Raw genomic sequence first — 72089 nt, 5'->3', positions numbered from 1 at the left:
CTCTTTGAGTCAATATCAATGCTTTGTGTTACAAAGGATCCCAACATCCTGCCTGCCTAATGTTTTCAATAGGGCATATCCAGCCTTTTCTCATAAAACTCCTCAATGACAACAGGAAGGGAACTAGTCCTTTAAGTGCCTATATGGAAAAGTATAGTAAATAATTTACATAAAAGATATCATTTAATTCTGAAACAACTTTATGTATTGCTAAGCTCTTTTTGCAGATTGATGTCCTGGGAAAATTCAGATAGTGAATGGATGTGGATAGATTTGTCTGTGCAGTTGAGATTAGCCTGATTTCCACACCCACTAATTGTCTTGGTCTGCTTATCTTCAGGCGTCTTCTCTTGAAACTAAGTGATAATTTAGAAACATTATAATATTTTAGTTCTCCATATATTTTCATTTGTTTTGCTTCATTGGATGCTTATAAGAAATTCACATTATGATCTGGAATTATAGACAATGAAGGGTTTTCCCCCATTCAAGTTTTCCATCTTTGACACCAGGATACACTTCATCACAAGACGATTCATCTCTTTTCCCCATCTCTACACCCCTTTCTGAGGAACATAGAATTTAACAATGCCACTGGTGACTCAGTGAATTTGGCTGAAGAAAGAAAATCAGATGCAGAGTATACCATGCTCAACTTTTGGAATTTTCCAGAAGGTCTTGGACTTACAGTGAAAGTAGGAGAGTATTCCCCCACATGCTCCACGTGGTCAAGAATTGTCTTTATCTGAGGAGGTGATAGACTGGACTGTGGGAAGTCCTGAGGTGGGTTGGATTCAATCATAATGCTTTACACTATACATAAATAAGCAAAATCTTGTTTTGGGCGTTTTGTGCCCCCTCAGAGCTTCATAAAGGGCCACATATGGGCATTTAACAACTGACTTCCAGCTTAATGAGTTTTATCAATTACTATTTATCCAGTGGATGGAAATAGAACACATTTATTCAACTATGTGTTTCTATTTGTATATTTTATACCATACAATAAACATGGCATCCAATCAATGAATTGGATTTAGGTATTTAAAAATCAAAAAAATCAAATTTGTTAAAGGCCCAATACTCTAAAACACTGTAGTTATTGGAAAATTAAGTAAATATCACAGCCTTTACCAACAGATATCTGATTTTCTCCAGACTCTGCACTCTGTATGCAGTGAGAGTTGGCGTCCTAGATTTAGGGATAGCCCCCAGGAGAGAAAGGCTGTCTGTTGTTCTGACGGAACTCTCTGCCCAGAAAATGAGATTTCCACTGAGACAGGTGAGTGTATGCCTTACAGAGACATTCTCCACCTCTCCGTTATGTCTACCATTCACCCAAGGAATGGAGAGCTTCTGGATGAGGGCTGTAGTGTCAAAATGCTTCCTTTTTCCATTTATTAAATGATAACAAACAATTTTAGGTTATATTACATGTGTAAATGTTATTAATATGCATTTTATAAATTATATAACATTCTTAAAACTCTGATCTCTCCTGGTTATAAAACATCATATGTCAGAAATAATCAGATTTCTTAGTCAATTGCCATATTTAAGTCTTTTGTCATTTACTGACTGTTATTGTTTTACTCTGGTGCTTTTCAAATGTTTCAGAGATTCCTGGAAAGGTCTTTGACACTTACTCTAGAATACATCTTTCTGATAAACTTTCAGGTCATAAAACTAAACTGGGTAAGAAATTACAGAAATCTAATGGAGAAACTGATGGCTTCATGCAACTGCTAACAAAAGATCAAGATCAAGAGTTGATTGAGTTGACTCTCGTGGGTTCAGAAACTGGCTTCAACCATTAACCTTTGTTTTTCTTTTGTTTTCATAGAAATGCCTCTTTTTAGATACCTGATTTCTTGCTCATAGGCCTAACTTTGGGAGCCTACCTACATCACCACCTCCTGAAATGTATTTAACTGGACTGACCTATTGCCAGGACTAAGAGACCGGTCAGTGTTCAGTGAGATGGAACAATCTACCAACTCAGCTTCTGGACTGTGAAACTTCTTGAAGTTTCAATGGCAGAAATGTAGGGGATCAAAATGTGACACCCCAAAATGTGTGTCTTTGGTTTGATTATTTTTAAGAACAAAAGACTCAGAAACTTTGATCTTCCCCCCTACTCAGCAGGAAGTAGCTAGAGTGGCCATCACTCTATTTCCTTCAAGATTTAGGAATGTACAAAGAAAAGAGGGAATTGAAACAGCACATAAAACATTGAGCAGCAGAAATTAGTTTTGCTACCTTAACACAGGTTATTGATTAACAAAACCTTGCTCAATAATAGAGATGGTACTACACATATGCCAGGTGGGAACCCATAGCACCAGGATGACGCTGGAACCAAGAATCTTTAGAAATATTGCCACTGGAGCCCTTTACAAAGTGAGAAGTCCTTCAATAAGGAAAATCTGGCTTCCAGCAGCCCAAGTAGCTTGATTACCATAAATGGACTGACTCGAGGCAAGCCAATCAGCTTAGATGGGCCCAACTATAGCTTAGTAACCGCTAACTCCTTTCATTTTATCTGTTTGTAACAGAGGAAGGATATTCTCTTGAATTCACTCAATCCTTTTGATGAGAAGTGACCCTATAAAAATTTGTCTACTTATAAACTTTTTTTTTTTTTAACAGAAGAGGGATTCTACACTACTCACTGAACCACGCGCTGCTTTTTTCGCATGACACATGTATCTTGGAGGTCTTTTTATAAGAGCACATGAAAACATGTCTCATTTAAAAAATTTCACTGCATATTATTTATTACATTAGGTTGATGAAAATAATAAGAATAATTAGAAGTTTTCACATATTGAGGTGTATGGCGAAGCCATTCTGGGTTAAACCTGATTTGGCCTAAAATTTGTTTCTTCCCAGAGCAGCCTGACTTATGGCTCACCAAACATGCATTGTACATCTGCCTCATTTACCCAAAGCAAAAGATGCGCTCTTTAAAGATGGAGGTGAATGATTCCCTTCCTCTGATACCAATACCAGTACCTCTTTGAAAATAAGTTTTTCTTTCAAGAAAACCAAGGTCAAGTTGACCTGCTGTGTATCTGCTAAATTGCAGCAAAACCTCTCCTTATGACTTTGAGAAAAACAAAATTGTATTCCTCTCAGGTGTGTTCTTGGCTCTGAAACGGTATGTAACCATGCTGTGAATCGCGCTTCCACAGAGGACCCTCCTCCCCAGTGGACACTGCACTTCCAGGCTGGTCCACAGCTTGGCTCAGGGAAATATCACCTTACCTTTCTAGTCTATAGATTGTTTGTTGATTATTTACGTCAATGATATGGACATAAAATTATGTAAACCGTCCTGACTGATTGACACTTTGTTTGCATTGCAAAAAGTACTGCAGTAAACATACTTGGTGAACTTTTGTGAATGCATCTGTTGTATTTAAGCCAAATGACAATTATTGTAGGTGAGAGTGCTCTTTAATTTAGATTTTTCCCTTGGGTTGCAGCAAAGAGCCAGTTCAAATAAGAGACAACCAGTAAAATTGTGAGTCACTTGTTTATTGCCATACACACATTTATTCTCATTCAATAAGTTAGTAGACAATTAGTGAATTGATCAAATCAGCAACAATGAGCTAATGAAAGCCCTGTGCTGCCTTATTCACAGGATTTGATTAGTCTTTCTTGGCCTTTAGCCAGTGTGTGCTCCCTACTGATGCATCAAGGCAAACCTGTGGTCATGGGTTAAGCAGTGCAAGGGGCTCATAGTGACCTGGGGGCACACATGAAGTGGTCCAGTACACTCCAGAGAGGCTCAGCGAGACCAATGCCTTTGTTGTCCAGTGTTGGGTGGCTGGCAGGATAAGCCAGGCCAGCTTGGCTTCTCTTTGGGTGTGAGAGCCTAGTGGACTGTACATGCATTTACAGGCTTAAGGTAACATGTTTACATACAAGGTGCTCCTTTTTCCTCCACCCAACACACCACAGCAAATAATTCAGGGAGATAGAATATATCACCTCACTCTGAATTTATACATCATATCACCCTGTATTTACAAATGCCCTTATCACAATATCTTTAGGCTAAATTCCTAGCAGTGGAATTTTTAAATGAAAGCATTATGTACTAAAATATTAGATTTGGATAGTCAGTGCCAAATTGTCCTCCTGAAAAAGGTGGCATTGTATGCAAATTTTACTGGTGTAAATTTGAAATTGCACGATATAAAGTCACAATGCAGGCACACATTTTGAAACCACGTGAATCTCCCTAAATTTTACCTTTTCAAGAAGAATCACATCATTTAAAAACCAGCAGGTGGAATGAATCATACACTCTGGTTATATTGCTGTGATGTGGGGGAGACACTTGAGCTGGTGAAGCAGAAAAACAATGCAATCCTTTGTCCAGGACCTAAAATTTGAACACAAAATTTCTTCAAATGAATTATGGCTTCTCTTGGCTGCTATGTTAACATTTACCATTGTTATAATCAAACACTGTTTTTAAAATATTGTCTAGTAACAAAGTTATCCAGGCATTTAGTAATTATAGTGCTGAAAAACATGCCTAAAATCCAATAAGTTTAGAAAATAAATTAGAAATGGTAAAACAAAGAAAAGAAGGCCAAACCACTGCTGTGATACTCCAAGCTGTTTTAGTTTGAGAGCATTTACATGAGGACATGTTCGAGATGACACTAAGAAAACAAAATTATATGTTTAACCAGGGTACAGGATAGGTTCCAAAAAGTCATCAGGCAATGAAACCAGGGAAGTGCCGATGATCAGATCACAAGATGCTTCCCAGTGACTATGCATCCCTAAGCAGGGATAGTGGTGTACTTTTGCATTGCAAGAATGCAACCCCCTTTTTTATACTTATTCTTATGGAATTATTAAGTTATGCAAATATTCAGTGATGCAAGATCTTTGGGAGCATTAAATGCAACACAGAGGTCAGAGAGGCATCTGTGAGGTGAATCTAGATGTCAGCCAATCAGCTTTGGGCAAGATGGTAACAGCTGGAAGAAGAAAATCCACTTATTTCCCTCGTCATTAAAAAAGATTCTTTGAGCATTTAATTGCACGTGATGTACAATACTGGATTCTGGATCTAAGATTCTCCCATGTGCCCCCTTCTTTCTATGGAGATAGAAGCCAAAATAGAGGAATACATCAGCACTCATTTTCACAGGAAAGATGGATGGTGGCGTTGTTCTCATCCATATGTGACCACGGGTGGGGCGCCGTCCATAAACAGCTCAGCTTCCTGTTCTTTGCCAAGAAACAGTGACAAGATGAATCTGAGGCTGTGGTTGGACAGATGCAGCGTCTCTTCTGCGATAGGATTCTGATGACTTCCCCAGTTCCTCCTACTTGAGGGGAAGAATATGGAGAAAAAGTTGAAGAGAAATGAACACCTCAGAAATTAACTAAAACTTCTAGCATGCCCAGAGATGACAAGATAGAATTTCACTAAGGTCCAAAGCTTGGTTAAGAGGTCCTGAATCTGACCCTGTTTACAGCCTTTTTCCTACAAAACACCATCTATGATGTATCTTTATTTTATTTTATCTTTTTATGAACATTTACAGTCTGTTTGTAGTGTGGAAGGCCACATGCTAAGCATATGACCTCATTTAATCTTCACTCTGAGATAGATACTATTAGTATCCACATTTTACAGATGAAGAAACTGAGGCACAGAGACAGTAAGTGGCTAGTGCAAAGTCACACAGCCTGGAAGTGGTGGAGTTGGGATTTGAACCCACACACTTGGGCTACATTTAAACATGACAGTGACGGACCCCTTAAATGCTGCAGAGGATCAATGATGCTTATAAGATTGAATATGTGCTTTCTAGAATATAAAGTGTTGTCCAAGGATGAGGGATTATAATTATCTGCTTGGCGGTAGTCATTGGGTTCACTCAAAGCAGTGGTTCTCAAACTTAGGTGTGTATGAGAATCACCTAGAAAGCTAATAAATTACAGAGAGACTCAGACTCATTCAAGTAAGATGGAGTATTACTTGTTAGTATTGTTACTAGCTCTCCAGATGGTTCTGAGAACCACTGAGCTAAATACTCAAATTTTCCTAATGCAAAAAGTTGCTTTTCATTCTTGTCTTGCTTGGAAGATATAGGACAAGAAACAGCATTGCCTACAGGGCAATATTAAGCATTTCCCACAGCAACTGTCCTCATGGACTTCCAGGGGCTATTCTCTTCAGCCCTTGCACTGAACACTTTTGGCGCCAGACTCAGATGCTCTTTCCCAGGCCAGCACACCCACACTGCAGCTGCTGTGAGTTTCAGTTACTAATGACTTACAGCTGCCTCCTTCTCCAGAGAACTGCCTGTAGTCAAAGGAGCTGCCTCTCCAGAAAGGTTAAACCCCATTCCACAAAGGGCCAATGACTGAATGACACGCGAGCACAAAATGCTGGCCACCCGTCTCAAGGTGTTTCCAATTCCATGTTCAATTCACACTCCAGAGTCTCCCGTGGGATCAGGCTGAAGCCAGACTCCACCTGGGTCCACACCACTGCTGATATGCTCCATCCTGCCTCCCTCACTCTTCTTCTTCTCTTTCTCAATGAATCACAAGGATTCTAATCTCTGTTTTAGGTTCTAGTTTTGAAGAACTCAACCGAAGGCAGCCCTCCAGGAGACAGCTCGGGAGTGAGGGAACAAGATCACATGCAGGATGAGGAGGAGGTGCAGTGGCTCTGCTGGCTCAGCCTAATGTCCTGAATAAAGCTTGCATCTCCTGTGACAGCTCCATGGGCACAGCCCCTAGGCCACGGTGTGGGACCAGCTCAGTTACAAGAGTCATAGCACTCAGGAATCTATGGCTTACCACCAAAGTGCTTAGAGTGTATTCATAGTCCTCTCCATCCAGATAATTTCACAAACCAGGGGTCATTTTCATCAGATACATCCATAAAGTTTTTACTCAAGAGTCAGCTTCTCATCGAGGCCCCTCATTGCCACTTATTTAAAAAGGAGCTCCTCCCACTCCATGCATTCTTGATTTCTCTTCATTGCTCTTTTTTCTATAGCTTATATCACTTTGTAACATACTGTAAAATCCACTTTTTGTGATTTATCGTTTGCCTCCCCCCTACAAGAATGTCAGCTCTGTGAGGACAAGGATTTTTGTCCATGTGTCCACTGCTCTATCCCCAGCACCTAAACCAGTGCCTGGCACATATTAAACACTCAATAAATATTTGTTAAATGAATTCTGCTAAATAAATTTAAAAATTTTTGCTAATTATCATTGGATATTTGTGGATGGACTGAAGAAAGAGAGAAAGAGAGTGAGAAAGAGAGCAAGAAGAAAGAAAGAGAGACAAGAAAGAAAGACAGAGAGGGGAAGATGGGAAGAGAGAAGGAGGGGGAGAGAGAGAGAGACAGAGATAAATAAACAGAGAGAAAAAGGAAGCAAGGAAAGGAAAGGAGGGAGGGAAGGAAGGAGGAAGAGAGGATGGGTGGGAGGAAGGATGAAGCGAGGGAGAGACAAAGAAAGAAAGAAGATCTCTTCTGGTTTTGGTCTCAAAAACCAGAAATTTCAGCTGTTTAATGCAGGAATGTAATGCAAATTCTCTTTTCTTTCAGATCAAGAAACCAGGAAGCTCCTGGTAGCATGAGATGTTGGGTTCAGACAAGGACATGGCACCAGAGAAGAGCTGATCTTACCATTTTGGTGTGGGTAGATGAGGGAGACACTTCAGTGCTTTCAATTTCAACCCCTTTCCTCATCCCAGTAAACCATTTCCTGTATTCCATTCGCACCTGAAAGTTTGAGGAATATAGAGGCTTGTGTTACATCCAGAGCTTGGTTCAGGAGACAAGACCCTAAAGTAGGAGACTAAAGATATACATCTAAGCCCTACTCTCTACTGCTCTTCCATTGGTTTTCTGTATAATCTTGGCCATGCTTATGTTGATTCATTTTATTTAAAGTCAACTTCCTCAATTGTAGAAAAGCTGCTTACTAAATGTCAGACACCATATGGACTCTATATATGGTGGTGGTGGTGATGATGATGATGATGATGATGATGAAGGTGATGATGGTGATGACAATGATGGTGATGATGTGGGTGAAGGTGATGAAGATGGTGGTGATGACGGTGATGATAATGAAGGTGATGATGGTGATGACAAGGTGCTCAAGATGGTGGTGATGGTGGTGGTGATAATGAAGGTTATGATGCTCATGATGATAATGATAATCAAGGTGATGATGAAGATAAAGAAGGTGGTGATGGTGATGATGATGATTATGATGATGATGATGATGATGATGGTAGTAATTACGAAAGTGATTGTGGTCATGATAAGGATGATAATGAAAGTGATGGTGGTGTTGGTGATTATGATGATGAAAGTCACCAATTATTGAACATAGCCATGTTCAAGACACTTTATAAACAATGTATCATTTAGTTCTTACATGAGCCCAATGATGAAGGTGCTTCTCTTATCCCCAATTAAAGGTGAAGAAGTTGAGGCTCTTGGAGGTAAACTGACTTGTCTAAGGTCACAAGGCCAGTGTTCAAAAATCATGTCATTCTTACTCCAGAGCCATGACACTAACCCCTACACTAAACCACCCCTGTGATTCCATCAGTTGCCTTCTTTTAACCTCCTCGACATGTTCTTAAAAGATATTTAAGCATTTAATACTCAACATTATTTCATCAAGACACTTAAATTGTATTTTACTTCTTCTTTGTGTGAAGAGTTCCAAGCATTAATAAGGAGATAAAAGATGAAAGAGAAATTAATGAAGTGTTAAGATGGTCTCTTTGCCAATCTTAATTGCTGGTGGTTCCACTTAAAAGCAAAGGAAAAAATTCAGGAAAACTGTTCCCAATCTTCTGTAAAGAGTAAAATTATAATAATGACCCTCACTGGGAACTTAATATGTGCCAAGAACTGTGCTAGGAGATTTACATAGCATTATTTCATTTAATTCTCAACTCTGGGAGGTAGGTATTGCCACATTTGTGGATGAGAAATCCAAGGCTCAGAGAGGGTAAGCAACCTGTCCAGGGTCACACAGCAACTCACTCAGTGGAAAAATTGGAATTAGAGCTGAAGTCTCTCTGAGTTTGTGGTAGATTATGCCAAATATTCCAGTGCCCCTCCCTATAGTTCACCTCACTACTGGAGGATTATTCATCTCTCTGGTGAATTCAAGTATGGCCATGTGACTTATTTTGGCCAATAAAAGAGAGCTAAGCTGTGCTTTGCCATGATCTCCTTTCCCTTTGCCATAAGAATACCAACGTTCTAAAGGAGGGCTGCCCCCTCAGCCTACAACCCAGAGTGAAGACAATGTAGTCCAAGCCACAGCTATGTAGCTTGAGTGAGAAGTAAACCTTTATTGCTGTCAGCCACTGAAATTAGAGAGGGAGAGGCTATTTGTTACTGCAGCGTAATCTGCCTTATCCTGACTCATACACGCTCTGCTATGAACTGAATTGTGTCCCCCCAAAATTCATATGGTAAAGCCCTAACCCCCCAATGTGACTGTATTTGGAGATACGACCTTTATGAAAGTAATTAGGGTTAAATGAGGTCTTAAGGGTTGAGCCCTGATCCGAGAGGATTAGTTATCAATTCCTTATAAGAAGAGACATGCAAGCCCTCTGTCATTCTCTCTCCCATGTAAGGACACAGTGAGAAGGTCGCCATCTGCAAGGCAAGAAGAGAGCTCTCGTCAGAACCTGACTGTACTCACTCTCTACTCTCAGCCTTCCAGCTTCCAGAATTGTAAGAAGATCAATTTCTGTTGTCTAAGCCACACAGTCTATGATATTTTGTTATGGCATCCCAAGCAGATGAATGTATGCTCTTGAGAGATATGTCAGAAAGCTAAAGGTTAGAATGCTATGAAACCCAGCGCACACGGCATACCCAAGCAGCACCTAAATGCTCTTCCCATAATCAAGACAACCCCAAAATACAAACACAAAAGTTCAGAGAGGAGTGAGAATGTAAACAACCATTCAGCAAGACTTCGGGACTAGGCTGGTGAGAGACGGAATTATTAGCCTTACCTGGCGATTAAGGAGACAGTGTATCACAAAGAGAAACCCCCCCTGCAGGACATTGATGATGCTGAATGCGTAGGCAACGACTGATCTGATTGTCTCCCCGACTTCTTCAACCATAAAAATCCAAGGCCCCGAGGACAGCCCAGGATAAATAGCTGAGTGATGGCTTTAAATATCATGACTCTGAAAAGGAAAAGAGTAATAATAACTACCATTTATCAGATCCTCCCTATTTGTTGGGCACTGTGCTAATGCTTTGCATGCATTGCCTTAGTGAAACCTCACAACAACCTTGTGTGGTTAAGTAACTTACAAAAGTCCTACTGCTTGAGGATGAGGCAGAACCCATGTTTTCAGTCACTGCCTCTGGGACGAACGCGTTCTCCCACTCTTTGTAAGTGATTTATCTGCAAACTTTTACCTGGACCTGTTGGAAGATTTGTAGAAAGTGCCTTCTAGACATTTGTATTGAAAAATTGAGATGACGACGATACCATGACTTCAGAACATACGGCCGGGTTGGGTTTCTTCAAACAAAAATTGTGTTTGGTAAAATGAACTGGTGCTGTTGATGGCAATTGGCTGGAGGAATTGATGCGCATGTGCACGCATGCACTTCCGGTCGACGGCGCGCACGTGGGAGGAAGTCCCGGTGCCGCGGCTGCCGCTCCCGCCTGTCTCTTCTGGTTACGTTCGTCGAGGGCCGCGCGGCTGCTGTGGGAGGCCCGGCTTTCTCTCGCTGGCTCAGCCGCAAGTCCCCGTCCATCCTTGTCGACTGCGTGGAAGAGAAGGTGAGGAGGTGCGTGGCGGCAAGCCCGGAGCCCCAGCGCGTCTCGGCCGCGGCCCTCGGGACCCGCCGCCTGTCCCCGGGGTGCCGCGCCGGGGCCCGCGCTGCTCTGTCGGCCCCGCGGGCGGCCGCGGCCCGACACGCGGTTGGTCGCCGACACTCGTTGTCGGGGCCCTGGGAGAGCAGCCTCGGCGGGGCGAGGGCCGAGCGGGGTCTGTGCTCGCTGGAGGGCGGCTCCTCCCCTGCCCGCTTTTTCCGGCCCGGAAGGCCCCGCCCGCGGCTGTGTTTCCTCTCGGCGCAGCGCGTTTCGGGTTTCAGAACAGGCTCGAAGGTGTGGGGCTGCGCACGCCTGGCCCGCTGAGTTAGCTGGGGAGCGAGGCGCACGTGTTGACCCCAGCCTCTCACAACCTTGTAAAGTCACCCCCCGCGGCGAGCTTTCTGTTGTTTACTGCCCGTGCTCGAAAGGTTTTCTCCTGGTGTGAAAGGACTGTTGTTGCTGTTTTAGATCCTACGGTGAAAGCAGCATCTTAGAAACGTCTGGGACGAGATGGAAGTCTCATAAGTGCCCCCTTCTCTAGGTGCCCCGACTGCTGGAGAGAAGGCTTGTTGAAATTTTCAGAATTCCTGGATGCACTTAAATACTTTGTTGTTTGTTTGTTAATGTGTATGTCGACTTCTGGCCATGATTGAGTTTTCTCTTTATCGTTCCCGTGATCCCGTCCGAGTTCGATTTTGTGCTTGGAATTTCTGGATTGGGAAGGTTCAGCGGCGCTTCATGCCCCTCGCCCCTTCGTTTGTGAAGGAAGTGCCCGTCAGTCACAGTGAACTGCATTCTTTTGCTGAGGTTGGTGAGATCTTGATTTTTACTTAGCTCCTATCCAGGACGAACCGAAAGCCTGGTTTTGACGGCAGTTTCAGTATTCCTTGTGTTTTTCCCAAAGAGAAAGTGTTAAACTGAATGCTGGTTTCCTTTGTTTTTAAAACTTCCATCAAACTTGACTTGCATCTCATCCCATTTCTGCTCTGTAGAGATAACCATTTTTAACTGTTTTGGTTCTGTCTCTAGATATCATGATTATGCCTGATTTATTGGTTTTGGATCTATCTATTGAATTCTAGCTATGATAGAAGAGGATTGCGTCACTTATGCGGCATCCCCTGCCCCATTCCTAATAGTAAATCACTGTCTTTATTTCTTCTCTTGGTAAGCTTTATAAGTTTGAGTAATGTGTCTTTTTTGTTACATCTTCTATATAAAGTATCCCTTGACTTCTCACTTTCTAAGGTTAGGTATTAGCTTTTCTACCTCTGCTGCTCTTACTCTTCACCCCAAGCTTGCCAGCTGTCCTTTTGCCTTGTTGGCATCCCAAATTAAATTGTCAGGGCTTTGGCTATATATGGGATTGTTTTAAAAGCTGAAAAATCAAATAGTATTGTAAATTCTTGTCACTTTCCAGATTCAAGTTATGCTGTGATACTGTTTCTTTTCTTGTGCTACTTTTGTCTTTTTCTTGGTGTTCTCTTTCTGTTTTCCTCTTTATAGGGTTCCACATCCAAACTCGCTGTTTTATTAGGTATTCTATCAAGTCCTCTTTCTTCTTGGAGACTCCTTCTTGAGGTCTTTATTTCTGTTGCTGTCACACCTGGTTCTTTAGGCTTGCTGGAAAGCTGCTTCCTGAGATTTTTTAAAATTCCTTTCTTCAGTTGAGGGTACTATTTTCTGATCATCTTTCTTGGCCTAAATCCTTTCTTGGTTTTTATTCTCAATTGAATTCTTAAGAAATGCTGTGCGGGGTGTGAGTTTTCTGAATCTGTTCTACCCTTGTACACATGAGTGGTCATTAGCTAGGCATCAAGTTCGAGTTTGCAAATTAGTTTCCCTCAAATCTTTGAAAGTGCTGTTCTTTTGACTTATGTCATCCAGTATTTTTGATGAGTTTTTTTTTTTTGTGAGGAAGATCGGCCCTGAGCTAACATCTGCCAGTCCTCCCCTTTTTGCTAAGGAAGACTGGCCCTGGGCTAACATCGGTGCCCATCTTCCTCCACTTTATATGGGACGCTGCCACAGCATGGCTTGCCAAGCGGTGCGTCGGTGCCCGCCCGGGATCCAAACCGGCGAACCCCGGGCCGCCGCAGCGGAGTGCCAGCACTTAACTGGTTGCACCACTGGGCCGGCCCTTTGATGAGAAGTTGAATGGTAATGTGATTTATTTATTTAACCGATGCTTATGTAGTATTTAACACATACCAGGCACTGTTCTAGGCACTTTATAGATTAATTTATTAAATTCTCATAACAACCACATGACTACTACTCCTTACTATTATTATTATTACAGATGAGAAAACTGAAGCACAGAGGGGTTAAGTAACGTACTCAGGGTCACTTGGCTAATACATGGCAGAGCCATTGTCAAAATCAGGAAGGCCATGCGCTTAGTTTCTATGTTCTGCTTTCGTTCTTTTGTAGTTGATCTATTTTTCTTTCTGAATGTTTTCAAGATCTTTATCCTTGATAGTGTAAGTGTTCATGATTAGGTACTTAGGTATAGATTTTTTTAAAATTTCAGTGTATTTTGATCGGTGCTTGGCTGACTCTGAGGCTGAGGACTTGTGTTCTTCAGTTCCAGGGAATGATCCTTGATTGTTTCTTGACCTCCTTTTTCACTGCCCTCTCTGAACTCTGGATCCTGGTCCTCCTAGACTGGTATATTTTTCTTTCGTCTCTCTGTTCTCCCCCTCCTCTCCTCCTCCTCTTGCAGCTTTATTGAGATATTATTGACCTACAACAAACTGCACATATTTAAAGTGTACAGTTTAATACATTTTGAGATATGTGTACATCCATGAAACCATCACCATAATCAAGATAATGAGCGTCACCTCTAAAACATTCCTTCTGGCCCTTTGTTATTCCTCCCTACAACTGTGTGCTGCCTGTCGTTAGTCAACCACTGATTTGTTTCTGACTCTGTAGATAAGTTTTCATTTTCTACAATTTTATATACATGGAATTATATAATATGTACTCTTTGTTTTACCTGGCTCAGTTACTTTCATTCAGAATAATTATTTTGAAATTCACCCATGTTCTTCCATATATCAATAGTTCATTTCTTGTTATTTTTGAGTAGTATTCTGTGTTGTGCATGTATCACATTTTGTTTGCTCCTTCACCTGATTGAGGAACATTTGGATTGTTTCCAGTTTTGGGCTATTAGACAAAACACTTCTGTGAACATTGGTGTACAAGTCTTTGTGTGGACATGTGCTTTCATTTCTTTAGAGAAAATGCTCCGGAGTGAAACGGTTGAATTGTGTGGTAGGTGTGTGATTATTTAAAAACTTGCCAAGCTGTTTTCCCAAGTGGTTGTACGATTTTACATTGCCGCCAGCACGTGTGCGGGTTCTAGGTGCTCCACTCCCTCTCCAGCACTTAGTCTGGTTAGTCTTTTTTAGTTTTAGCCGTTCTAGGCTAGTATTATCTCGTTGTCGTTTTAATTTTCATTTGCCTGATGACAGATGATGTTGACCATCTTTTCAGGTGCTTATTTGCGTGCTGTATATCTTCTCGAGCAAGGTGTCTATTCAGATCTTTTGCTCATTTTTAAGTTGGGTTGTTTGTCTTATTGAATTGCAGAGTTTCTTACGTGTTGATATATCTTTTGCAGATATTTTCTCCTACTCTGTGGCTTACCTTTTTACTTCTTACCAGTGCAAAGAACAGAAGTTTTTAATTTTAATGAAGTCTGTTTTATATATATATATTTTTATATTTCCGCTCTTTGTATTGTATTTAACAATCTTTGCCAAAGCCAAGGTCACTAAGATTTTCTCTTGTGTTTTCTTAGAGATGTTTTATAGTTTTAATTCATCCCATGGTTTCTGTTTTTAGTTTTTTAATATGATGAATTACAATGATTTTGAAATGTTAAACTCGCCTTGCATTCCTTGGGTAAATCCCACTTGGTCATGGTATATTATTTTTATATACTGTTGGATTCAATTTGCTAAAGATTTTTTCATTTACATTTTTACATTTATGTTCAAAGAGGATATTTGTCGGTAGTGTTCTTGAAATGTCTTTGTCTAGTTTTAGTTTTTGAGTAACCTTGGCCTCAGATTGAGCTGCGCGGTATATACCCTCCCCAGTTTTCTGCAAGGGTGTGTCTAGAATTGGTGTTATTTCTTGCTTAAATATTTGGTAGAATTCACCAGTGAAGCTTTCTGGGCCTGAAGTTTTGGGGGAAGGTTTTTGTCTACAAATTCAATTTCTTTAGTAGATATAGAGCCATTCAGATTATCTATTTCTTTTTGAATGAGCAGTTGTAATTTTTAACTTTCACAGGTTTTGTCCATTTCATCTGAGTAGTCAAATGTGTTGACAAAAGTTGTTCATAGTATTCCTTGTTATCCTTTTACGATTGATAGAAAATGTGGTGATGTCACCTCTCATTTCTGATACTAATTTTGTCTTTTCTCTTTTGTTCCATTAATAGTCTGGCTAGACTGATCTCAGAGAACTAGCTTTTGGTTTCATTGATTTTTCTCTGTTGTTTCTCTGTTTTCTTTTTCATCAACTTCTGCTCTTATTTGTTTCTTACGCTCACTTTGTGTTTAGCTTGCGTTTCTTGTCCTTATTTCTTAAGGTGGAAACTTAGGTCATTGCTTTGGTACATTGCATTTTCTCTAATAAAGGTGTTGAGTGCTGTAAACAGCCTTCTAGATACTGTTTCAACTCTATGCCACAAATAATGACATGTTGTGTTTTCATTTTCATTCAGTAACCAATATTTCCTGATATCCTCTTTGACTTCTTCTTTGGCCTATTGCTTATTTAGAAGAGTATTATTTAATTTTCAAATATTTGGGGGGTTTTCCAGACTTTTTTTCTGTTATTGATTTCTAATTTAGTTCCTCTGTCAGAGAACATGCTTTGCATAATTTGAATCTTTTAAAAGCTTATCTGAGTTGTTGTATGTCCCAGAATATGGTCTTGGTAAATGTTTCATTTTGACTTTAAAAAGATATATGTGCTGCTGTTATTGGGTGGAGTGTTCTATAAAATGTTATCACGTTTGTTGATAGGATATGAAAGACTTGAACAACATTTACTGATTTTCTGTCTCCTTGTTCTGTCAATTATTGGTAGGGGTGTGGAAATCTCCTATTATAATTTTTTGGATTTGTCTGTTTCTTCTTTTAGTTCCATTGTTTTTTGCTCCTTGCATTTTGAAGCTCTTTTATTAGATACATAAATGCTTAGGATTGTTATGTCTTCTTGATGAATGTACTCCTTTATCGTTATAAAGTGGCCCTCTTTATCTAATATTCTTTGCTCTGAAGTCTACTTTGTCCAATATTAATGTAGCCAGATCTTTTGACTAGTGCTAGCGTGGTCTATTTCCATCCTTTTACTTTTAGCCTGTTTGTGTCTTTATATTTAAAGTGTTTGTTTTTGTAGGCAACATACACTTGGGTCTTGCTTTTTTATAGTTTGATGATCTCTGCCCTTTTTTTTTTTATTGTGGCAAAATATACGTAACATAAAAATTGCCATTTTAACCATTATAAGGTTTAGAATTCAGTGACGTTAAGTACATTTACAATATTGTGAAACCATTGTGACTCTTCATTTCTGTAACTTTTTCATCATCCTAAACAGAAACTCTATACCCATTACACAATAATTCCCCGTTCTCCCCTCTCCCCTACCTTCTGTCTTATGAATTTGCCTATTCTAGGTACCTAAGATGAGTGGAGTCATATAGTATTTGGCATTTTGTGTCTGGCTTATTTCACTTAGCATGTTTTCTAGTTTCATCCATGTTTAGCATATATCAGAGTTTCATTCCTCTTTAAGGTTGAATAATATCCCATTGTATGTGTTTATCACATTTTGTTTGGACACTTGGGTTATTTTTACCTTTTGACTATTGTGAATAATGCTGCTGTGATCATTGGTGGACAAGTATCTGTATGCCACATCAATGCTTTGGGTGTATACCTGTGAGTGATTCCTGCTTTCATTTCTTTGGGTATATACCTATGAGTGGAATTGCAACATCATATGGTAATTCCGTGTTTATCTTTTTGAGGAACTGCCACACTGTTTTCACAATCTCTGCCTTGTAATTGGGGCATTTAGAACATTTACGTTGAATGTGATTATTGATATGGTTAGATTTAAATCTGTCATCTTACTGTTTGTTTTCGGTCTCATCTGTTTTTTGTTTCCCTTCTCCATTTCTTCTTCTTTTGGTTTAAGTATTTTTTATGATCTCGTTTTATCTCTTTTTTTAGCCTTTTAACTATTAATTCATTCAACCATCAATTTCTTCACTTTGTGTCCTTGGCTCATGCAGTCTTCCATTCGTTAGCTTTCTGATCTTGGGAAAATGACTTAAACTCTCCTAAAGTCGAAAGAACTGGAGCTTCTTGCATTACACCACACTGCTCCCTACCATCTCTATCCTCTGGTCATTTCTGTATGAGAGCTGAAATAAGGCAGAGTGTCACCTTGTTTGACCTCAACTGGAACGTGTGTGTGTTGATAGACTGAAATTTTTCACTGCTCTGCTCATGTTTGCGAATGACCATGAGAATGCTGCAAATATTGATTTGGGATTCCAAAAAAATTTTAGTGAGTAGGTGAATTCACAAATATGGAACTTGTAAATAATGAAGATCAGCTATGTATGTACCACATAGGGTGGTTGTGTGGGTTAAATCAATTAATACAAGTTCTTCAAACAATGCCTTACACAGACTCATTTGATGTTTCAGAAATTTATTTGGTAAGTTAGTTTTTAGTAGTTTGTATGTGCAGGTATAAGTGAGGATATTTTTATGTCTAATTTTTGGTGACATTGCATAGTGTAGAATTGTGCTTTTTTCATGTGGTGAAATCCAGGTTTCCTACCCTGCTTTTTTCCTGTCACTCGTCTACTTCATTTAGTCCTTTTTTTTTTTTTTTGCAAACATGCAGGCATGGCTTTAAGGGCAGGAAGGATTAATAATGAACAAAAGCGATGTTGCTCCCTGACCCTACATTCTGCTTTCTTCACTATGATGTTTTTTTTTGGAGCTGGCTACTACATTTTTTAGGCAGCTTTATTGAGATATGATTCACATACCATACAATTCACCCATTTAAAGTTTATAATTCAGTGGTTTTTTTATATATATTCACAGATGTGTGTAACCATCACCACAGTAAATTTTAGAATATTTTCATCACCTCAAAAAGAAGCCTGAACCCTTCAGCTACCATCCCTTTATCCCCTGACCCTGTTTACCCCATCCCTAAGCAACCACTAAGCTGCTTTTTGTCTCTATAGATTTCCCTATTCTGACTTTCCTATGAATAGAATCATATAGTAATGTTTTTTTTTTTTTTTGGTTGGCTTCTTTCACTTAGCGTATTTTCAAGGTACATTTATGTTGTAGCATATGTCAGTATCTCATTCTTTTTTATGACCAAATAATGTTTCATTGTGTGGATATACCACATTTTGTTTATCTGTTTGTGTGTCAGCGGACATTTGGGTTGTTTCCACCTTTTGACTATTATGAGTGATGCTGTTACATTCATGTACAAGTTTCTGTGTGGACACGTTTCCATTTGTTGGATATATATAGCTAGGAGTAGAATTGCTGGGTTACATGGTAGCTCTATGTTTAATTATTTGAGAAACTGCCAGACTATTTTCCAAAGTGGCTGCAACATTTTACATTCCTGTGGCAGTGTTTGAGGGTTCCAGTTTCTCCACATTCTCACTAACACTTGTTATCTAACTTTTTTAATTTTAGCCATTCTAGTGGGTATGAAGTGGTATCTTATTGTGGTTTTGATTTGCGTTTCCCTTATGACTAATGATACTGAGCATCTTTTCATGTGCTTATTGGCCATTTGTATATCTTCTTTGGAGAAATATCTGTTCAGATTCTTTGCCTATTTTTAAATTGGGTTGTCTTTTTATTACTGAATTGTAAGAAGTTTTTTGGGGGGAGGAGGTGGGGAAGATCAGCCCTGAGCTAACTTCTGTTGCCAATCCTTCTCTTCTTGCTGAGGAAGATTGGCCCTGGGCTCACATCCGTGCCCGTCTTCCTCTACTTTATATGGACGCAGCCACAGCATGACTTGATACGCGGTACGTTGGTCTGTGCCTGGGATCAGAACCCATGAACCCTGGGCCGCCAAAGTGGAGCGCGCGAACTTAACCGCTACACCACCGGGCTGGCCCCAAGAGCTTTTTAATATATGTTCCGAATACAAGTTCCTCATTAGATATATGATTTGCAGATATTTTTTCCCATTCTAGATTGTCTTTCCACTTTCTTGATAGTGTCTTTTGAAGCATAAAAGTTCTTAATTTTGATGATGAAGTTTAACTTATTTATTCATTTATTTAGTTGCTTCTGCTTTTGGTGTCAGATCTAAGAGTCCATTGCCAAATACAAGGTCATGAAGATTTATGCCTGTGTGTTCTTCTAAGTGTTTTATAGTTTTAGCTCTGAAATTGAAGTGTGTGATCCATTTTGAGTAAACTTTTGCTTATGGGATAATGTTAGGGTCTAACTTCATTCTTTTGCGTATAGCTATTCAATTGTCACAGCACCATTGGCACCCTTGTGAAAAATCAGTTGACCATAGGTGTATAGGTTTATTTCTGGTCTTTCAGTTCTGTTCCATTGATCTGTATGTTTGTCCTTGTACCAGTACCACACTGTCTTGACAACTGTTGCTTTGTAGTAACTTTTGCAATTGGGAAGTATGAGTCTTGCACTATTTATTCTTCTTTTTCAGAATTGTTTTGTTAGTTGTAGCTTGTTGCCTTAGAATTCCATATGAATTTAGAATCAACTTCAGAGTATGAGTTTTGCATTTCTTTGGTTAATTTATTCCTGGTTTTGGATACTATTGTGAATGGAATTGTTTTCTTAATTTTACTTTTGGGCTTTTCAATGCAAATGTATAGAAGTTAAATTGGGTTTTGTATATTGATCTTGTATCCTGCAACCTTGCTGAACTCATTTATTACTTCTAATAGTTTTTTGGTAGATTCCTTAGGGTTTTCTATATACAGGATCACTTCATGCAAATAGAGATAGTTTTACCTCCTCCTTTCCGATATAGATGCCTTTTCTTTCTTTTTCTTGCCTAATTGCCCTGGTTAGAACCTCCGCTACAGTTTAGAATAGAAATGGCAAGAGTGGAAATCTTTGTCTTGTTCCTAATCTTAAAGGGAAACCATCCAGTATGTCACCATTAAGTATGATGTTAACTGCAGATTTTTTGTAGATGCCCTTTATATTGAGGAACTTCCCTTCTGTTCCTAGTTTGAGTTTTTTTTTTAAATTGTGAAAGCGTGTTGGATTTTGTCAAATGCTTTTTCCTACATCTGCTGAGATGGTCTTGTGATTTTTTGTTTTTCATTCTATTTGTATGATGTATTACATTAATTATTTTTGGATGTTAAACCAACTTTGCATCCCTAGGATAAATCCCACTTGGTCATGGTGTATAATTCTTTTTATATATTGCTAGATTCAGTTTGCTAGTATTTTGTTGAGGACTTTTACATCCATGTTCGTAAGAGATATTAGTCTGTAGTTTGGTTTTCTTTTTTTTTTTGGTGAGGAAGATTAGCCCTGAGCTAACATCCGTTGCCAGTCTTCCTCTTCTTGCGGAGGAAGATTGGCCCTGGGGTAACATCCGTGCCCATCTTCCTCTATTTATTTTTTTTTATATGGGACACCGCCATAGCATGGCTTGACAAGCGGTACATCAGTCCATACCCGGGATCCAAACCTGTGAACCCTGGGCCGCCACAGTGGAGCGTGCAAACTTAATCTCTACGCCACCAGGCTGGCCCCTGTAGTTTTGCTTTCTTGTGACATCTTTGTCTGATTTTGGTATCGGGGTAATATTACCCCCTTAAAATGTGGTGGAAAGTGTTTCTTCCTCTTCTTTTTTTTTTTTTTTTGTAAGAATTGGTGTTAATTCTTCCTTGAGTGTTTGGTAGATTTCAGCGGTGAAACCATTTAGGCCTGGGCTTTTCTTTGTGCATAGTTTGTGGATTACTGATTCAATCTCTTCACTTATTATAGGTTTATTCAGATTATCTTGAGTCATTTTTGTAGTTTGTGTTTTTCTAGTAATTTGTGTATTTCCTCTAAGTTACCTAATTTGTGTACTATTATTCATAGTATTTGTTTATAATCCTTTTTGATTCTGTAAGGTTGGTAATCTTGTCCTCTCTCTCTCTTTTTTTTTTTTCTTCAGTTTTGTCTTTTTTTTTTATTGATGTTTTAATAGTTTTTAACATTGTGAAATTTTGGGTTGTACATGTTTGTTTGTCCGTCACCATATATATGTCTCCCTTCACCCCTTGTGCCCACCCCCCACCCCCCACCCCCATTGCCCCTGGTAACCACATACAGTTTTCTCTGTCCATGTGTTGGTTTATATTCCACATATGAGTGAGATCATACAGTGTTTGTCTTTCTCTTTCTGGCTTCCTTCATTTAACATAATACCCTCCAGGCCCATCCATGTTGTTGCAAATGGGACGATTTTGTCTTTTTTTATGGCTGAGTAGTATTCCATTGTATATATATACCACATTTTCTTGATCCAGTCATCAGTCGAGGGACGCTTAGGTTGCTTCCACTTCTTGGCTATGGTGAATAATGCTGCAGTGAACATAGGGGTGCATAAGGCCCTTGGGATTGTTGATTTCAGGTTCGTTGGATAGATTCCCAGTAGTGGGATGGCTGGATCATAGGGCATCTCTATTTTTAATTCTTTGAGGAATCTCCATACCGTTCTCCATAGAGGCTGCACCAGTTTGCATTCCCACCAGCTGTGTATGAGGGTTCCTGTTTCTCCACATCCTCTCCAGTGTTTGTTGTTTTTTGTCTTGGTGATTATAGCCATTCTAACGGGCGTGAGGTGATATCTTAGTGTTGTTTTCTCTCTTTTGTTTTTGATTCAAGTAATTTGAATCTTCTCTCTTTTTCTTGGTCAGACTGGACAGAGGTTTGTCAATTGTGTTGATCTCTTCAAAGAACCAGCGTTTTCTGATTTCCCTTTAGATTTCTTCTTCGACTCATTGGTTATTCATGAATGTGTTAATTCCCACATATTGATGAATTTGCCAAATTTATTCCTACTATTGATTTCTAATTTTATTTTATTATGGTTGGAGAACATACTTTGTATTATTTTTATGCTTTTAAATTTATTGGGGTTTGTTCTATAGCCCAACACTTGATCTGTTCTGGAGAATGTTCCCTATGTACTTGAGAATGTATATTCTGTTGTTGGATGGAGTGCTCTGTAGAAGTCTGTTAGATCTGGTTGGTTTGTAGTGTTGTTCAAGTCGTCTGTTTCCTTGTTGATCTTCTGTCTAATTGTTCTATACATTATTGAAAGTGGGGTATTGAAGTCTCCAACTATTGTTGAATTGTCTGTTTTCATTTCTATTAAAAGTTTCATGTATTTCAATGCTCCGTTAATAGATGCATATATGTTTTTAATTGTTATGTCTTGAACTATTGACCATTTCATCATTATAAAATGTCACTGTCTCTAGTATTCTTGTTTTAAAGTCTGTGTTGTCTGATGTTAGTGCAGCCACTCCAGCTTTCTTGTGGTTGCTGTTTGCACGATATTCTTCCCCATCCATTTACTTTCAGTGTTTTTGTCTCTGTGACTCTCGTGTGTCTCCTGTAGACAACATATAGTTGGATCATGTTTTTTTTAAATCCAATCTAACAATCTTTCCCTTTTGATTGTTCAATCTATTCACATTTAATGTTACTGATATAGTTGGATTTACATCTGCCATTTTAGTTTTTGTTTTCTATATGTATTTTCTAATGTAGCATTTTAATTTCATTAGTTATCTTTTTTTTAGTTTTTTTTTTTTTGAATTTTTTTAAGCAGTTGCTCTAGGGTTTACTATACACGTCTCATCAGCTTTAGATTTGTACTAGCTGAATTTGGGTAATATGCAGAACCTTTACTGCTGTGCAGCTTGATTCCCATTTTCCCTTTTTTTTTGGTATTGTTGTTATATGTATTATATCTGTTAATGTTACAAACTCAACATTGCATTGTTATAATTATCATTTTACCATCTGCAGTCATTTCCTTAGCTCATTGCAACTTTGCTTCCATCCACCTCCTTTTGGGCTGTTACTAGGAATATATTACACTTATATTAAATTGTGCATTTTAAGCCATGATATGTTGTGTGATATTATTTTATACGATTGGTTTTTAAATCAGTTAAGAATAGAAAGGATAAAAAATATGTATAATTACCTTTACTGGGGTCACTTGTTTTCAGCCTGAAGAACTTTCTTTAGTATTTCTTGTAAATCAGGTCTACTAGCAATGAATTCTCTCAATTTTTATCTAGCAAAGTCTTTATTTTTTCTTCATTTTTGAACAGTACCTTTCCTGAATATAGAATTCTTAGTTAACGTTTTTTCCTTCAGCACTTTCTATGTGCTATCCCACTGCCTTCTGGCCTCCATTGTTTCTGCTGGAAGCCAGCTGTCAGTCTTATTGGGTTTCCTTGTAAGTGACTCATCATTTTTCCTCTTGATTCTTTTAAAGATTTTTCTCCTTGTCTTTTACCTCCAGCATGTTTTACTCTGATGTGTCTGTTTGTGGGTCTCTTTGTGTTTATCTTACTTGGAGTTCTTAGAGCTTCCTGCATGTATAAGTTATTGTTTTTTAATAAATTTGGTAAGTGTGGGGTTATTATTTCCTTGAATATTTTTTCTGCTCCTTTCTCTCCTCTCTTTTCAGTACTCCAGTTCTGTGTATGTTCGTGCATTTAATTGGTCCCGTATTTCTATCAGGCTCTGTTTATTTTTCTTCATTCTTATTTCTCTCTGCTCTTCAGCTTGCATAAATTCTATTAATGTATCTAAGTTTGCTAATTCTTTCGCCAATTCAAATGTACTGTCAAGCCCCTGTAGTTGAATTTTTGATTTCAGTTACTGTAGTTTTCAACTCCAGAATTTCCACTTGTTTCTTTTTTGTAATTTTTATCTTTGTTGATATTCTCTATTTGATATAAATTGTCATCATAACTTCTTTTACTTCTTTAACGTACATCTCTTTAGTTCTATGAACATACTTATAATAGCTACTTTAAACTCTGTTCTGTTAAATCTAACATCTGGATGCTCTCACAGGCAGTTTCTGTTGCCTGCCTTTTACCCAGTGTGTGGGTCATACTTTTCTGTTTTTCTACATGCCTGGTAGTTTTTTGCTATAAATAGGACATTTTAGATAACATATTGTAGCAACTCTGGGTATTGGCCCCCCACCCCCAGACTCTTTCAGGGCTTGGTACTGTTATTTGTTTATATACCAGCTGGATTATTTTAGTGAGATATATTTCTTCCTCACTGTGTTAGATCTCTGATATTGCTTCTCTGGGTGGTGCAGTTTGGGGCATGCCCAGAGCCACCCTAGGATGACAGGTACAGGTAGGACTCTCTCCCACTCTTGCCCTCATTACTCCCAGCAGTTAACCTCCACTAATTGTGGCCCATTGCTGTGTTGTTTTCAGCAGTGCCCTGGGGCATAAATTCCTCTACAGACTAATCCAGTCAAATTGTGGGGATTAGTTTCTGAGGTTAATGTTTGGTACTTGTACGAACCCCAAGAGGGCTCTCCCAGCTGTCTTATTCCCTGGTTCTCTCCTACAAACTAGCTGGCCTATAGTCTGGGCTGTATCTTCATTAGATCCAGGATTCTTTTCCCACTTGCTTTTCACCACAACTTGCACTGTTCTTGAGAGTGTCTTTAGGTTGAAACTTTTCCATGCTCTGTTGTATTGTCAATGCTGAATTTTCTTAGGTTTTTGTGACTAGATTGCTGTCTTGCCCTAGGACGGTTTCCAAGGGCTTTAAATGGTGTTATTTAAAAAAAAAATTCACTAGTTTCCCCGAGAAGCAGGTGAGCAGAGCTACTCACGCTGTCATGCTGGAAGTTGATCTCTCCAGTGTTATCTTGTGTCTTAGAGAGCGAGGATCAATTTCACACGTTTTACATGTTTTGTGTCCTCTGTAGCACTGGCTGTAGTCCTTGATGCACATTATAAATGTTCAATAAATTCATGTTGAATCTAGTGAAATTATAATCAGTCAGTCTAACATACTGGTTAAGATCCCAGCTCTGATTCAAACTGCTGGGTCCCTTGGCAGTAGTGTGACTTTGGAGAAGCCACTTAACCCCTCTAAGCATTTGTGTTCTCATTTATAAGTGAGCTACTCTGTACCTCACAGGGTTCTTGTGAGGAGAGAGGGGAATAATCCATGAGTAGGATCCCTTAGAACAGTGCCTATCACATTTTAAGTGCTTTGTAAATGTGAGTGATAATTAATAGTCCTTGTTGACTAACACGGTATAAAAATGAGGACCTAAGATACATACTATTTGAAAAAATACTAATCACTAAAGATGTTAAAATTTTCTATTTGGCAAGTGTATCGTAATTTATGACCTGAATTTTTAACCAAAATACTGCAATTTGAAATTTTCATTAGCCTTTTGACCATTTCTCCCCAAAATATCACCCATGTTTTGCAGTTCTTGAGTTCCAAGCTGCTTTAAGGGAAATCTAAAACCCAATGCTGTAGTTTGGCATCTGACTTCCAGTAGTGAGAACTCAGTGTTACAGTGGAACCTCAGGCGTGATTCATGGTTTTCTAATGCTGCTGTTAAATACTGTGCAGGCTCACACAAAAATGCATACGCTTAGCTGTCACTGACAGGAGTGGCTTCAGCTTTACGTTTGAGGAGCCGGAAGCCTTATTATAAGATTGGAAGAGGAAGGTGGTGGAAACTCATTTTGGGGGTTTATTTCAAAACCTGTGGAGTGTGTTTTTATACAGACTCACTATTTGCATGTTTGTACCATCTTTAATTCTTTAAATATCTTCTTTTTTGTTTTTAAACAGTTTTATTTACTTATTTTTTTGTGAGGAAGATCAGCCCTGAGCTAACATCCGTGCTAATCCTCCTCTTTTTGCTGAGGAAGACCGGCTCTGAGCTAACATTTATTGTCAATCCTCCTTTTCTTTTTTTCCCCCCCAAAGCCCCAGTAGATGGTTGTATGTCATAGTTGCACATCCTTCTAGTTGCTGTATGTGGGACGTGGCCTCAGCATGGCCGGAGAAGCGGTGCGTCGGTGCGCGCCCGGGATCCGAACCCGGGCCGCCGGTAGTGGAGCGCGCGCACTTAACCGCTGAGCCATGGGGCCGGCCCTTAAATATCTTCTTTATCTTGATTCCTTGGCATCTTTGTGTACAAATAGCATAATTTCCCAACTGCCTATTAGGGATAAATAGATCCCTTTCTTTTTCCGTGAAGTGGAGGAGAAGTGGGATTGCTGCTTGGCGGAACTGCTGGACGGCCAGCCCTCTGGGCAGATGTGCGCCCTGTTCCTCTGGGGAACTGCTAGAGAGCCAGAGTACTGCGCTGCTTTTCCTACTCAAGCGCCCGGGTTTTCTGGGAATCCTGTCTCCAGTTGCCTGCTGCACGTGGGGCCTGAGGGGGTGAGAGGAGAGTGCAGGGGTTGACCCACCTGGCTCTCCCTGCTGCTGGTGGTGATGGATCATCCAGAGACTATCCCTTGAGCCCCCTCTCTGGGCCTGGAGCCTTCTTGTGTTCTCCCACTGCTCGGCTGCCGAACTCCTCTCTGCCTGTTTTAGGCTGTGTGCTCCATCTTGTCAGATCTAGTTTTCCACATTTCAGGCATCCCTCATGGTTTCTCAGCCGCAGAGGGTTCTTCTGGTATTCCAGTACAGTTATGCAGTTGTGATTATTTGTTTGTTTTTAGTCTTTCATGTGGTCTTGGAGTAAAAAGGGAAGGCTGCAGTGTGTGCTCAGTTTATCATCTGGTAAATCCAAGAGATAGTGAAAAGTTCTTTGAAATGAATTGTTTTTAGGGTTCAGAGTGGCTCTCCTTTTAGCTGCCCTTTGATTGAGGATCTCTTTAATGCAGCAGGAGACACGTTGGCTTGTGTTTGGCAAGGCTCTTGAGGAGTGAGTTCCTTTGGTGAGCATCAAAATCTTCTCTTGAAGAAAGAAACTCTAAGTTTATGTAATTAATGTGTTGACTATATCTACAGTAACTCCTGAGAGGAAAGTATATTCAGTTTTCTTATTGGGAATGCCTGGAGCTCTTTTCTCAAAGTTAGGACCTCCCCATGCACCCTTCCCTGTGCTATATTTTCTAGGTAGTGGGAGTAGAAATTCTCGTGTAGCTATACGCAACATCCGTGAAGAGCTACAATATGCCTAGTGGTGTGCTAGGCGCTAGGGCCGAGGTTAGCAAGCCAGTGTACAGTTTTTGTAAATAAAGTTTTACTGAAACACAGCCATACCCATTCATGTCTGTATTCTTTATGGTTGCTTTCACTCTACAAAGGCAGATATGAGTTGTTGCAACTAAGGTCATATGGCCAACAAGTCTAAAATACTAACTGTCTGGCTTCCTGGGGAGCATAAATAAAGTGGGTGTGGATTCTCCTGAGTCTGGTGTCTATTTGGTGCAGGAGAGAGGAAAATGTGGACTTTGGAGTGTAGAGGTTAGTTGGATAGGCAGAGAGCCTCCTGCCTTCATAGAATTTGTTTTGTTATGTTTGGGGGTCATCAGGTTATCTTTTTCAATAGACCCCCCAAAAATTGACCTCCTGCTTTCCTTACCAGTTATCCCATTCACTGCTTCTGATTGAACCCCTCTTTCCTGATTCATAGCACGGAGGTATGGAACACTGTCTGATAGCTTCTTCCCTATTCTTCCCTTAAATCTCTTTGATATCCTTTTCTCCCAATTATAAATCCAAACTGAAGCTCAATCTCATTCCTTTCCCTCTCTCTCAAAGATAACCACTGTCCTGAAATTGGTGTTTATCATTCCTTTGCTTTTTTAATTTTGCTTTCATTGCGTATGTATTCATCCCTGAACAATACCTAATATTGTTTTGTCTGTGTGATGACTTTGGATAAGTGGTGTCCTGTATGTGTTCTTCTGCAGCTTGCTTTTTTGTCTTAGCAATATATTTGTGACCATCCAGCTCTATTTCTTTGAATCTCACTTCTATTTGATATTCTACTATATGGACATATCACAGTTTATTAATCCATTCTTTGGGCTCTTTTTTTTCCCTAATTAAGTTGACCGTTTATTTATCTATTTTTAATAGCTTTATTGAGATATAATTTATATACCGTAAAGTTCACCCATTTAAAGTGAACAATTCAGTGGTTTTTAGTATATATACAGAGTTGTACAACAATCACTATTATCTAATTTTAGGACATTTACATCACTCCCAAGAGAAATGTTGTACCCACTTGTGGTTACTTCCTATCTCCCTTCCCTTTCCTCTACCCTCAGATTAAAGCTAATCTATTTCTGTCTCTATAGGTTTGTCTATTCTGGATCATATAAATGGAATCTTTTGTGGTCTTTCATGACTGGCTTTCACTTAGAATGTTTTTGAGGTTCATCCATGATATAGCATGTACATAGTGGGCTTTTAAATTGTTCACAGTTTTTTGCTGTTACAAATGATGCTTTGCATGTGTTGGGGAACTATTATTTTTTAAGTGACTTTTACTATTAGTAACAGTAAAAGCCTATCTCATATTCTTATTATCTGCTGAAGCTCTGGGAGAAAAAGACAAAGGTAATGTTTATCACAAAAGTATAATTGAGTGCCTCCAGAAGTGAGTAAGGCACAGTCCTTACCTCTTGAAGAATGCACAGTGTAGCTGGGTTAGAATGACAAATTAATTATAAAACCATGGAAGTGCTACAAGTGAATAAGCAAAATTCTGTGGAAATGCAGAAGGAACAGCAGTTAATTTCTTAGGAGAGGTGTGCAAAGCGTTATAAAATGAACGACATTTGATCTGAGTCTGACCCTGGAAAATTACTAAGATTTCAGGAAGTGGGTGTTGAGAGAGAGGAAGCAGTGTGCAAAGACGTTGAGAGATGAGAGCGTTTTCCAGGAACTTAGACGAGATGGGGTGGACCTGAACAATATCGTGGTGGGACAGGAGACTAGGGTGGGTCCAGGCTCATTGGTTTACACCCGCTATGGGAATCACTGGGAGAATCAGGCAAGATTAAGATGCAGCCACATTTGTATTTTAGAAAAAAAAACTCTGGCAGCATAGAGGGCAGGCTGGAGACAGGAGAGTCTAGAGGTGGGCAGTCCACACGAAGACCGTTCCAGTCTTGTAGGTGAGAGATGATGCCCTGATGCTGTTAGCGTTTTTCATGTTAAATTGACAGGACTTATTGGAATGGGTGGTCAGGGAAAAGAATTCTAAGGTGACTCCCCTGGTCTCTCGCTTGGACAACTGAATGATTTGGAAATTTGATAACTATCCCCCACATAGAGAAGATTAACTTGTGTTGGAAGCTGTCTCCTTTCTACAAATGAAATATCTACTTCAGTTTGCTTTAAGGAATAAGATAACTTATAATTTAAAGATTGCTTAAAGTGTTTTATTTCCAATTCAGAAATGAAACACAGGTATTTACTGAGCCTAGGTTATATCAATTTCAGACTTGAACAATCAAACTACTATTAATTATCATTTCCTCATAGCCAAAAGAATGCAATGGTGTAAAGATTCCTGTTGATGCCAGTAAACCTAATCCAAATGACGTGGAGTTTGGTAATCTGTATTTGGATATGAATGGAATCATCCATCCCTGTACTCATCCTGAAGACAGGTACGTAACCTGTTTTTGTCACTGACATCACCAGTTACAGAAGAGTACTATATTATATTACATTGTTTGCTTATCATTATAGACCGGCACCAAAAAACGAAGATGAAATGATGGTTGCAATTTTTGAATACATTGACAGACTTTTCAATATAGTAAGACCAAGATGACTTCTCTACATGGCAATAGATGGAGTGGTAAGTGCTAAAATAATTAACTTAGAGTCTTCCGTTTTTGTTTTTGCTGTGTTCCCAGTGTCTAGAATGAAAGTCAGCTAAATAAAGAAAAATATTGAGTGTGGTAAATTTGAGAAAGCAAGCCTCATCCTTCAGTCATGCATTCAAACACTTTTTATGCCTGTTTTGTACCAAGTACTGTGAAATGCTGGGGATGTTGGTGACTGCCCTTGCTTTTGAAGGGCTTACCAGTAAAGGGACAGAGACTTAGATAAATGAGTGAAGTTAGTTATTTATGGGCTTTATAGGCACTAGATAACACATACAGCATGTTGAGGGAAGAAGGTATCAGTGCTACTAAGAGAGTTGGAAGATAGAGAGGAGGTGACTTTTGTCCCATTTCTTGAAGGATAAAGAATAATTGGAGATTGGTGGGCAGTGGAAGGGGATGGATGGGACAGATATGGGGAGGGAGGACCTTATGGACTTCTCAAATGTGGCAGGTAAACACACTCTCCATGCCTATGATCACACTGACATATTTGGGCAACTGTAGGAGTTTTAGATTGGAAAGGGAAGTAGAATGATGACTTGAAGAAGGCCTCACCTGCCACACTCAGGAGTTTGGATTTTATCCTATAGGCTGTGATTAGTCATCACAGGACCTTAAGAGGGGAATAACTTACTGACCTATAATAATAATATCAAGTAGCTTAGGTTATAATTGGTTAGCAAACTATATACCAGGGTTCAAGGAAAATTAAGGTAAATCATAAGCCTAAATTTATTTATCCATATGCAAATAGATTCTCTTTATCTTTTAGATTTAGCAATTGTAGTAGCTAATGGAATGATTTTGAAAATCCAGAAAACTTTGGGTCCAAGAAGATTAACTTTTCTGTGAGGTTCTCTTTACTCAAAGAAAAATCTTAGCTACCTGATAACTTGTTAAGTTGTAGTTAAAGTGGAGTAAAGAATAAAGGGAACAGGAATATGTCTTATTTGGAGCATATTCCAATTCACATTAGCTAAGTTTCTTGAAGAAAATTTTTAACTTTACTGCAGTATGCCCTTACTGCTAGATCAAGTATAAAATATGTACATATTTGTGTGCGTTGTGTACGTGCTCATGTCTGTAACATGTTTTTTTCTTAAAATATAAATGTAGATCATAGAACTTGGTGCTTGAAAGAATTAGATTAGGTGGTCTCATTTTACAGAAAAGGGAACTGTTTAAAAGAGAATATAAAATAACTTATTTTTTGTAGACAGGATACTTTAGAGTCCCTTCCAACCCCAAAACTCAGTTCAGTAACTTCAGAACCTTACAGTCCAGTTCACTTCATTTAGGTTTATCCAGTGATTTAAATTTCACTTGGTTAGAATGATTTAAAAGTACTTTTGGTAAAAACCTTGTTCCCTGTCTCCTGCTGTGCTTGTAGAGACAGAGTGGTGATTATGAAGCTTATTGTGGGAAGTACAAAATGGAAGTGCCTTGGGGTCCTACAGATCAAGTAGTTTTCTTTTGCTTTTATAGGGCATTGTGGATCTCATTTGGAGACCGTCCTTCCTCTTAGGCAAGGACAGAAGGAAGCTCTTCCTGATCCTGGTTCTGTAGTCATTGTCTGCTGGCTGAGTCTTTGAGTAAAGTGAGCTTTCTTCTTGGGTGCTTTGAAGCACCATAACCCAGTGGAATTGGCATTAGGTCGTGGGGCCTGCACTGTTAAGTGCTGTGGCTTCATAGGATGTTTGTCCATTTGATATGTCACTCACTGAGCTCAGCTTTTAGGTTCTTGGTCCAAATTTAAGTCCTCAGGATCTCCTGTCTGTCGTGAAAGGATTATTAGACATATTACTTACCTTTTCCATTTTAGTGTACTAGTTTTATAAAAACAACTGATTCAAAATAATGTGCAGATTTAGTTGCAAATATTTTGAATAATATTATGTGAATGTGAAATACATGTTTTTCAGGAACCACGTGCTAAAATGAACCAGCAGCGTTCGAGGAGGTTCAGAGCATCAAAGGAAGGAATGGAAGCAGCAGTAGAGAAGCAGCGAGTCAGGGAAGAAATACTGGCAAAAGGTAAAGAAAATGAGTCTTGAAGGTGGACTTTTTATAAGATGTATGCAGAAGGGGGAGGGGCGGCAACTTTTTCTTTCAAATAGATAAGGTTTTAATTTACTTAGAATCCCAGAATATGCAAGGAAAATTTATGTTCACTGTTGAGGAAAAGTTGTTAATGGAATTCTTCACTATTTGTTTCCAAACTCTGTAGTAAAAGAGAAACTTGGGAATACAAGGAGGGAATTCTGGTAGGGAGAGCAGATTGTCAGTCCCTCTCAGGACAAGTGCAGCTCTTCTGCTAACTTTTCTATATCTGTAAAACAGAAATATTTTAAGTGCTTCTTACTTCTTTTTTTCTAATGGGGGCTATTAGAAAGCTAGCATTCTGTAAACATTTTCCTCAAATCAGTCTTGGTAGCTTGCCTATTGCTTCCTCTTAGAACTCAGAGGTCTACATGAGGAGGCCTGGGATGATGTGATCCATATTCCAGGCTTTCACCAAGTCACACACACTGTCAGTCTAGATTGATGTAGCAGGAACCGAGGCAGTGAGGTACCCAGGGTTCTCTCAATTTTGAGGAGGGGAGGGGTGGGATGTGGCCATTTTTGCAATTCTTCAAAGCCTTGAAATTCCTGATGGGTACATAGGTAGGAGTTGGCTAAAGCTCAGAGAGGAGAAAGGTCAAGAGGTCTTCATGCCCACTCTGACTGGTTCTTTCCCAAGACACCTGTGTGTGAGATGGGGCGTGGTTGTAGCAGAGTGGTTTGTTTGGTGCTTTGTTACATAGGGCAATATGATAGACCAGGAAAGCCACAGTTTATTGGCTCAGGATATTACACTTGGAAGTTGAAAAAGGATACCATGGTGTAGTCAGGTCAAGCCTGCAATTATGATACATTCTATGTTATTTTAATTTGCTAGAAGTATGCGAGTATATAGTTACTTTTAGCTGTAGCTTATACTAATACTCTAAAACCTGTTTGTATCTATAACAGATTGTCTTTGATTTTAAAGATGTCTTCTTTCTTGAACATGTTATGAAATATGTTTGTGTCTTGAGAAAAAGCTAATCAGTGATACAGAGGGAAAAATAGGATTTTTGTATCCCTCTAGCTGATATTTTTATTTCTTATCATTTATTTCTTATCATAAGCTGTGATAAATTCAGCATTTTAATTTTTCTTTTTTTTTTATAATTTTTATTTATTTATTTTTCCCCCCAAAGCCCCAGTGTATAGTTGTACGTCATAGATGCACATCCTTCTAGTTGCTGTACATGGGACGCAGCCTCAGCATGGCCGGAGAAGCGGTGCCTCGGTGCGCGCCCAGGATCTGAACCCAGGCCGCCAGTAGCGGAGCGCGCGCACGTAACGGCTAAGCCACGAGGCTGGCCCTAATTTTGTTTTTCTAAGGCACCTTTATTTTAAGAACTGGTATCAAATTAGAACCCCTAACCCGTGTGTGTATTCTGCTGCAGAGGGCCTTAGGAAGAACATCATAATTTTTATATTTTTATATAACAATATAGTATCTTTTGTGTACTATATATTGTTTGACACTTCTGTTAAAGCTTTATTTAAATTTGAGGAGAGGAATCTTATTTTCTTCCCAGAAAGGGGAACATTGTTCCTCAAGTGACAATACTTCTCATTTTTTTGTATTTGAACTTACTGTTTTTGTTGTTTGGGCTTAATATTGTGTAGTTTACCTCACTTTTTATGGCGATAACAAAACATTGCCTTTTTCTCTAGGTGGCTTTCTTCCTCCAGAAGAAATAAAAGAAAGATTTGACAGCAACTGTATTACACCAGTAAGTAGTCTCAGACTTTGCTGGCTATTGCTAACTCTTAAATGATAGCTTAATTTATTTCCTTCTATCATTTTAGGGAACCGAGTTCATGGACAATCTTGCTAAATGCCTTCGCTATTACATAGCTGATCGTTTAAATAATGATCCTGGGTGGAAAATTTTGACAGTAAGTTTCACATTTTGGTACTTCAAAAAGATGAAGGTGATATTTGAGTCTATACTTTGATATGACTGATAGTATTTTTTTCTTTTTTCCCCCCTGTGAAATCCTAGTTGACTGTCAGAGGAAAGGAGAGGCTGCCAGGGTTATTAGAAATGGGATGTCTTGCATGATCCAGTTTTAGACAGTCGAATTTTCTCTCAATGCCAATTTTTTGTCCTCGTACCGTCACTATGAAGCCATAAAATGGTACTCATGGTTTAAAAAATATCTATTTATGTATGAAAGTAATTTTTAAATGAAAATTTCTATTTGAAATCAAAATATAGCAAAATTAAAGTCGTGGGTCTGCCTTGAAAGAATCACTGTGTTCTCCTAAGTATTTACGTAAAATTTAAACAAACTGTTGTGTGATTTTAGGGTCATAAGCCTATTTCCCTGTTATTAGGTGTGGGAAATTGTGTTTACTGGGTGTCTTTTATTGATTGCTCCCAGGGTTTGTGTGCTTCAGTGCTGTGTCCTTAGGTGGCAGTGAGAATGGTGGAGACTTGTGACTGGTCGGTTTTGCTAATGGCTAAGTTTAACCCAGACATTTGATTTTCTATTCCATGCGGTAAGTAAATAGTTTTGGTGTTTAATACACACACACCTTATTAAGAAAAATTTCCAATTAATAACATCTTAATAGAATTATCCCAGTTTATTTTAAGATACTCAGTTCTGTTGATTTTTGTCCTAGAAAATTGGAGATGAGCTGAAAGTGTTAAAAACTGTCTTTTATAGGTTATTTTATCTGATGCTAGTGCTCCTGGTGAAGGAGAACATAAAATTATAGATTACATTAGAAGACAAAGAGGAAAAAATCACTTATGAATATCTGATTGACAAGCCATTATATAGAAAATGGTAAAATGTGATATTCCTCTGGTATAAATATAATAAATATATGTTTTCTCCTCCTTTAGCTCAGCCTAACCATGACCCAAACACTCATCATTGCTTATGTGGAGCAGATGGTAAGTTTCTTCTTTGGAATTTGAGTCTCTTGGATTAAACCATAGCAAGTTGATGAGTTGGTGTATAGTAATGAATTATTCATGATTGCCTGGAAATTCTAAAGTGCCTTGCTGATTTTATGTTTGAGAGGAAATTAGTACTGAGTTATTTAATCTGTGATTAATGTTTACCTATCTTTAATTTTTTTCTTACATTTTTCTACCTTTTAATATGGCTGCACATACCTTTAAAATGGACGAGTGTTGACTCCTGAGTGGTAGTCTACACTCTAGGCCCATGTATCTGGGGGACATCTTGTTGACTGAGAACTACTAGGAAGTTTTAGGCATTTTGACTTTGCTGCCTCTGTTTGTGTGCTCCTTTGGGCTTTTCTTTGTGTTGGTGTCTTGTGTTATGGTAATGTCTTATGTCTTTGGTTATGGTAAGGATCTTCTGAAAGTGCTCACTGTTCAGTGTTTTGTCATTGTTGATTGATAGCTGATCTCATTATGCTCGGCCTTGCTACATATGAACCCAACTTTACCATTATTAGAGAAGAATTCAAACCAAACAAACCTAAGCCATGTGCTCTTTGTAATCAGTTTGGACATGAAGTTAAGGACTGTGAAGGTTTGCCAAGAGAAAAGAAGAGAAAGGTAAGAAATTTGAGATGGTAGTTGCCTCATTTTTAAAAATTTTATTTTATTTTTTTTGTGATAAAATATATATAATACAAAATATACCATTTTAACTATTTTTAAGTGTATAATTGAACAGCATTAAATATATTCAGGTTGCTTCATTTTTAAAATAAAGAGAAGACTATTTTTGATTAGATTTTTTACCTACTTACTCTGTTCCCTCTCATAGAAATGTGTCTTTGAAAACTCTTTAAAGACACATTCAAAAGCATGCGTGTACTCATTCTTTCTACTCTCCACTTTTTCTAACATAGCTTGTAAGTATACGAGGCTTAAGTCTCATAGGTAATAATGTCCATGGCACATGATTTGTTTGTACAAGTAATGTTTCAAATGGTTATTCTTAAAAGGAACTACAAATCAAATATATTAAACTTGTTGATACTTTAAACTTGTTGATACTTTTAAGTTACTCCTAGTTTCTGCATATTTTGGGTTCACTTGATTATATCCAGTCTCTAAAGAGGTTTCTATCTGTTTTAAGAATATGGTACCTCTTTAAAAGACATAGTGAGTGAAAAAAGCAGGTAAGAAATATACTGTATGCTCACAGAGAAGGGTCTAGAGGCATACACATCAAAATACTGGTTGGCTATCCGTCAGAGATTGGCAAACTCCAGCCCTCTAGATTTGGCCTGTGAGCTAAGAATGGTTTTTACTTTTTTTTTAATTTTTTATTTTTAAAGGAAGATTAGCCGTGTGCTAACATCTGTGCCAGTCTTCCTCTATGTTGTATGTGGGTTGCCGCCACAGCACGGCTGACTAGTGGTGTAGGTCTACGCCTAGGATCCAAACCTGTGAACCCTGGCCACTAAAGCAGAGCATGCCAAACTTACGCACTATGCAGGGGGCCGGCCCTGGTTTTTATATTTTTAAAAGGTTGTAAAAACGAAATAAAACATGAAAGAATATGCAACTGAGACCCTGTGTGTCCCGCACAGGCTAAAATATATATATTTACTATCTGGCCCTTTGCAAAAAACATTTGCCAATCCCTGGTCTAGGTATGATTGGGATTATGGGTAATTTTTATTTTTAAAATGGTTTGGTGAGTTCTTTTTTTATTTAGTACTTGTAATATTAAAATGGATCTTGCTTTAAAAAAAGCTATAATGTTCGTTTGGCTGGAAAAAAATTACAGGGTTTAGAGTAGACTTGTTTAATCTTTACTCCTTTTGTTGCAGCACGATGAACTTGCAGATAGTCTTCCTTGTGCAGAAGGAGAGTTTATCTTCCTTTGTCTTAATGTTCTTCGTGAGGTATGTAGCAATAATCACTAGAATCAGCGCTCTAAAGCAGAGTGCCGTTTCATAGCTTTAATGGCAGCATTCCTTTTTGGTTGTAGTATTTGGAAAGAGAGCTCACCATGGCCAGCCTACCGTTCACATTTGATGTCGAGAGGAGCGTTGATGACTGGGTCTTCATGTGCTTCTTTGTGGGAAATGACTTCCTTCCTCACCTGTCGTCGTTAGAGATTTGGTATGTGTGTTTGTGTGAGTTTTTAAACTACTGTTGCAGCCTTCTTGCTTACAGTGCGTACTGGTCCTAATACATAACGTTTGTTTCCTGGTGGCAGGGAAGGTGCAATTGACCGTTTGGTTAACATATACAAAAATGTGGTTCACAAAACTGGGGTGAGTTCATTCTTGAATAATTTCAAAACAGAAGTATTTGCTTTTATAAGAAGATCATTTTACATGTATTTCATCACTTACAGGGTTACCTTACAGAAAGTGGTTATGTCAATCTGCAGAGTACAGATGATCATGTTAGCAGTTGGTAAAGTTGAGGATAGCATTTTTAAAAAGAGAAAGGATGATGAGGTAAAGTGTTTCTATTGCAGTAGCTAAATCGCTCCTGTCTCTAATAGGCTATGATGATCCTGTGATTGTACTTTTAACCTCTTTGAGTGCATTGTTATATTATTATAGTGTGTCAAACGCCAATGTAATCATGAGTGGCCAGTGCTTTGATTATTTTATAAAGGCTGTGATGCTTGCTGTGTGGAACTATGTATTGCACACTGTGTGAATTGCACTGTAATTTTTTTCTCTCTTCATAATCCTGATTAAGATAAAAATCCAAACACATGTCTGATCAACAGGATGTGAAATGAGGGTTCCAAGACTGGAAGAATGCTGGGAATGAACTAGTGGATGCCATGTTTTATAGGAAATGTTTATGCTGTGGAAGTCAGGTGAAGACCTAGGAACTCTGTACTCTGGTAGTGGAGGGTAGGGGCCTCTGGGTTAGATAGCATCAGTCTAGGCAGAGGGTTGCAGCTCTGAGTAAGCAATTAAACATGAAAGAAAGAAAGAAACTAATAAAGCACTTGGAAATTGATGACATATGATGGAGTGAGTGCTTAGGTGAGAAGTCCAGTCTGGCTTAGGCAGTTGGGAGTGTGGTTGGGCCGTTCATGAGACAGCAAGCAGTGGGGGTAGAGCAGGTTGGTGTGAGGACAAGGTGGAAATTGAGTTTCTTTTGGAGATACTGAGTTGGAGGGGTCACAGGACACCTGAGAGGAGAAAAGTCCGTGAAGCAGTTAGATGGATACGTGTAAAGCTCAGGGCAGAAGTCTTTTGGAAGGAGATTTGAGAACATTAGCAGAATACTTCACGTCATGAGTGTGAAGTTGAAATCCCTGGAGTTTTGTATGGAGTTCAAGTGCCTCCAACAGAAACCTTAAGAAGCATGGATGTTAAGGAGAAAGAGGAGTCAGTTCTAGAGAGGTGGGAGGAAATCCCTGAAGAGATGAGAAGCCACTGGTGCTGCCGGAGGCGTCAGAGTGAGATAGGCCCCTAGTCCATGGCCAGGGGTTCAGAGGTCCTGAAGAGTTAGTGGGGTGGAGGGACAGTAGCCTGGAGGCAGAGTAGGTTGCAGGGTGATTGTGCAAGAGTGGCAAGGGAGGCAAGCAGTGGGTAAAATGAGCAGATAGTAGCTTTTTAGAAAGAGAGTGAAGGAAATCCTTTTAGAAACTGATTTTATAAAAAGTCATATGGCTATTTTGAGCAAATAGCAACATAATAATATTGCTACATTGCTTCATTATCTCCTAACAGATTAAAACATGTCATTGCATCTGACAAGATTTTATATTTTCTTCAGCTTTGTATGCTATAGCTAGTGATCTCTTTTTTAGAACCTTGGGTACCATTTTATATACCAGTGTGAGTAGACTGTAAGTGTTCTTTTTAAAGCCTTTGGTACTTGGTAATCTTCTGTGATGGCAAGAATTTTTCACATGTAAAATTTAAATAGCATAACTGACTTTGTCTAGGATATCAAATGTCTATCAGGACAGCCATTTTTAACTAAGCCTTCAACAATTCTGGTGTCTCCACCTGACCTGCTGCCATTTATGCTTAAGAAAAAACTACACGTACGGTGTAGTACTTGGTGTAAAAGCCTCACGTTAGAACAGTCCTTTTATGTGGTTTTAGGTTACTCTGTACTATTAAGTATTGGTGATATTTGCCATTAGAGTGGGATGTATGGGATTTGATAGATACCAGAGTGCTTCAGGTTTGAGTAATAAAGTTTCCAGCTGGCCTGGCAGAGAGGGCATTTTAAAGCTTTGGATCGTTTTTGGTATCCCTGACATCATATGATGTTTGTCAGCATGGTTGGACATCGGGGAAATTTATGAACCCTCAGAAATTCAATATAATAGTATCTAGGTGTGTGTATTTTCCCAGGAAGTGTGTCTCCGGCTTTTGACAGACTTCCAAAGGAGTTCATAGCACACAAAAATTAAAGATCAGTCAAGTCCAACCAGGTGTACCTATTTTGCTTATGTGTAACTACCACCCTTAGAAATAGGTATTTAACTGACCAGCAGAATACATGGTAAAAGAGGAATACATCAATATTTATTATTAAAATTGAGCAGTTAGGTCAGAAATATGATGCTTTTTATGTTATGAGCTTTGATGTTTGCCTTTTGTCCTGCAAATCTTCTTCATTTATTCAGCATATATTTATTAAGTGTTTACCGTGTGCCAAATAGTATTCTGAGTGTTACTGATACAACAAAAAACAAAAGAAAAAAGCAGACAAAAATTCCTGACCTCATGGAGCTGATATTCTTCCGCGGGAGATGGACAATAAACACAAAAACTGAGTAAAGTGTGTCATGTGTTAGAGAGTGATAAGTGCTGTGAAGAAAAAAGCAGATGAGGAAATATCTGGGAAGGTGGACGTGAGGACATTGCAGTTCTAGAAAAGATGACTAGAGAAGGCCTCACTGACAGATGACTTTGAAGGATATGAGGGAGTAATCATGCAGGTGTTTGCAGGAAGAGCATTTCAGACAGAAGGAATAGCCAGTGCAAAGGCTCTAGGGCAGGAGCTTACCCAGGATGTTCACGGAACAGCAAGGAGCCAGTGTGACAGGCACAGAGGAAGCAGAGGGAAAGTAGTAGGGGTAGGAGAGGAGGTCAGAAAGATGGTGGAGGGCCAGATCTGGTAGGACCCTATAGGTCATTATAAGAACTTGAGCTTTCACTCTGCATCAGTGAAGGGTTTTGAGTATAAAAGTGACAAGATCTGACACACATTATAAAAGGATCACTCTAACTGCCCTGTTGAGACTAACTGTATGGAGGCAAAGATAGAAACAGTGAGCCCAATTAGGCTCTTTTGCGATAATCCAAGGGAGCCAATGTGGTGGCAGTGGAGATTGATAAGAGGTAATTGGATTCTGAACATGTTTTGAAGGTAAAACTAGTGGATTTGGCTGGTGAATTAAATGCTAGGGGTGAGAGAAGGAAAGCTATTAAGAATGACTCCAAAGCATTTTGTCTGAGCAATTGAAAAATGGTCTGAGCTGCTGTGATAAAGAAGACTGGGAGGCACAAAGCTAGGGGTGGGGATGCCATTTGGGGCATGTGAAGTTTGTACACCCAAGTGGAGATGTTGAGTGGGGAGAGGTCCTAACTGGGGAGTCATCAGCACGTAGATGGTGTTTAAAGCCGTGAGACTAGATGATTACTCCCCTGAGAGTGAGAGGTCCAAGTACTGGGCGAAGAGGAACGCCAATATTAAGGTGTTGGGAAGTTGAGGAGTGAAGGCATTCAGCAAGAGTGAAAGAGGAGAACCAGGTGAGTGTAGTGTCCTGGAAGCCAAGTGAAGAGCACGGATCAAGAAGGAAGAGTCACGGTCAGATACGGACTGAAAACTGAGTAATGGATCTCACAGTCTGTGGGTCCTTGGTGACCTAGATGAGTTTAAAGATGGGGCAAAAGCTTGGTTAAAGGAATTGGTGGTGTTGCTGTCTTAGGAGGTTTTAAGGTCGTCAGTCACCATGTGTCCAGCATTCAGCCCCTCTCCTGGCAGAAAGCACAAATTTCAGATCTCAATGGGGTGTTATATTGCAGGTGGCAGTACTGACTTGGAAGTGATGGAAGTGCAGCTGCTGGTAGAATGACAGTCAGTACAGGACCTGCTGGCCCCTGTTTCTGTCCACAGCAGCAGCCCTGGCCACCGTAGCTGTCGTCTCAGTGCCTTGATGCTCACAGAAACTTGGGCGTGGGAGGAATGCTTTCTGGGGTAAAGGAGGCCTTTGAGTGGCCCAAAGTAAGTGGGGAGTTACTTATTTGTATCTTCTCCGTATTGGTGGGCTACTTGCTCCAGGGTAAAACAGAGGTTCTTTGTTATGACTCTTGCATTCTTTCCTGAAATGATATCAAAAACTATCTGAAAAAAATTAAGAGGAATAATTAAAGTGTATCTAAACTCAATTTAGAATGCTCTCTGTCTATCTAAAGTTCTGATAAGCAGCACTTTGAACATATAGTCCATTGCCTAGTTTAATTAGTTACGTTTCTGGGGTCTTCCTTTAAAACTTTGTCTCCCAAATCATTCCTGGTAATGTTTAACTCTTACATTTTTGTGTAATTATTTGACAGAATATGTGGATGTTATACTTTTAGGACAGTTTTAGAAGACGACAGAAAGAAGAAAGAAAGAGAATGAAGGTGAGTTTTAATTAATTTCATCAGATTGGCAATAACATACATTTACAATTTGGGAGGAAGATAGCTTTTTATTCCTTATCCAGTAGTTTGTTAGGGACGTAATGTCTACCCAGCTGCCTCTTACCTGGAGAAAGAATGCTGGTGTCACTTTTAAAGAAGTCCTTTCTAAGCTCTAGAGTCTGAAGGGATACACTTGATGGGCCAGAGGGGCCGGGTAGCACTTAGCTATTTGAATTTTTTATGGTAATTGGGTATTGTTTTTGTAATAAAAATAGTTAGCTCTTTGTATCTTCTTGAAAGTTACCACACTCTGTCTATATCCTTGTCAGGTTACTCTTCCTAGAACACAACACTCGAAACTTTGTTGCTTCTCTGCTCAGAAATTACCAGTGACTCCTTAGTTCCCGCAGAATCCAGTTCTGTCTTAGTCTGGCGTGCAGAGCATACTATGATCTGGTCAAGTTCTCACCCTGCTTTCCCCAGTTGTCTTCTAAATATACCAGGTCCCTCCTGACTCAGAGCATTGCCTTTGTTTGGTCCCTCTCAATGGGTTTCTGACTTCACGGCTCCCTCCCATCTTACATTTTCCACGAGGCCTCCCTATTGCTTCCGCTTGTAATCCAGGTTGAGCAGTCCTTCCTTTTAACTCGAGTGCTTCTCGCTTGTGATATTTGTTTGCTTAGTTAATTGCATAACACTTTATAGTCACTTAACTTCTTAAGTTTTTGTTTTTCTTGTTTTCCTTACTGGATTTTAAACAAATGGAGTTTGGGGACCACCTTTTATTATTATATTTTATTAGAATCGAGCAATTTCAGGAACCTATAAGGGAGAAAAGTAGAGTTATTGATTGTTGCAGGTGGGTTCAAAACCACTTAGATAGGGAAGGGCATGTTTGATGTCTACCTTATATATTATTATTTTCTTTCAGTCAGTGTCTGTTTAAAAAATATCTTTTATCAGTCAGCCATGACTGTCACCTACTGTAGCTATAATCATAGCTCTAACTAATTGGAAACAAAGAGTTAAATTCCATCAAGGTGAAGGATAAATAGAAGTTGTATTTCCTAAGTATAAATCAAACTCTTGGCTTATTTTTTTACCTTAATAGTTATCTTTATTTGCCTAAAATTGTGTCTTGCATGCGTTTTGAAATTGTAAGTGAACATAAGGGAATAACCTAATGAGATTTGAATAGCTTCTGTGTATCAGAAAAGTGTATTATATGTACTTTTATAGCAGAGTTATTAAATATTACAGACTATTGTTTACAGGGTGAGTTACCATCAAATCAAACTGTAGACAACCCTGTAATGTTAACGGAAATCCATTTCATCTTTAAAGAGCTTACAGCAGGGACTCTTTTCCATTGCCTTCATTTCTTCCTGTCATCTAACTGTGTTGTGATTTAATTTTAATTTCTACATTCATTTCCATTTATGTTAGAGAGATCAACCAGCTTTCACTCCTGGTGGAATATTAACCCCTCATGCCTTGGGTTCAAGAAATTCACCAGGTTCTCAAGTAGCCAGTAATCCGAGACAAGCAGCCTATGAAATGAGGATGCAGAATAATTCTGTAAGTAACTTATTTTTATGTAGCATTGAAGAGTGGTGACTTTCAGATGCCTCTTACAGTTGTGTGTGAATTTGATCACTTAGCCTGGCGTTGTTTTGTTTTATAGTTTTTCTCAATTTCTTTTGCCTTGAGATATTTTTAACTCTGTTAAATCCTTATTAATATGAAAATATCTAAATGATGTGAAAGAAAAGAACATACATGTAAATGTGGATAGCTAAGTGGCTGCAGTGTTTCTCTAATGCAGTCGGGCCACAGTGCTTCCTGCTTCCCCAAAGGTACTGGGTGGTGATGGTGCCAGAAGCATGACAGGACATCCAAATGTCTCATAGCTAGAGCAAGAGAAGAGGGTGGTTTTGCTGCCATATTTCCCCTTTTCTCCCAGGGATCAGTTATGGGCATTTTGCAGAGTAGTATTCCTCAGTTTGTCAAATACAGGTACTCCTCACTGCCTACACTCTCCCTCTCCAACTCAGACGTGGAATATATCTGAATACATATTTTAAGGTAGCTCTCATTATCCAAATTTTTTTTAGAGCTCTTTTTTCGTTGCTGGGAAAGATTTGCCCTGAGCTAACATCTGTTGCCAGTCTTCCTCTTTTTTTCCCCCTCCTCAAAGCCCTAGTACGTAGTTGTATATTCTTGTTATAAGTCCTTCTAGTTCTATGTGAACCGCCACCTCAGCATGGCTACTGTCAGACAAGTGAGGTGGTTTTGCGTCCGGGAACCGAACCTGGGCTGCCAAAACGGAGCGCGCCAAACTTTTTTGTGAGGGAGATCAGCCCTGAACTAACATCCGTGCTAATCCTCCTCTTTTTGCTGAGGAAGACCGGCTCTGAGCTAACATCTATTGCCAATCCTCCTCCTTTTTTTTTTTCCCCCCCCAAAGCCCCGGTAGATAGTTGTATGTCATAGTTGCACATCCTTCTAGTGGCTGTATGTGGGACGCGGCCTCAGCACGGCCGGACAAGCGGTGCTTCAGTGCGGGCCTGGGATCCGAACCCGGGCCGCTAGTAGCGGAGCGCACGCACTTAACCGCTAAGCCACGGGGCCAGCCCTGAGCGCGCCGACCTTTAACCGCTAGGCCATCAGGGCTGGCTCGGTTGGTCCCTATTTATAAACTCAGGAACTGAATGGATTTGCCTCATGGTATTCCTCCTTATTTGAACGTTGTAATCCAGACTGCAGAAGCAAATCATCTCAGCCAGCAAGGCTATGCTCTGTTCAGTAGCTTCTTGTAATAGCAGCAGACCATGAGCTCAGAGCACCCGGCAGGGCAGCAGCAGGGGTAAGGGAACAGACCGTGAACTAATGTACACAGACAAAAGGTAATCAAAGCTATTGCTTATTTCAGGCTAGTAGGCACGAGAGAAAGAGAGAATGTTCTAGAGGGAGGAAAGATGTTATATAAGGTACAGTATCCTATGTAAACTTTTGCTATGATATATCCAAGGAAATTACATAAGTTGGGATATTTAAATTTCATTATTCTAATAGTTATCCTATTGATGCTCAAATCCTTTATCACAAGGCAACCCTATATGTGAAATTTTTGCCATATCATGAGACTGGTTGAATTTATATTCCCATAAATTCACACTTAGAAGTTTTAGGACCTTAGATTTGGAATTTGGAAACAGATTTTGCATCTTCTGAGAGAAGCGGCTGGGGTTTCTGTTGTGTTTTTTGGTCTGTTTTTCCTTTCTTGTCTTATTCCTTACACCATTAACAGAGTGGGATATGGAGAGTCAGTGAAAGGTTTTGCAGTGAGATTCTTGTGTAGAATGGAAAAAGCTGATGTCCATCATTTAAGATTATAGTGACTACCGTCCTCACAGAATGAACTGCGAGTGACTAGTATTGCTAAGACCACGTTGATGATAAAATGCTTTTTTCTTAATCTCAGGGAGGCAGGTAGGTTTAAACTTTGCCAGCTATGATTGCTTTGAGAAAGATTCCAATATTCAGGCTCCACAGGATTAGACTATATTGATTAATAATGTCTGCCATGGGAATAGGAATGGGGAGATTGGTGATTAGGTTGCTTATTTGATCCTGCCTTAATTCTCCTTGACACAGTTATTTCTACTGGAATCTTTGCATAGAGGAGTTTTCATCTAGAATGTGTTGAATTTAAGGAAATCATGAAGCCAAATGACCAGTTTATTTAAAGGAAGCCTTTACAGTTATGGATTTTTGCTGTGTTATTTTTTCTGAGCTGTTTGGGTGTGCTGGGCTCCAGTACTTGACTGGTATCTACTGATGGTCAACATGGTTAATGTTTTATTAGATAGCTTCTGTTTCCTCATAAATTTGTTTTTAAATTTTGCATTCTGAAGTGTAGTTTCATTATATTTGCGACCATTCTCAGTTTAATCAACTTTGATTGCAAAAACAGCTTTTTAAAAAGAAATTTGAATGAATTGGTATGACTCTGGTATGTTTAGGAAAGAATATTTCTGAATACTTTTGTTAGTAGAGATAGAGCAGAAAAGAGCAGCAGATCTTTAGCGTTAAAGAGCAAACACCTTCTTTTCTTCTTTTTTTCCCTTGAAGGTGTATTATTTTTGTTGTCTAAAGATAATTTATATCTTGTTTGTGAATTTGGGAAAGATTGCTTTGTTTACACCTTCTCTGTACTTAGATGATTGACAGGAACATCACTCTCCTAATTTAATCCAAATGGATTAGTGTTGTTTAAAATCTAATAGAGACGACTTCCTGAATGGTTAACCGCCATGCGCCAGGCAGGCAGCTTTGATGTTTACAGATATTGTTTCATTTACTCCTTGCTATAACCTGTAAAGAGATAGAACAGTATCGTCCCTGTTTGAAGTTGAGGCTGACAGAGGTTAAATAAATTGCCCAAGGCCATACAGCTGTTAAAGGTTGGACTTGGTATTTCAGACTCAGATGTGTCTGCCGGAAAATACCCATCTCATTTTCCAAGTACAACAGTGCCTTCCTGGATTTATTTTTATTCTTTGTGGGGGTTTTTTTTGGGTTTTTTTTGGTGAGGAAGATTGGCCCTAAGCTATCATCTGTTGCCAATCTTCCTCTTTTTGCTTGAGGAAGATTTGCCCTAAGCTAACATCTGTGCCCATCTTCTTCTATTTTGTATATAGATGGCTGCCAACGAGTGTTTTAGGTCTGTGCCCGGGAACTGAACCCGGGCCGCTGAAGCAGAGGGCCCCAAACTTAACCACTAGGCCACAGGGCTGGCCCCTGTTTTCTTTTTTCTTTTCTTTTTTTTTTTTTTGATAGTATTAGCCATACAGTATCATGAATAAAATTGATATTATACATTTATTAAAGGAAAGTGTTGTGAGCTCTATGTGAAATATAGTTTTGCTTTGTTGTAACTTTTCTTGGCCTTTGTTGTGAACTACCTTCATGCTGAGGTTTTAGTTACAGTATCATTAAAATAGGCTCCTGAGTTCTTGATTTAAAAATAATTTACTTGAAATATCTAATATACTGTGAGTAACAGAAGAAAAACTTTACCATGAGAACATTTTCTGCCACTTCGGTTTTTGGTCATTTAACATTAAAGTTGCAGAACATTTTAGTTTTTGTGTGTGTGTGTGTGTGAGAAAGATTGGCTCTGAGCTAACGTCTGTTGTCAATCTTTCTCTTTTTGCTGAGAAAGTTTGGCCCTAAGCTAACATCTATGCCCATCCTCCTCTATTTTGTATGTAGGATGCCGCCACAGCATGACTTGCTGAGTGATGTGTAGGTGTGCGCCCGGGATCTGAACCTGTGAACCCCGGGCCGCTGAAGCGGAGTGTGTGAACTTAACCACTATGCCACCAAGCTGCCCCTAATTTTTTAGTTAAATATTAAAATACTTTAGGGTGCTACTATGTTCGTTGAGTTAGGTACAAAGGGAAGATAATGGTAAATTTAAAGTGGTATCCAAGTCTTTGAAATAAAAAAAGCTGCATTTTTCTAAGATGACTAATAGATTTTATTTGTACAATGAATTTTAAAACAACAGGTATAAAATAGTTTAACAGATATCTGGCGGAGTCTCATTAAACTGTTGCTTTCTAGAATGGTTGTACTAGGTTGAACCACTTACATCTAACTTTATTCTCACCAGCATTGAGTATTTTATATATTAATTTATATACATATATATATATTTTTCCCCTTACAGCTTTGTTAGTTAATTGGTGGAAAGTGATCACAAATTCATAACACGAGGGAACCACCAAAGGAAGAAAATGTTCAAGTCCTATAATTAAAAAAAAAAAATCTATGAAATTAAGTTTTTCTTATTTCTTCTGAAGCAGTTTTTACCTTAATGTTCAAATTCTTTTGAGTTTAAGCGTAGGAGGCTTGGTACTATATTATTCTTTTTTGGAGAGGTAGAGTATGCCAAGATCAGTCTTTATACTTTCTAAATATATTTACCATATCTATGTAATAGCTTAAAAAAAAATGTATTACTGTGGAGCATGGTGGTAACAGTAATTGGATGTAACTTCTTATGTGAAATGAATAATTAAATCCTTCCTCTGTAATGTCATAATTCTCTACAGAGTCCTTCAGTATCTCCTAATACGAGTTTCACTTCTGATGGCTCCCCGTCTCCGATAGGAGGAATTAAGCGAAAAGCAGAAGACAGTGACAGTGAACCTGAACCAGAGGATAACGTCAGGTGAAGCCATATTTTGGTAGCACTTTGTTAGCAAATTGCTGAAATAGATGCCGTCTAATTAATGCTATTTAGCTTAGAGCAGCAGTGCCTTCAGATGCTTGCCTGTGATCTTTTTATCCACCAGTAATTAATGTGGAGGGTTAGGATAGTCAGTAAATTCCAGTGAGATGTGTAAGCTATAGCTGTTAAACCTAAGTATCTAGATTAGTATGCATGCTGGTTTTTGTCCTCCGAGCCACTTTTCCCTCTGAGACCAGGCACTAGATCGGCTAGACATGAGGTGTTTAGCTCTGTGTGATCTGAATGTTACTGTTATGAGATTAAATTTTCAAGCTGCTTAACCCAGAAAGTTCAGTTACATTTGGTTACTTGATATAGTTTGTTTTAATCATCTCAATTGAAAAGTTTCTTCTTTAAAATGAAATATGCAAAAGGCTTTCGGTTAAGAGATAAATATATTTTTAAAAACCACGAACTTGCATATGCACAACTATAGTTCATGACAGAGAAGATTCCCATTAGCTATATACTTAAAATTTATAATAGGAAAATTGGATTCTTTAATTTATACAGAAGTTTGAGATCATTATATAATAAGATTAACAGCTTCTTGTGTGATTAAATCTGGATTTGAACCCTGGGCTCAAGTGCAAAGGGCCAACAACCTCAATAATTGTAACTCATTTAGAATTTTGCAAAATGATTTATTTCAAAGTTAAACATTAGTGGTTCACAGCTCATGCTTCTTTTATAGGACGTGGATGATGTGTTTGTATTTATGATTAGAAACTTCAGAAGTGTGATGTCTGGTTCTGTATTTTCCCAACATCTTTTGATGTCAGATTCAGAGATCTGTGGTGACTTGTGATTGAGCATCTACCTGATCTGAGTTTTTATCCTCTGCTTCTGCAACTCTTGGAGTATATTTTTTGTTTTACCATGTAGCCATCATGATCAATATCAGCTTAATAGTTAACTTGATTTTTTTAGTACTTTATTGTTTAATTTTGGTGCTGAAGATAATCAAAGTAGAATTGCTTCTATCAAGAAATGCTTGGAGTTCTTAGCATTTATTTCATTAGTAGTTTCTGTAAAATAGTGATATTCAACATTATGGATAGAAGATATTTCTCCTAATTGATGTTCTGTAAATCTTTTGCGTGGGGGCAAAGTTAAAATTGGTATGGTGTAGGGGCCGGCACGGTGGCACAGCAGTTAAGTGTGCGCACTCCGCTTCGGCGGCCTGGGGTTCGCAGGTTCAACCTCTTGTCAACCCATGCTGTGGCGGCATCCCCTGTAAAGTAAAGGAAGATGGGCATGGATGTTAGCCTAGGGCCAATCTTCCACAGCAAAAAGGGGGAGGATTGGCATTGGATGTTATCTCAGGGCTGATCGTCCTCAAAAAAAAAGTAAATAAAAAAAATTGATATGGTGTATTCTGAAACATGACTGCAATTAATTAGTAAGATCTGGCACATGGTAGAAAAGAGCCCTTAATGGAGAATCATCCTGACGTTCTTGATCGTTCTTGATTTTTTTTTAGTATTCTTTGGCATCTTTAAATCTTTCAGAGATTGAGAAATGAGTACTTAAAAAAATAAAAAAATATACTTTGAGTGAAAATGTGGTTTTTCACATTGTATTTTCAGTGATTAATGAAAATTTAGTGAATTGATGACCTCCTTCTAAGTTTTACCAGAACGTGTGTGTGTGTGTCCGTGTCCTTCACTTATGCCAACAACGCTTTGCTGAATGAGGGAGAAGGCCCAAGGATAGGGAGAGTAGGTATATACTTAATTTCTGCCTGGCTTCTAGATTATTCTTTTTTAAAAAAGTAATTTAGTTGACTTTCTTTGTGTAATTTAGATATACTTTAACAAACTGAGGAACTTGAACTGTATAAAATATCGTCAGTATTTGCCTCTTAAAACGTAGTTGTAGAATTGTTCTACAATCAAAAAAACATGTAAAACAGTATGAAAATCTGAGCAAACAAGTGTTGTGTATCTACTTTAATAAATGGTTATTCTCTTTTTTTTTTTACTGTAGTTTTGTAATGATCTTTCTAGAATCAGTGTTTGAGTTTTTAACGTTTAACTATCTTTAAGTTGATAATAAATCCTGTGAGTGGACTTTTTAGAAATAATTAAATGAAGCTATGTTAATATTACTGTTTAACTCATTTACATTTTACCTGGATATTAAGTATAAATTGATTTGGATGATAAATTGGTAGCTAGTTACTGAAAGTGTATGAATTCAACATGAACTGGCTTTGCCTGATTTTTAGGCTTTGGGAAGCTGGTTGGAAGCAGCGGTACTACAAGAACAAATTTGACGTTGATGCAGCTGATGACAAATTCCGTCGTAAAGTTGTACAGTCGTACGTTGAAGGGCTCTGCTGGGTTCTTCGATATTATTACCAGGTACAAAATGAATATTTTCCTCTAAATCTCTAGTTAATCATTTTAAGAAAATAGTTATTTCTATAATAGTGTGTGTTGTTGAGCTATATTCTGAAATTGAACCCAGACTCATATTTTCAAGCTTCCTGTAAAGAAATTCATTACTTTAAATAAGATTTGTTTGTAAAGCCTTTGAAGCTCCTTAGGTGTTAATATATAAACGAAGCTAATTTTTGTTATGCTAAAGAATTTCAGCATTAAATACTGTGGTTGAGAGTACTTGGTCTTTAAAATTATTAAAGTTTATTGTTTTGTTTAGTTGGAATAAAAAATAACAGAGTAACTAATACACAGTCGCTAAATGACTGAACAAAGGACAAAAGCCTGGAAAATAACTGGTAAGAATTTGAAAGGAATTTGAATGATCCCATTTCCTCCATATAGTGTAGTGATGTTACATGAAGTGCATTCTCATTGGAGTAATCTGTATCTGACTTAAAGCTTTTGATAAATGAGATGTCAGATTGGTGAGCGATTAGGCGGACATATAGGGGATTGTAGCACTGATAATACCTGGTTTCGTGCTTGGGGAGTGAAGCAGATTTGATGTGACTTGGGAATAGGTGAAGTTTGTTGGAAAGTAGAAAGTAATTTAATACACTAAGTATCAATTGTAAAATATTCTCATTTCGTGTTTTACTCTGACCCTCAACATTTTTCTCCCCAAAGCTCCCAGTACCTAGTTGTATATCCTAGTTGTAAATCCTTCTGGTTCTTGTATGTGGGACACCGCCTCAGCATGGCTTGATGAGCGATGAGTAGGTCCGAGCCCAGGATTCAAACCAGCGAACCCTGGGCCGCTGAAGTGGAACCTGTGAACTTGACTGCTGTGCCACTGGGTCGGCTCTGACCCTCAGGATTTTAATTCACTAGGCGCAGAGTCAAAACTCATTTCAGGAAGGCTTCTCTTTTCTTTGAGTATAACTTACTGTTTTTTCTTTTTGATTGGTTTACTTAAATATTTTTAAAGTAAAGAGAAAGTTGTCACATGAAAATATAATAGGGAATTGTAAAATGAAACTTTTGGCTCTGTTACTCTCAGTCACTCTTCTAGTGATGTCCCTTACCCACCTGTACACTCAGTGAGTGTCAGCTGCAGTTGTTCTTCATTTTATGTGATGATAGCAGCTCTCGAGTTGGAAAGAAATGTCACCAAACACATTTTAAGGATAAAAATCTTCACCAAATTGTGTTTGTTAGTATAAAGTTTGGTATTAACTACTGATTATTAAAGATGCTTTGCAGTATTTTTTAAATCAAGGAGCCGTTGATACGCAGTAAAAGTTTAGATTTAATCCAAACATCTTTGAGGACTCATGGAAAAAAATTAATACATGGAATATGTACCAGAAGTCATATGTTTTATCAGTAGAATATTATAGGTTGATAGTTTAATTTTTTTTGTCTTTACCGTGTCCATCATTAACATAGATTTGTTTTTGTTGTTGTTTTCTGTTTGTTTTTACTGATTTTAGGGCTGTGCTTCCTGGAAGTGGTATTATCCATTTCATTATGCACCATTTGCTTCAGACTTTGAAGGTGTTGCAGACATGCCTTCTGATTTTGAGAAGGGTACTAAACTGGTAAGCTTGAGTATTTAGAGCCATAACATTTGTAGAATTTTGGCTTAGATAAAAATTGTGTCTTATCTTAAACTTTTTTTCTTTCTTGCAGTTTAAACGACTGGAACAACTTATGGGAGTTTTTCCAGCTGCAAGTGGTAACTTCCTACCTCCATCGTGGCGGAAGCTCACGCGTGATCCTGTGAGTGTCTTAGTTTTTGAGTGTGTTGATAACTGGATTTTTGTCATACATTTTGCTAGCACTAGTCACAATTGCTTTTGCATCTTATAGTTACAATAGTGAAGTCCAGAAACAAAGTAAAAGTATTTGGATTCTTCTGTATATTTTTTGCTACTTTTTTTTCCCTGCTTTCCTTGGCCATCAGTACCCTACCCAGTAAATAAAATTGATGTGTGTTTGGGAGAAATTCTTATAACAGTCATTTTGTTCTCAGCATACCTGTAAATCCTTATTTTTATTGGTTCCAGCCATGTGTGGTGGGTACCAGAGCATGAAGGCTGGTTTACCTGCAGTCACCGCTGCGTGTGTTTTGTGTCCTAGCTAGAAAGAGTGACACCCAGCTGAGAAGTAGGAATTATTAGAGTTAATAAACTCTTCACTGTCTTGGGCCCACAGTCGTCAGTTCTAAAATTCTTTTATAATAAGGCCTTTTTATTTTCATCTTTTAAAATAAAATTGTGAATTTTGTTTTTACTAGGCCCGGGATTAGTGACCTGATATCTTAATAACATTTTTTAAAAGGAATGAAACTTCATTTTCTTATCAGGCCTGATAACTTGAATGAAAGTTGTATCAAATTCTTTATAACAGAAATATGTGACTTTTGTTTTGAATCTTTGCTTTTCTCCCTGATACAGGATTCTAGTATAATTGACTTCTACCCTGAAGATTTTGCTATTGATTTAAATGGGAAGAAATATGCCCGGCAAGGTAAAATTTAGACATTATTCCTTTTTGTTAAAATAATTTTCTTCTTTTGGTAAACTGTAAGCAGACATGATTTATGGGATGAAAGAATTTCTGTAAAAGATAAGTATTTTAAAGATTATATGTGAAATTTTGATATTTGTTCATCTAATCTGGGAGTAGCAATGATTAACAGTAATTTTAATAGTAGCATTTTGATAAACAGTAAATTGAGTTGAAATAGATTAATGATTATATCTTTTGTCTCCTTTGTGATTAATTAATGGGATGTGGGACATGCTCCTTCCATCAGTAGCTCATTGACACCTTGTGAGGTTGCTGAGAGTTGTAGAAACATGAAGTGTCCATGTGGAGATTCACTTATACTCCGTGGAAACTTTTGAAACAAGTATTAGAAATTTAGTTTAAATACTTGGCATTAATCATTACTTAAAGTTTATTTATTATTTACATATCTATTTTCTCATTCCTTCTGTTCACAGTTTTTGTAAGAATGACAATATAAAATTAGTACTAAATTTAAGGTACTGTTGATCACTCACCAAATGTGTGATGATGACTGAATGTAAAACACAGTGGAGAAGTCTCTCACACAGTGAGCCAACGATTATTTCACACCTAAGCCCCTTTCAGCAAATTATTTTAACCTTTTCTTCCACCATATATTTTTCTAGGATAATAAGCAGTTTGGTAAAATCATGTTTTCACTCTTTTTCTTTTATTATTCCCTGTGATGCAGATGACCAGTAAAATGACTCAAAGAGAATTGTGGCGCAAAGGGGGGTAAATAATAATTTATAAATTGAAAATCATTATTTTTTGAGATTTTAGGGTTGACTTTTGGTTATGTAGTAACAGAAATTTCATATTACTTTAATGGAATGATAATGAGAATTGCAGCCTATTGATCGGGGTTGTGTAAGTGTTGTGGTTTGTGGTCATATTTTGTTATATATCAGTGGATTGGGGCCTTAGGTTGTTTTTGAACGTGTTTTGTGGAGGATGTTTTGATTAAACTGGAAGGAGAAGAGACATAGGAGAATGGGAGGCAGTAAAGTAATAGTATAAATACATAAATAAGTAAATATATTTATGTAAGTGTTTGTTAAATAAATCCTCGCCTAGATTTTTTAAATAAATGAGTAAATGTATAAGCGTGCAGCTGACTTGCTGAGTGTGTCAGTGTGGTGTGAATCATCCAGAGGAAAAGGAAGGCGTGCACAACAGTTACAGTGTCTCCACGTCCTTGCCGAGATTTGTTATTTTCTGATTTTTGATAGTAGCCATCCTAATGGGTGTGCAGTGGTGATCACTGTGTTTTTGCTTTCCATTTTCCTAATGATTAGTGATGTTGAACCTTTTTTTCATGTGCTTATTGGCTATTTCTGTCTCTCCTTTATTATGTTGAGGTACTTTCCTTCTATACCCATTTTATTCAGAGTTTTTATCGTAAATGGATGCTGTATCTTGTTAAATGCTTTCTCTGCATCTATTGAGATGATCATGTGATTTTTATTCTTCATTTTATAAATGTGTATTATGTTGATTGATTTGCGAATGTTGAACCATCCCTGCATACCTGGAATCAATCCCACTTGATCACGGTGTATAATCTTTTTAACGTATTGTATGAGATTTGCTAGTATTTTGTTGAGGATTTTTGCATCGATGTTCATCAGTGATATTGGCCTGTAATTTTCTTTTTTTGTGTTGTCCTTGTCTGGTTTTGGTATTAGGGTAATGTCGGCTTTGTAGAATGAGTTAGGGAGCTCCCCCCCCCCTCCATTTTTTGGAACAGTTTGAGAAGGATAGGTATTAAGTCTTCTTTGAATGTTTGGTAGAATTCACCAGGGAAGCCGTCTGGTCCTGGACTTTTATTTTTGGGGAGGTTTTTAATTACTGTTTCCATCTCCTTACTGGTGATTGGTCTGTTCAAATTCTCTATTTCTTCTTGATCCAGTTTTGGAAGGTTGTATGATTCTAAGAATTTATCCATTTCTTCCAGATTGTTGAATTGGTTGGCATATAGCTTTTCATAGTATTCTCTTATAATCTTTTGTATTTCTGAGGTGTCTGTTGTAATTTCTCCTCTTTCATTTCTGATTTTACTTATTTGTGCCTTCTCTCTTTTTTTCTTGGTGAGTCTAGCTAAAGGTTTGTCAATTTTGTTTATCTTTTTAAAGAACGAGCTCTTGGTTTTATTAATTTTTTATATTTTTTTTTAGTCTCTATTTCATTTATTTCTGCTCTGATTTTTATTATTTCCCTTCTTCCACTGATTTTGGACTTTGTTCTTCTTTTTCCAGTTTCTTTAGGTGCATTGTTAGATTGTTTATTTGAGATTTTTCTTGTTTGCTGAGATAAGCCTGTTTTGCTATAAACTTCCCTCTTAGAACTGCTTTTGCTGTATCCCATAAGTTCTGGCATGTCGTATTTTCATTTTCATTTCTCTCCAGGTATTTTTTGATTTCTTCTTTGATTTCGTCATTGACTCAATTGTTGTTCAGTAGCATTTTGTTTAATCTCCACGTATGTGTGGCTTTTCTGATTTTCTTCCTATAGTTGATTTCTAGTTTCATCCTGTTGTGGTCAGAAAAGATACTTGGTATTATTTCAATCTTCTTAAATTATGGAGACTTGTTTTGTGGCCTAATATGTGATCAGTCCTGGAGAATGTTCCATGTGCATTTGAAAAGAACGTGTATTCTTCGGTTTTTGGATGGAATGCTCTGTATATATCTACTAGGTCCCTCTGTTCTAGTGTGTCATTTAAGGCCAATGTTTCCCTATTGATCTTCTGTTTGGATGATCTATCCATTGGTGTAAGTGGACTGTTAAAGTCCCCTACTATTATTGTGTTACTGTCTATTTCTCTTTTTATGTCTGTTAATAATTGCTTTATATATTTAGGTGGGTGCATAGATATTTAGAAGTGTTACATCCTCTTGTTGGATTGCTCCCTTGATCATTATGTAATGCCCTTCTTTGTCTCTTTTACAGTTTTTGTTTTAAAGTCTATTTTGTCTGATATGAGTATTGCTACCCCAACTTTCTTTTCATTGCCATTTGCGTGGAGTATCTTTTACCATCCCTTCACTTTCAGTTTGTGAGTGTCTTTAGGTCTGAAGTGTGTCTCTTGTATGCAGCATGTATATGGGTCTTGTTGTTTTATCCAATCAGCCACCCTATGCCTTTTAATTGGAGCGTTTAGTCCATTGATGTTTAAAGCCTTACTATAAATTCTTTAAGGACATTGTATGATTAGTTAATCCTGTATATTTTCTACAAGACACTAACTTCATACTGGGAAAATTAAGGAATCAATTTCAGGAAAGTCGAATTTTGGTCTACATAAATTAGCTTTCATGACAATACTGAAAGTGATTTCTCTGTGTAGTGCAAGTGTGATTGAAAAAATGACAATTGCATCCTAGCTGTGTACGACATAGAATTCTTGTAAAGTTGTTCTTTGGTTTGTAATTGTAGTGTTGTTTCTCTGTCTTTTTGATTCACTGTCAATATCATTACTCAAAATAACAGCAATGAAACCAACCACATTCCCATTGGGCATAATTAAGTCTGCCATTGTAGTTTATGAACATGTTACAACAATGCCGTATCTTTTACTGTTGTGATTCATCAAGTACCTGTTTATAGCTCTGTCATTTCTTTCATTATATGTTAGCTTTTGAGTAAATTTCTGTCATTTATTCTACAGCCAAGACTAACCCAGTGAGGTAGTTTGGAAGCAACCATTCTTTCAGAACTGATAGCTTGGCTTTGTTCTAAGACATTAGTTGGTGACATTTTTGCAATAAATGTTTTATTACTCTTGAGTGATGTTGTTGAAGTTTGATTAAAAGTCAAGGACCCTGTCAAATAAAGAAGGCTTTCTGTGGGGCTGAAAATAGAGTGTGTTACCCAGGAAGCTTAAGATAAAGCATAAACTCTTTCGGAACAGATTAGAATCACGTTGTGTGAGTTAAAATCATGTGTTATATGAAAGTTACAAGAAGATAAGTGTGTCTGTTTGAATGAAATGTTTGAGGACAATCAGTCTAGTGTGTGTATATTCCACAAACTCATGTTTGTGTGAAATATAAGGTTTTAGAAACTTTGTAACAATTCTCCACAGTATACATGTCAGCAACACTACTGCCTATGGATAGAAGAGAGAATGAATTCAATAGCTTTGCCTCAGGTCAGCCACCTAACACAGAAGTTGGTGATTAAGAAAACATTTTTAACATCTTACCTTTAGGAAGGATCTGTGCTAATTTCCTCATTTTTCATACCATCTTTAGATGCTGCCCAAGATGATTAATTCAGGGCTGGAAATTTAACTATGTAATTTAAAGCCATAGAGGCAACCACTGGGCTAACTCAAATAAGTAGTATAAGGTGAAGGGGAGACAGATAGATGAAGTAAGGTAGGTGCCCTCTCCTCATCTCTCATGGTGAGGAAACGAGGGGAACTTTCAGGCCTTTATAAGTAAAGAGAGACAAATAAACATATTATGAAGAAGGTAACCAGTAAAATAACTGAAAATAAAAACTGTTGAAATACCTGTTTTTAGGAGTATGGGGCTAGAAGGTCAGATTTGAGAAAAAAGACCTTACCTTTTCACTCTTAACTTTCGTATTGTTTGAATTTATTTTTTCATGTGTATCTTGTATCTTTAGAAAACAAACTCTCCTTTGTGTTTCCATTCCCCATTCTCATGGTCTATACGTTTTATATTCACATGAAGCTTTACCCAAATCTCAAATCGCTTAAATCCTTCCATCTTTCGATAAGAATGAGCCATCTTGTATGACCTTCAGAGCATTTTCACTGGGTTTTGTGCCCATGCCAGTCGTCTGGGTGGGACCGTCTACACTGTGCCTACACTGGCAGTTTGAGGGCTTATTGGAATAAAATAGCTGTTATAGAATGTGATTCCAAAGGTTAGAACAAAGATCTTCATGCAAATGTAAGAAGAAGAGAACAATCAGAGTTGTTCAAAGATGGGATAAATTACTTCGAGAGGGGCTGAAGACCTGTCACTGGAAGGTTCGGCTTAGGGTCAGTGGCATTACCATCATTCATACAGTGGAAAGTGAGATAAAATTGTGGCTGAATTTCTGCCTTATCCAGGTACAAGGCACATGCAGGGAATCTTCTCTTTTTTTCTTTCAATATGTAGAAGAGGATGTAGTGAAGAGCCTCTAGGGTAGTGTTTCTCCATGTATCATCCATAGACCCCCTAAATGAGAATCAATGTGGAATGTTTGGAAGTTTCTGGGCCTCCAAATGTACATGTACATTCCTCAGAACCTTTTGAGTCCTGGGAATCTTAACTTTTTTTTTTTTTTTTTAATGTTTTAATGGTTTCTAACATTGTGAAATTTGGGGTTGTACATTTTTGTTTGTCCATCACCATATATATGACTCCCTTCACCCCTTGTGCCCACCCCCCACCCCCCACCCCCCACCCCCACCCCCACCCCCACCCCCACCGCCCCTGGTAACCACGGTCCAATTTTCTCTGTCCATGTGTTGGTTTATATTCCACATATGAGTGAGATCATACAGTGTTTGTCTTTCTCTTTCTGGCTTATTTCGCTTAACATAATACGCTCCAGGCCCATCCATGTTGTTGCAAATGGGACGATTTTGTCTTTTTTTATGGCCGAGTAGTATTCCATTGTATATATATACCACATTTTCTTAATCCAATCGTCAGTCGAGGGACACTTAGGTTGCTTCCACTTCTTGGCTATGGTGAATAATGCTGCAATGCACATAGGGGTGCATAAGCCTCTTTGGATTGTTGATTTCAGGTGCGTTGGATAGATTCCCAGTAGTGGGATGGCTGGATCATAGGGCATCTCTATTTTTAATTCTTTGAGGAATCTGCATACCGTTTTCCATAGAGGCTGCACCAATTTGCATTCCCACCAGCTGTGTACGAGGGTTCCTGTTTCTCCACATCCTCTCCAACATTTGTTGTTTTTTTGTCTTGGTGATTATGGCCATTCTAACGGGCGTGAGGTGGTATCTTAGTGTTGTTTTGATTTGCATTTCCCTGATGATTAGTGATGTTGAGCATCTTTTCATGTTCCTGTTGGCCATCTGTATATCTTCCTTGGAGAAGTGTCTGTTCATTTCCTCTGCCCATTTTTTGATCGGGTTGTTTGTTTTTTTGTTGTTCAATTGTGTGAGTTCTTTATATATTATGGAGATCAACCCCTTGTCTGATGTATGTTTTGCAAATATTCTCTCCCAGCTGGTTGGTTGTCTGTTCATCTTGATTCTGGTTTCATTTGTCTTATAAAAGCTCTTTAATCTGATAAAGTCCCACTTGTTTATTTTTTCTTTAGTTTCCCTAGTCTGGGTAGGCATGTCATCCGAAAAGATCTGGGAATCTTAACTTTTAATAAGCTCCCCCAGGTGGTTCTGGTGCCCGCTAAGGTGTGAAAGTCTGTGCGTGAAAAGCAGAAACACATACAAAATTTGTGCCAGATAAATATACTTCAAGAATGTGGCTCTTACGTGACCATCACAATGTGTGCAATGAAATAGCGTCTGGGGAGGAGAAGGTCAATGCCAAGATTTAAAAAAAAATTGTGTCCATTGTGTTTTTATAGTTTTATCTCCTCTCTTCATTTGACATTATTTTCCTTTCACTTCATGCTATAGTGGTAGTGATGAATGCTGATGACGCAATAGTTAATCTAACCCCAGGCATTCATTTTCAGGTAATTATTTGAAACCAGAACAGCACTTAACAGCACCGACTTACCTGTTTGGGAGATTAACTAATTAAAAGCTCAAGCAAGACAGGTTTTTTTTCCCTAAACTGGTTAAGAGGAAGGAAATTAAAAAAAAGAATATTTACCTTCTGGTACTTTTCTGCCACGATTTTATAGTCTTAAAATACGGAGGGTGTTTTTGATTTCTCTGTTTTGAAAAATAGGATGGCAGATTCATATGAAATGGTGGGGGAGGCACAATTGCAAAATGAGTCATATGTATTTAGCCATATTTATTTAGAAAGATGCGGTAGATGGGGGCAATGTTTTAGACAAATTATCCAGATGATTAAGGGAAAACAAAGAAAAATTGTAAGTTTCATTAGCTAGGTATATTTTTTATACTGTCTCAAACCAATATACTTTGTGGACTGTAAATTTTAGTCCAAATTATCATTGGTCTAATAAGAGAGATTAATGAGCTGTATGCTATAGGACGAGTAATCACTCTATTGATGATTCAAAAAGAAATGCCACCATCTTGTTGTTGATACAGTGAGAGAAGATTTATTTTATTTCTTTTTTCTTTTTTTTTAGCTTGAGACAACCATCAAATCAAACCTCAGTATATTTTCCACAGTCTCACCCTTGGCCAGGTCAGTATTGAAAATGTGTCTTCCTGAGAGCCCTTGTTGCACTTGGGTGCCCGTTTACTTTTGACGCTGTGTAGAGATACATCAAAACCATCTTTTTTAAAGCAAAATCCATTTCAAACGAGTCTCCTATCTTTAAAAGTTTCCAGCCATCTTAACTGTCTAAGAAAAACTGAAATACCTGCTATGGACGGCAAGATTTTGGCTAAATTTCACAGATTATTAATCTTATGATGTTCACTCATATACTCCAGGTAGTTTGGTTGCACTTTCCCTTTTCAAATGCGCTTTTAAACTGTGTAATGTCACTCCGCTGTCTCCGCAGAGCTGGCTGTGATATCGTTGTGTGTGAAATGATCCTGTTTATAGTTGGATGTCATCTTGTTAAATCTGGGACGTGATTAGGGGTTTTTCTGGTTTGAGAAACGTTACGATATTGTGACTATTGCCATTCATTATGTAGGTTATATCCCTTTTTTCTTTTCCTTTGAAATGAAAAGATGAGGGCTTTTAAAGTTATTCTTTAAGATGTTATGTGCTCTTTAGTAGAATCTGAAATGTAACTGTAATAAATATTCATCTGATCTACAGGACTTGCACACGGAGCTTATCACCATTTCAATTTCAAGCTTTCATTATATGCCGTTAGCACTGTCACATTGGACTGGCTCATTTTTCGCCCTTTGATAGTGACAACAAAAGATCTAGACCCGTTTTATATTTTGTAGTTATGTTCAGGCTTAGTAAAAAATCTTATAATATTCATTAATTCACGCATGCTTGTCTCATGGGGTAAGGTAACCGTATCATTTGCTTCAGTTCTCTTCCTTTTCTTGTTCAAATTCTGAAGCTCTTCTATTTCTAAATTCATTTTCTTTGGTACATCCAATTCTCTCCAGTACTCCCAGGAACAGCTGTGGGTGGTGATGGGCGATGTGTGGAGATAGTAATTCCACGCTCTGCACATCCCCCCGAGCAGCCTTATAAAACACGGGAAAGTACAGGAGAACTCTGTGGCAGATGGACTTTCAAATAGTGTTCACCAAAATCTTTCCCTCTCATATCAAGAAACTTGAGCTATATACCCTACTTAGTATGCTGACATTTCACGGTTGACATCCTCATATATTTTCCCTTTCACTTGATGGGCAGGGATGGGAATAGGGGTGCCCTTTTCAAACAAAACAAGCTTTCGTTTTTAGCATCTGTGAGTGTTGACTACAACAAATCTATTTGGCTGAATTCTACTTGTTTTCTAAATTCCTATGCTGTACACCTAATGAAGTGACTGCCAAGTGTTGGAAAAATGCTAGATAGTTCTCTAAGTGTTCCTTACCAGCTTGGCTCAACAATTGCAATATTCAAATATATATTTAGTTTAGAAATTGTTAAGAAAGGAATTTTATGCCATCTTTCCTTTCTTTTTCTCTCCAATAGTTGAGTATTTGTTTTATTGATTTAAAAACGTCACAGAAATTGGTGCTAAAAGAACTGTCGAACAGTCTGATGATATCAGATACCATGTTTAAAAAATCTTGACCTTGGAAAGCATTATCTAGTTTAATTTAGGTCCTGTGCTTTGAACTTATTTTTACTTTGTACTCAGGAATAATTAGATGACCAAGCAGTTTTCCCAAATAGAAAAAATGTTTTGCCAAAGAGATAGGGAATTGCACCTACATTTTCATCTTCTTTACACAAGGCAGTTTCAAATATCAAAAACTTTCAGCAGAAATATCACATCCTTGTTCTCAGTCCTGCAGTAAATTTGGTTACGGAAAATTTAATACAGTCTGTGTGGAGAGTCTGGAGATAAGTAAGTGTGTTGTTTCCTCTTGGGTAACTCTAAATTGTTTTCTTTAAACTTGTGATTTAGCAGGTAATCCTCTAGGTGAACCTTGGCAATCTGGTTACACTGTGACGCCAGGCCCTCTGAAAACAGCAGGTGATTGGCTAGCTGCCTCACCATGTCCAGCTCTGGGCCTGGGGGAAAGAGACATGTGAACGTTTATGATGAATTTTAGTGTGAGGTTTATTTAGATCGGAAAGTAACCATGAATGGTCATAAGAGAAGTTTGGGGTTTAGGACCCATTAGTGAGTGGCAGTTTCGAAAATTTCACTTGTACAGGTAACCCCTGGTACCACCTCTCCTGCTTATTTGAAGGGGAGACAAATGCTTATGAAAGATTTAAGATTAACCTGTAGAAACAGAAAAATCTGTCCTCTGAGAAATAGAAAAGAATCTGTGATAGGCAAGGGTTCAAAACCAATGACCCTAACCATTTTGTGGCAGTAGAAAGTGGGCTTTGTTAGAAGTGATTGGGCACAGCAGGGGCAGGTTGTTATTTGTAAGAGTAGCTAACAGTTTTAGGTTCACAATTATATGCCAGACGCTGGCTCAAATGCTTCGTGTGTATAATCACATTTTATCCTTTTAACTACGTAAGGTAGAAGCTATTATTTCTTTTGTTACACTAGTGAGAGAATTGAGACTCAGAAAGATAATTGTAGAAGACAGAGTGATGGTTCCCCCAAATATGTGGTTTCCCCACATCCTAATCCCTGGAACTCATGAATATGTTGTTTTCCCAGGAAAATGAGGCTTTTCAGATGTGATTAAGGTTGAGGGCCTTGGGATCATCCTGGCTTATCTGGATGGGTCCATCCTCATCACATGAATCCTTAAAAGGGGGAGCACTTTTCCTGGCTGTGGTCAAAGATGCAGATGTGATGATAGAAGAGGGGTCAGAGAGATGAGAAATTATGGCTTTGAAGATGGAAGAAGGAGGCCATAAGCCAAGGAATTCAGGCACCCTATAGAAATTGGAGAATGCAAGGAAACACATTCTCCCCTAGAGACTTCAGACAGTGTCTTAGTTCATTTAGGCTGCTATAACAAAATACCACAGGCTGGGTGGCTTATAAATGACAGAAATGTATTTCTTATTCTTCTGAAGGCTGGAAGTCCAAGATCAGGGTGCCAGCATGGTCAAGTGAGGGGCCTGTTCCAGGTTCCAGACTTCTTGTTGTATCCTCATATGGCAGAAGAGTCTAGAGAGCTCTGTGGGGTTTCTTTTATAACAGCACTAGTCCTATTTATAAGGGCTTCACTCACATGATCTAAGCACCTCCCAAAAGCTCTGCCTCATTGATTGCATCACATTGGGCATTAGAATTTCCATATATGAATTTTGGGAGGACACAAACGTTCAGACCTTAGCAGAAAGGAACAGAGCATTGCAAATATCTTGATTTTAGTACAATGAGACCCATGTCAGACTTATAACCCCAAGAACTGTAAGATAATAAATTAGTGTTGTTTTAAGCCACTATATTTATAGTAATTTGTTATAACAACAGTAGAAAATTAAGACAGTAAGGTTATTTGTATTTATAGAAGGCCTGAGAAAGCCTCAGAATCCTTAGCAGGGCTGACAGAATGCATTTCTCTTCTGAAGCCAGTCAGTAAAGACTAGAGGAGGTGACTGCTACTACAGATGTGAAGAGAGCAACTCAATGCTTGAAGAAACAATGAAAAATCAAGGAAACATGACACCACAAAAGGATCACAATAATTTTCCAGTAACCAATCCCAAAGACATGAGTATCTGCAATTTATCTGACAAAAAAATAAAAATAGCTGGGTTAAGAAAGCTCCGTGAACCCCAAAAAAACCCAGAAACACAAAACACAGAAAGACAATTTGACAAAATTAGGAAAACAATAGAGGAACAAAATGAGAAGTTTAACAAAGATAAAAAGAATAAAGAAGAACCAAACAGAAATTCTGGAGCTGAAGAATATAATGAATGAAATGAAAAATACATTACGAAACATTAATAACAGAATGGATCAAGCATAAGAAAGAGTCTGCAAAATAAAAGACAGAAGCTTTGAAATTATCCAGTCACAGGAGAACAAAGAAAAAGGATGAAAAAGAGTGCAGAAGGCCTGTGGAAACATTGGGTACCATCAAGACAAGCAATCTGCAAATTATGGGACTCTTAGAAGGAGAGGAGAGGGAGCAGGGCATGGAAAGCTTATTTAAAGAAATAATGGCTGAGAACATCCTAAATTTGGGGATAGATTTGGATATCCAAGTTCATGAAGCTTATTGGTCCTCAAAAAAACTAAACGTTAAGAGATCTTCTCCAAGATACATTATAATAAAACTGTCAAAAATAAAAGACAGAGAAAATCTTAGAGGCAACAGGAGAAAAGAAGCTTGTCACTTACATGAGAATCCCCATAAGACTATCAGTAGATTTCTCAGCAGAAACCTTATAGGCCAGGAGAGAGTAGGATGATATATTGAAAGTACTGAAAGAAAAAAACTGCCAACAAAGAATACTTTATCTCACAAAGTGGTCCTATGAACCTAATGAATACTTAATATAAGAGGAAAATTGTGACTTCAAAAACATAAAAAGAGGGAAGAGTAACAGAGTAGAGTTTTTGTATGTGATCAAAGTTAAATTGTTATCAGCATAAAATAGACTTTTAGGTCTATAAGGTATTTTATGTAAGCCTCATGGTAACCACAAAGCAAAACCTACAATGGATTCACAAAAGGTGAAGAGAATCAATGTATACCACTATGGAAAATCATCAATTCACAAAGGAATACAGCAAGAGAGAAAGAAAGGAACAAGGGAAATACAAAACAGCCAAAAAACAATTAATAAGATGACATTAGTATGTCCTTATCTATCAGTAATTATTCTAAATGTAAGGGATTAAATTATCCAATCAAAAGGCATAGAGTTGGGGCCGGTTCCGTGGCTTAGCGGTTAAGTGCACGCGCTCTGCTAGTGGTGGCCCAGGTTCGGATCCCGGGCGGGCACCCACGCACCGCTTCTCCGGCCATACTGAGGCAGCGGCGTCCCACATACAGCAACTAGAAGGATGTGCAACTATGACATACAACTATCTACTGGGGCTTTGGGGAAAAAAAGGAGGACTGGCAATAGATGTTAGCTCAGAGCCAGTCTTCCTCGGCAAAAAAGAGGAGGACTGGCATGAATGTTAGCTCAGGGCTGATCTTCCTTGGGAAAAAAAAAAAAAGGCATAGAATTGCTGAATGGGTAAAAAAACAAGATCCTACTATATGCTGCCTACAAGAGACTAACTTCAGAATTAAGGACACACATAGGCTCAAAGTGAAGAGATGGAAAGATATTCCATGCAAGTGGAAACCAAAAGGGAGCAGAGGTAACTATATTTATATCCAACAAAATAGACTTTAAGACAAAGATTGTAATAAGAGACAAAGAAGGTCATTATATAATGACAAATGGGTCAGATTATCAACAGGATATAACAATTATGAATATGTATATATACATCCACCATTGGAGCACCTAAACATATTAAGCAAATACTAACAGATCTGAAGGGAGAAATGGACAACAAGACGGTAATACTAAGGGATTTCAATACCCTGCTTTCAACAATGGGTAGATTATCCAGAGAGAAAATTGACGACGAAATGTTGGACTTGAACTGTCTTTTAGATCAAATGGACTTAACAGACATATACAGGACATTCCTTCCCACAGCAGCAGAATACACATTCTTCTAAAGCACACATGGAACATCTCCAGGGTAGGTCACATGTTAGATCACAAAACAAGTCTTATCATTTAAAAAGATCAAAATCATACCAAGTATTTTTCCTGACCACAAAGGTTTGAAACTAGAAATCAATACCAGTAGGAAAACTGTAAAATTCACAAATATGTGGAGGTTAAACAATACACTCCTGAACAACCAATGGGTCAAAGATGAAATAAAAAAATATATTGAAACAAACAAAAATGGAATAACAATATATCAAAATTTATTCCCATAAATTTTGCAGCAAAAATTTAAAAAAAAAATTGCAGCAAAAGCAATTCTAAGATGGAAATTCATAGTGATGAATGACTATGTTAAGAAAAAATAAATACCTCAAATAAACAACCTAACATCACACCTCAAGGAACTAGAAAAACAACAACAAACTAAGCCAACAGTTAGCAGAAGGAAGGAAATAACAAAGATTAGGGCAGTAATAAATGAAATAGCAGAAAAACAATAGAAAAGATCAACAAAACTAAGAACTAGTTTTTTAAAAAGATGAACAAAATTGATAAACCTGTAGCTAGACTCATCAAAAAAAGAGAAGACTCACTAAATAAAACTAGAAACAAACAAGGAGATATAAAATATGATACCACAGAAATACAAAGGATCATAAGAGACTACTTGGAACAATTATATGCTAAGAAATTGGATAATGTAGGAGAAATGGACAAATTCCCCAAACATGCAACCTACCTGGACTGAATCATAAAGAAATAGAAAATCTGAACAGACCAGTAATAAGTAAAGAGATTGAATCAGTAACCAAAAATCCTCCCAACAAAGAAAATTCTTGAGCCAGATGGTTTCACTGGTGAGTTCTACTAAACATTTACAGAAGAATTAATGCAATCCTTCTCAAACTCTTCCCAAAAATCGAAGAGGAGGGAACCCTCTCAAACTCATTTTACGAGGCTACCATTACCCTGATACCAAAGCCAGATGAGGACACTTCAAAAAAAGAAAACTATATTCCTGATGAATATAAATGCAAAATTTTTTATCAAAATACTAGCAAACTGAATTCAACAGCATATTAAAAGGATCATACACAATGATCAAGTAGGCTTTATCCCTAAGATACAAGGATGGTTCGACATATGCAAATTAATAAATTTGATACACCACATTAATAGAATGAAAGCCAAAAATCATATGATCATCTCAATAGATGCAGAAAAAGCATTTGAAAGAATTCAACATCTTTCATGATAAAAACTATCAACAAATTGGGAATAGAAGGAACATACCTCAACATAATAAAGGCCATATATGACAAACCCATAACTAACATCATACTCGACAGTGAAAGGCCAAAAGCTTTTCCTCTAAGATCAGAAACAAGACGAGTGCCCCCTCTCACCATTGCTATTCAACTAGTACTGGAAGTCCTAGCCAGAGCAATCAGCAGATAAAGAAATAAAAGGCATCCAAGTCAGAAAAGAAGAAGTAAAATTGTTTCTGCTGGCAGATGACATGATCTGATATATAGAAAACTCTAAAGACTCCACCAAATAGCTGTTAGAACTAATAAATAAATTCAGTAAGGTTGCAGGATAGAAAATCAACACACAAAAAATGCATTTCTATACACTAACAATGAACTATCTGAAAAATAAATTTTAAAAAATCCGATTTACAGTTGCATCATAAACAATAAAACACTTAGCAATAAATTTAACCAAGGAAGTGAAAGATCTGCCCACTGAAAACTGTAAGACTTTGATGAAAGAAATTTCAAAAGACACAAATAAATGTGAATTTACCCCATGTTCATGGATCGGTAGAATTAATATGTTAAAATGTCCATACTACTCAAAGCAATATACAGATTCAATGCAATCCCTATCAAAATTCTAATAGCAGTTTTCACAGAAATAGAACAAACAATTCTAAAATTCATATGGAATCACAAAAGACCCTGAATAGCCAAAGCAATCCTAAGAAGAACAAAGCTGGAGGCATCCCATTTCCTAATTTCAAACTGTATTCCAAAACTATGGTAATCAAAACAGTATGAAACAGGGGCTGGCCCCATGGCTAGTGGTTAAGTTCAGCGTGCTCTGCTTTGGTGGCCCGGATTCGGTTCCCAGGTGCAGACCTGCACAGCTCATTGGTGGCCATGATGTGGAGGCATCCCCCATGCAAAATAGAGGAAGATTGGTACAGATGTTAGCTCAGGGTGAATCTTTCTCAAGCAAAAAGGGGAAGATTGGCAACAGATGTTAGCTCAGGGCGAGTCTTCCTCTGCAAAACAAAAACAAAACAGTATGAAACTGGTATAAAAATAGACACATAGACCAACGGAACAGAACAGAGAGCCCAGAAACAAACTATCTCATATGTGATCAACCATATTTGACAAGGGAGCCAAGAATACTCGATAGGGAAAGAATAGTCTCTTCATTAATCAGTGTTGTGAAAACTGGATAATCACATGCAGAAGACTGATACTGGACCCCTATCTTACATCACTCAAAAAAAATTAACTCAAAAGAAAGACTTAAACATGAGACCTGAAACCTAAATCTCCTAGAATAAAACAGGGAAAAAGTTCCTTTATGTTGGTCTTGGCAAAAATTTTTGGTTATGACAACAAAAGCACAAACAACAAAAGCAGAAATTAGTAAGTGGGACTACCTTAAACTAAAAAGCTTCTGCACAGCAAATGAAATAATTAACAAAATGAAAATACAACCTATTGATTGGGAGAAAATATTTACAAACCCTCTATGTAATATGGGGTTAATATCCAAAATATGTAAGAAACTCCTAAACTCAATAGCAAAAAAACAACAATCTGATTAAAAAGTAAGCAGGGGACTTGAATAGACATTTTTCCAAAGAAGACATACAAATAGCTAACAGGGACACAAAAAGATGCTCAACATCACTAATCATCAGAGAAATGCATGTCAAACCACAGTGAGATATCACCTCACATCTGTTAGAATGACTATAATGAAAAAGATAAGAGATAAGTGTTAGTGAGGATGTGGAGAAAAGGGAACCCTCTGGCACTCTTGGTGGGGATGTCAGCTGGCACAGCCACTGTGGAAAACAGTATGTAGGTTCCTCAAAAAATCCTAAATAGAAGTACTATATGTTCCAACAATCCCGCTTCTCTTGATTTATGGCCAAAGCTAATGAAATCAGGATCTTGAAGAGATATCTGTATTCTTATGTTCCTTGCAGTATTATTCCCAATAGCCAAGACATGATACCAACCTAAGTGTCCATCTACCAATGAATGGGTAAAGAAGATGTGGCATATATATATATATGTAATGAGATATTTTATATATAATATATAAATAATATATAATATAATATATATAAATATAGATATATTTATATGTAATGGGATATTATTCAGCCATGAGAAAGAAAGATTTCTGCCATTTGTGAAAACATGGATGGAACTTGAGGGCTTTATGGTAAGTGAAATATCAGACGAAGGAAGACAAATTCTGCATGATCTCACCTGTATGTGAAATATAAAAAAAACAAACTCAGAGCAGAGAGTAGAATGGTGGCTGCCAGGGGCTGGGGGATGGGGAAAATGGGGAGATGTTGGTCCAAGTGTACAAACTTCCAGTTATAAGATGAATGGTTCTGGGGATATGATGTACATCATAGTGACTATAATTAACAATTTTATATTATATACTTGAAAGTTTCTGTGAGAGTAGATCTTAAATGTTCTTACCTCTAAAATAAAAGGATAATTACGTGAGGTCATAGAGACGTTAACTAACCCTATTGTGGTAATCATTTTGCAAATTATACGTGTATCAAATCATCACATGGAACACCTTAAATGAATACAATGTTATATGTCAATTATATTTCAATAAAGCTGGAAAAAAGATTTGTTGAATAAACAATCAAATAAATAAATAAATAAAAGACATTGTTACAAGGGGGATAAAAACGTTTAATGAGTGCCTGCTGTATGCCAGGCATGGGGCTTGGTGCTGGGTAGGTGGTATGATACATTGACATACAAAACAGTCATGGTTCTTGCCTTTTTGAAATATTCTTTTGTTGAAGACATTAAAAAAATATGAAAACAAGGAAGTGGACCACTAAATATCATCATTACAATTGTGATAAGTTATGGGGCATATAAATGTATGAATTATGAAAGAATAAGATAGTAACTGTGATGAACTTCCTTTAAATGGTTCGGGAAGTCTTCTCTGAAGACGTAATGTTTATATGGAGACTGTGTTTAAACTGAGAAGCACAGAAAAAGCCAGCCCTTAGGAAACTGGAAAGAGTGTTAGGCATAGAGTGGGGCCTGTGCTAATATCCCAAGGAAGGAGACAGCTGGTTAGTGTGCTCATAGAACTGGGAAAAGGCCCTAGTAACTGGAGGAGAGTGAGCTGGAAAGAAGACGCAAGATGAGGTTGAAGTCATGAGCCAGATCAGGCGGAGCTTTGCAGGCCACGCATAGGAGTGTGGATTTTATTGTAGCCACGTAGCCACTAGAAGAAGCCATAAAAGAGTTTGTAAAGCAAGGAATGATTTGAATTGACTTATGCCTTACGAAAATTTGATATGCAGAGAATGGATTGGAGAGGACATGAGTTGAAGCCGGGAGATGAAGACGACTGTAATCCATGACACAACAGATACCCACTCCTCCTTCCTGGTCTGCTCAAGTTTAGTGAATGTCTCCTCCTGAAAGAGATTATGCACGATCATTTTCTCTAGAAAAATGCAGAGGGGCTGCATTACACCTGCATTATCTTTTTTTTTTTTTTTTTTTGTGAGGAAGATCAGCCCTGAGCTAACATCCATGCCAATCCTCCTCTATTTGCTAAGGAAGACCGGCCCTGAGCTAACATGTATTGCCGATCCTCCTTTTTTTTTTTTCTTTCCCTTTTTCTCCCCAAAGCCCCAGTAGATAGTTGTATGTTATAGTTGCACATCCTGCTAGTTGCCGTATGTGGGATGCTGCCTCAGCATGGCTGGACAAGCGGTGGGTCGGTGCGCGCCCGGGATCCGAACCCGGGCCGTCAGTAGCAGAGCGTGGGACTTAACCGCTAAGCCACGGGGTGGCCCCCACCTGCATTATCTTTTAGTCAAGATTCCAACTGCCAAAATATGAACTCCTTAAATGACTGGACATAAACAACAAAGATTTCTGTCAGCCTTGATATCATACTAAAATTTACCTTCTCTGCATAGACATTTGCATATTTTTTCCCAAAATTTGGTTGTGTGATTTGGGGGCAAGTATTAATCTAATCTGTGAGTTGGAAAGCTACCATATGGAGAAATAACTTCTTCAGTATCACAGCTTATATGAGAGCTGTTTTAAATATCTTCTTCTGACTCTTATTATAAAATTCGGGATAAATAGCCAAGTTTATTAGGTATGAAATTGTGTCTGCTACAGATCTAATGTTTCTACATATTCCTGTTACCTCAGATGATGAACTCACCTCTATATAAGAAGCTCTATTTTGCTCTGAAGATATTACATGAAATTCAAAAGATGCCAAAAATATAAGCGAATGCAAGTTCTAATTTCGTTTTTGAGTTAAAAAACCATCACTAGTGCCAAACTCGACAATAATGACAAGCTAAGTCTTTATACAGAAGAAAAAAAATTCTTTAGGAAATTAAAAAGCTAATCATCTTACAACAATAAACACTTACCCACATTGTTTATACATAGTATTCTGCTTGTTAAAGAGATTTTAAGAGTCTACATTAGTGTGTAGAGTTAGTGCAGTGTTGGTGAATTAGAGTTGCTAACTACTTGAATTGCCAACTGTGCATTTTGGTAGATTTTTGCCTTGAATGCTAATGTGGTCTTTTAAGTATCATTTTGATGAATTTTATTGTTACATTAGACACAGTCTGGTTTTTCCAATCAGTCACGTCCGCTTCATCGTCAACATTAAATATGACCAGAGGTAAACATTATTGAAAACTGTGCCTCTAACTGCTGTTTTACAACGGCGTAATTTTGTTTTTATTTCCTTTGATTTTATGCTGATATGGGTTTCAGCAGTATTTGCCTGCAGCCTCTTTCAACCTTTCTTTTTAATTAAAAAGCCTAATTGGGAGTAATAAAACTTCCAATTAAGCCTTTTAAATAAAAATTGAAAGCTGAAAGTGGCTGTGGCTGCAGATAGAGGCCTGTGCTGACATTTTCATTACTGCAATACAATTTGTGTTTCCAGGTGCAACTTGAGACCTGTTGAGTTAGGAGATGTGGACTTTGAGAGAGATACTCAAACAGATCATTATTTGGTTAAACATCCATGTTTTTTTGAGGGGTGTTGTTTTCTGAGGCAGAAAGGATACTGAAAGGGAGCTGAAATCAAT

The 72089-nt window shown here is 38.0% G+C and overlaps 2 protein-coding genes across 3 annotated transcripts; one reads left to right on the top strand and one right to left on the bottom strand.

Moving 5' to 3' along the window:
- Window positions 1–5114: 5114 nt before the first annotated feature.
- LOC131403139 (adhesion G protein-coupled receptor E4-like) lies at window positions 5115–10237 on the bottom strand. 2 transcript variants are annotated; one of them, XM_058537474.1, is made up of 3 exons: window positions 10061–10237; window positions 7689–7784; window positions 5115–5357 (listed from the first exon to the last, which is right to left on the bottom strand). In XM_058537474.1, the coding sequence occupies exons 1-3, from the start codon at window positions 10172–10174 to the stop codon at window positions 5247–5249; spliced, it is 321 nt and encodes a 106-aa protein (XP_058393457.1). In that variant the 5' UTR covers window positions 10175–10237; the 3' UTR covers window positions 5115–5246. The 2 variants fall into 2 exon arrangements, 1 of the variants encoding a protein (XP_058393457.1); XR_009219229.1 differs by having other exon boundaries at window positions 5118–5360.
- Window positions 10238–24346: 14109 nt separating this feature from the next.
- On the top strand, window positions 24347–51901 carry LOC131403134 (5'-3' exoribonuclease 2-like). Its single transcript, XM_058537472.1, is given in 21 exon segments — window positions 24347–24359; window positions 26248–26432; window positions 29502–29629; window positions 29712–29823; window positions 31777–31888; window positions 33623–33681; window positions 33758–33847; window positions 34625–34695; window positions 34805–34857; window positions 35336–35493; window positions 36723–36797; window positions 36884–37017; window positions 37115–37172; window positions 37256–37287; window positions 37289–37361; window positions 41472–41516; window positions 42963–43094; window positions 47639–47757; window positions 50048–50183; window positions 51698–51794; window positions 51897–51901. Coding segments are annotated over 21 exon segments (1887 nt in total).
- Window positions 51902–72089: the final 20188 nt, after the last annotated feature.

Source organism: Diceros bicornis, unplaced genomic scaffold, assembly GCF_020826845.1.
Source record: "Diceros bicornis minor isolate mBicDic1 unplaced genomic scaffold, mDicBic1.mat.cur scaffold_55_ctg1, whole genome shotgun sequence".
Taxonomy (NCBI): domain Eukaryota; kingdom Metazoa; phylum Chordata; class Mammalia; order Perissodactyla; family Rhinocerotidae; genus Diceros; species Diceros bicornis.
Note: the sequence above shows the minus strand (reverse complement) of the source record. Positions and strands in the feature narration are given on the sequence as shown.

Coding starts and splice junctions, on each gene's coding strand:
- LOC131403139 (XM_058537474.1), bottom strand. CDS start 10,174: ATGGTTGAAGAAGTCGGGGAGACAATCAGATCAGTCGTTGCCTACGCA. Junction 7,785..10,060: donor ACTGTCTCCTTAATCGCCAG/GTAAGGCTAATA, acceptor TCAAACTTTCAG/GTGCGAATGGAATACAGGAA. Junction 5,358..7,688: donor CATCTACCCACACCAAAATG/GTAAGATCAGCT, acceptor CCCCTCAAGTAG/GAGGAACTGGGGAAGTCATC.